This window comes from Artibeus jamaicensis, unplaced genomic scaffold, assembly GCF_021234435.1.
Source record: "Artibeus jamaicensis isolate MK-2021 breed Jamaican fruit bat unplaced genomic scaffold, CSHL_Jam_final contig_387, whole genome shotgun sequence".
NCBI lineage: Eukaryota > Metazoa > Chordata > Mammalia > Chiroptera > Phyllostomidae > Artibeus > Artibeus jamaicensis.
This window is the reverse complement of record NW_026521812.1, coordinates 3,801,282-3,873,370: the sequence shown is the minus strand read 5'-3', so window position 1 is coordinate 3,873,370 and position 72,089 is coordinate 3,801,282. Positions and strand designations below refer to the sequence as shown.

The 72,089-nt window shown below is 37.9% G+C and overlaps 2 long non-coding RNA genes across 5 annotated transcripts; one reads left to right on the top strand and one right to left on the bottom strand.

Moving 5' to 3' along the window:
- Nucleotides 1–26,620: 26,620 nt before the first annotated feature.
- LOC128627340 (uncharacterized) lies at nt 26,621–38,694 on the bottom strand. The gene is made up of 2 exons (XR_008391504.1): nt 38,498–38,694; nt 26,621–26,815 (listed from the first exon to the last, which is right to left on the bottom strand). It is a non-coding gene; the product is annotated as an uncharacterized LOC128627340 (long non-coding RNA).
- Nucleotides 36,778–44,651, top strand: LOC119039942 (uncharacterized). Of its 4 annotated transcripts, XR_008391502.1 has the most exons (4): nt 36,778–36,943; nt 37,884–37,972; nt 40,572–40,643; nt 44,229–44,651. It is a non-coding gene; the product is annotated as an uncharacterized LOC119039942 (long non-coding RNA). The 4 variants fall into 4 exon arrangements; XR_008391501.1 differs by lacking the exon at nt 44,229–44,651 and having other exon boundaries at nt 40,572–41,660; XR_008391503.1 differs by lacking the exons at nt 40,572–40,643; nt 44,229–44,651 and adding an exon at nt 39,957–40,157.
- The last annotated feature ends 27,438 nt before the right edge of the window (nt 44,652–72,089 follow it).

Below are 72,089 nucleotides of genomic sequence, written 5' to 3'. Positions count from 1 at the left end.
TAATAAAAAGTATTATTTAGATTTTTGACACTGCTTCTCTACCTCAACTGCAAGGCCAGAGTATAACATAACATTTATTTTTATTGTACTTTTTACCTGTAGTACAGCATCCTGAAGCCTGCATCCAGGATAATGAATGACTATGTTAAAGATAAAAATACAAGTTTAAACCCCAGAGAAAAAATACTAAACTAACACCTAATAGAAACATTTCCAAATAGACTACACATTTTTATGCAGTATCATCCAGGCAACTATCGATTCAGACTCATATGTTTTATTAATAAAGTAATTAAATGGAATTTGTTTGTGGTTGCTGAATGTCAGCATTTGTAATGTATCATTTGTACTAATGCACTGTGGGAAATTTCAAGACATCACATCAAAGATATAATTCTTTCCTCCAAAACTCTACATCTCTTTGGAAAAGGAGAACATATATTCATGATAAATTGAATTATTTAATTTATTTATGCTCATTCACAGGGGATCTGAGACAGGAAATTTTAACTATTAATATAAATTAAAATTCTATTGACGCCTCATATTCCTCAATGGATTTGAGTAAAGGGAAGAAGGGGAAAAAGAGTGAAGGAAGAAAAAAGGAGGAGGAAAAAATAGAAGGGTGGGTACAGCAGAGAAAAGACAAAGAGAATGGAAAGAGATAACATTGAATAACTGCAGATAAAACTAAGACCCCCTTTATCACAATCACCATCCCACCTCCCCATCTCCTCTGCCAGAAAGTGTCCAGGATCATGCTAGAAAGAATTTCATGCTTGTGATTTATTTCATCATACTGATAACATACAGACTACCATTTGGTTAGTTGCTTTGTCTGTTACTTTATGCTTTGAGTTCGAGTCATATTGATAGTAGAGATCAATGTCATTTATTTTAAGTGCTAAATAAATTGTCTGACCATCACATTTTAATTGTTAACATTCCTATGTGATGTTTCTTATTCTTCCCTATTACAACCAAGGCTGCAATGTACATTTGCCTGCATATTATCTTGCAGACAGATATAAAAGATTTTCTAAAGTGTAAACTTACATGTAAAATAGCTGGTTCATATAGTATAACACTTAATTCTACTATAAACTGCCATAAATTGTTCTTCAAAGTGGCCTCATAAATGTATATTACCACCACACTGCATGACAACACTGTTTTCTCTATATCTTCACCCACCCTCGATATTGTAAAAATTCTAGAATTATTGTCAATGTGATGACTGGAAAATGATAGTTCATTGTGGTTTTTTTAAATTTGCATTTTCTGAACACATGGGAGGTTGATGTTTTACATGTTAATTAGCTACTCACAAATGCTATTCTGTGATTTGTTGGTACCTATTAGTATTTTCTGTTTTTCTATTTCAACATTTTTCCTTAATCTTTTTAATAGTCTGGATAATAATCCTTTGTCTACTATACATATTACAAATATTTTCTCCCCTGTAACTGCCTATCTTTTTGCCTAAAGTGATTTTTTAATTTTGCTGTAATCAAATGATGAATGAGTAAATTGTAGATGTGCTGATATTAAATTCTTCTTGCATTCCAATGACAACTCCCACTTTATTATAATGTATTGTTTTAAAAACTTTCATGGATTTGGTTACTGAATATTTTAATCAGCAGGTTTATTTCTATGTTCATAAGTTTATATGCCTATAATTTATATTTTATTGCACTATCCTTCTAATTCAATTTTGAAATCAGATTATGTTAATTTCATTTCAAAAGGCAAATGGCTATTTTTTCTGCTTTCTGGAACAACTTGAGAAGTTTAGTAAATCTCACCTAGAAACTTTCTGGGCCTAGAGCTTATAATTGTAATGTGCAGAGTAGTTTTCTACTAGAAGTTTTCTTTCTATCTCTTTAATGGTTATTAATGCAGTCAAGTTTTCAAAAAGGACTTCCAGTGTCTATTTTGACATTTTATATCTCTACAACTTTTCAAATTTATAAATGTGCAATCTTTATAAATTCTCAATTATATTGTTATGTTTATTTTATCTTTAGCTATTTATTTTGTATGTAATACCATATCCCATTTTCCCCACTTTTGCCTATTTTAGCAATCTTTTGGTTATATTTGGTATATCACTATATTGTTTTTTGATAGTTTTGTCCTCTATTTCTTTGATATTAACATGTATCTTTAGTATACTTTTCTTTCTTGTTTACCTTTTAAAGACATTATTTTGGAAGGCACAAAGAATGATATGAACATATTTAGATCACAACCCAGCTTTAAAAAGTAAACTTCACTAAGAGAGTTCAGACCCTGGTTCACTCCTCCTCATGGATGTCTCCTATGCACCCAGCTCCAGAGCTAAATGCTATTCTGAACCTCATGTGCATTGTTCCCTTTCATTGCTGCACATTGTTATTATATATGCAGCAATATTTAGTATATAGTACCATTTTGCCTACTTGTAAAGTTTGTATAAGTGGCTAACATATGCAAAGCAAGCAGATAGATAGATAGATAGATAGATAGATAGATAGATAGATAGATAGATAGATAGTTTTGCTAAAACCTTTTGTCTGTGGGATTCATCTATGTTTCCTGGGATACCTACCACATACACTTCACTGGAATCCCTGCCTCAGTGTCTGCTGCTTGGGGGACTCAAGCTAAGACACCCTCTCCTAACAGTGTATTCACAAGTTGTTGAATTAATGATAGATTGATGACATATGTTGAAAGGTGGTCTTCATTCACCTCTTAATATGAGAATTAAATGAAGGATCTTTAATGTTCAATAATATTTTATTTCTGCAAAAACCCAGTTTAAACTTGATGTAATTTTTATTTAGTTTATTTTATTTAATAATTTACATCTATAATTATAAGTGAAATTATCCCATAATTTTTATATCTAATATTTTCCTTGCCTGACTGAGGTAACAAGGTTAAACTAGTTTCATAAAAAAGCAGTTGGAGGGTGTTCTTCTTTTGGATGCTCCAGAAAATTTGGAATGAAAATGAAATAATGTTTCTTGACTCTGAATTAAATTACCTCTAAAACCATCTGGAACTGGCTTTTTAATGAGTAAATTTCTAACCTTGATTAATGTATTTAATGACTAGAAAAAAATCAGGCATTTTATTGTTTCTTGAATAAGTTGGAGTTTTTCTAAGAAATTCTTATTTTATCTAAATTTTATGCATTTTTAAAGCATGTATTTCATAGTTTTATATTTTTAGTCTCAGCAGCATCTGTAGTTGTCTTCTTTTCCATTTCTAATATTGTCTATTTGTACTGTTTCATCTTTTCTTAGAACCTAAAAAAATGTCTATTTTATTGGTTTCCTCAAAAAATGAACTAATGAACTTTTTGCCTTAGTTGATTCTCTCTACTGTATATTTGTTTTCCATTTGATTAATTTCCACTCTTATCTTTATAGTTTCCTTCCTTCGACTTTCTTTGTGTTTATTTTGTTGTTCTTCTAACTTCTAAAGTTGCTTAGCTCATTTATTTTCGGCTTTCTTCTTTCTTAGTGTAAGCATTTAAAGCTATAAATTCACTATAAAGTGTGTTTCAGTTATATCTCACAATTGGAACAATAACATATTTATTATTGTTCATCTTTAACAGAATTATTCTGGAAACTTTTTAAAAATTAATTTTCAAAGGTATAACTTTTTCTACATAACTATTTGATACTAATTTCTAACTTGATGGAAATGGTCTTGATGATAAAAATGTTATGAAATTATGTTTTATGTTGCAGTCATTTTGACAACTGTTCCTTATGTGCTTCAGAATGAAATGTAGTCTCTAGATAGATATTTATATTTCATGTAAAACTTGTTAATCATGTTATTCAAATTTTCATATACTTATAAAAAATTTGGAGCTTTATCTATCAATTACTGTGAGAAGTTTGCAAATTCTTACACTCTTGTCAATTTTTCCATTATCCCCTTAGACATTTGGAGGCTATGCTACAAAGATTGGATCTGATGAATTAAATAAAAATTTTTATCACCATGTACCAATCTCCTTTATGCCTGATAATGTTTTTGCTTCAAAGCTTCCTTGGAAGCAAAGACAGGAGAATAGTCTATTTCTATTATTATTTTGGTAGATATTGGCTTAGTATATCTTTTCCCATTTTCTTTACTTTTGACTTTTTTGTGTACTCATATTTTAGGAGTTTCTTTTAATTCTATTTAGCAATATATGGCTTTCAACTGTCAAGTCTATTGAATTTATAGTAATTACTATTATCAACAAATCTGGGTTTATTTCTACAATTTTATTTTGTGCTACGTCTCCTGGTTTGGCAATAGTTCTTTTTTTCCTTCTTCTTGCCTTCTGTTTGACCTGATTACATTAGGTCTCTTCATTTCAGTGCTCTAACACAACGTACATAGATGTTGATTTTTTTAATGCAGGCTGTTGGGGATGTCCTGATAAGCCACATCTTTCATTAATTTAGGAAGTTGTTAGCATGTTCTGCTTGAATACTACCTTTCTGTCATTCACTCTATTTCCAGAACTCTAATGAGGTACCTTTTAGAACTTCTTCTTTTATGCTCCAAGAATCTTAACCAGCCTTTATATTTCCAATGAGTATTTTTCTCTTGCTTGCATTCTGGGTGATTTCTTCAGATCCTTCTTTTGTTTTACTAATTCTCTCTTCAATATTCAAAATAACAAAACCTTCAAAGAATGGAACCAAGCACTTATGTGTTCCTCTGGGACATCAGGAAACTTTGAAGTGAGAAACTAGAAAAATCTGAAAAGCTGAACAGAAGTCTTTACAAACTCAGAGTATGGGACAAAAATTGAAATTCGAAGCTCCCAAATAGGAAGAACAATGATAAACCCTTGAGGTTTGGCATTGGAACCAGAAAGTTTTCTTTCCTTCATGGGAGGAAAAGTGAACTGCCAGTTTATTTGATATCACAACTTAAAATTATCTAAAGCCACAAACTTAGACTGAGGTGTCTTTAGACTGTAAGTGCCTAGCCTAGCTAACCTGGAGAAACAAACGAAAATCCTCTCTGAAGAGGGGAACATTGTTGTAGCCCTAAAATGTTCTACTTTCTCACTGTGGAAGGGCAAGTCCATCATCCCTGTTGCCAGCTTTCATGAGGAAAGGCTTTGGGGCCTGATGACTCATGTTCTCGCACAGTTGTGGAGCTATAGTGAGAAAAGTCATGAAACAGAAGAAGAGATCAATTGAGACACGCTTTTAGGTTTTGCTGGGAATTCTGAAGAATGACACTGTCTCCCACAGCTTTTTCGTATTGAAATTAAACAGTCTACTCTCAAACTGACCGATTTGCACAGTCACCATTAATTATACTGTGATAGATTTAAGTGACTCTATGAAGGCAACAAAGATATTTCTTATTCAATATTAAGTGTTAGGGACATGTGGTGACATCTGTGGTCTGTCACTGACTGAGATTTAAGGGACGTGGTTTTTTAGGTCATGTTTATGTCACGTGCAACAGCCTTGCTTGGGCCCCCAATACACTTTCTTGGTGCCCATGAAATATGCCATCACTGTATTGGGAAGATAAATGTATCTGCAGATTCATAGCTAAGAGATGGAAACACCTCTAGAGGAAATTCACAATATGGAAGCATATTTATTATTATTCATTATTAGCATTCATTATTATAATAGTATTTCATATGGATTTCGTAATACAAACTATAGAAGGTGAATTTGTCAAATTCCTCTAACATGGTAAGCATAGGCAGCAGTTAGATTTTTAGTTAAATTCAAACACAATTAACAATAAGAATTACTTGAGAAGGTTCTTAGAAATAAGTATTCTGGAATAAATTTCACTCCCGGCTTTAAATATCTGTCCTCCACTCCAGAATGAAGACTTCCCAGTGACTCCTTCACCTGTGTTTATTTCCTTCACCACCCTTTCCACAATCCGTAGTTAGTCTTTTGGTACTTCTTTAAGCTCAGTCTCCACCAGTGACTCTGAGGCCCATGAGAACAGAGATGTTGACTGTTATCTCCTCCACCCTGTTTGTAACAACTACCCCAAGGCCTAGAACCTAGCAGGTATCCAATAAAAATGTGAATGCATGAATAAATAAACCAACAGAAGTCTCTATAAGGTAACTCAGGAATCTTTACTAGTAACGAGCTCCAGAGATGGTTTTGATGACCAACCCACTGAAGAACACACTACACTGATTTATAACAAAGTGATTTTTAACTAAAAAGAATATGTAAGGATTTTGCATGGCATGAGAGGCAGGGCCAGCTTTGTGAGCATTTCACTAGTGCAGTTGCACAGGACCTGCTCAGAAGGTCCACCTCCATCCCCACATGCGCTTAGGACTCAAGGATCTGCAATCACAATCTTAATAATTTTATTTTGAATTTGTGTTTTGAAGTCTGATGTGACAGTGGAGGATGAGCCAGGGGTTGGGAGTCTCTGCTTTTGGGTGATCATGCATCTTCCCACCTCTGCTCCCCCAACAGGAGGTAAGGGCGTGTCTGCTGCCTGAGCCCGACTCCTGACCAGCAGCTGTGGCCACCCTTGCTTCAGGAGAAGCTGGGCAGGCAGGGCCTTGGATGCCCTGCCCACAGGGGGTCTGCATTTGCCTACTGAGCATTCCTGTACATAGGAAAGTTTTCATTCAATAATAAAGAAAGAAAAACATATTTTTCTCCTCTGAACAAAGGACCTGGCATCTTCATTTTGTACCGGACCCCTGCAAATTATACAGCCAGACCTGAAGGCAGAAGATATTCATTGAACAAAAGGGGATGAGTATATTTTTTGAAAACTAAGAAACACTTTTCCCATGTTTATCTTCTTAAAAAAGAAAGTTGTTATGAACTTAAGTCACATTGCTACCAGGTAGATGGTGGCACCTTCGTGTCTTTTGCTCTAAGCAAATAGAATTTTCCAAAGCTCACAGAGGTAATGATTTCTTTTCCCTTAATTTATGTTATCCTGACAGAAGCATAATTTCACTAAAAAGTAAATTAAAAAATAACTTTTTATTGAAAAGTGAGTTTTGTACATCACCATTTGAATAATATGAGCACCTAAGGCACTAACCCATAGTATTGCAAATGCTTATTCTTTAACCTTTTCACTTTAAACTTACATTCTTCCCTTCCTCTCCTTTCCTTCAATGCCTAACACCTGTTAACTTGTTTTAGCTGAACTTCCAGTTTGCTCTCTCACCTGTTGTTTAACTTCTTAAGTATATGTCCAATGGTATTTCTTTCTGTAGAGGGCTTTGATCTTCCCTTCATGACAATTTACAGAGGTCTCTGCTGAGGTGTCAGTGGAGAACCTTGAGTCCTCCAAGAAATGGACCACTTAAAACCAAGTGCAATAATAGCCAAGAAGCTGCCTGGGAAATGCTGAGCCATTTGGTTATGCAAAGAAATCTGATTCTGAAACAGGCTATGCTGAGGCCCCTCGCCTACCAACAAGAAACACCAGCTGTTTTTCTTGACCATGCCTCAGCCCCAGCTTCCCCGCTCATTTGGCTTCATCAATATTTTACCATGGGTCCGTAGCTTGGGAGCCTTTTCCCCAGCTGCTTGCCTTACCATTCATCTTCAAGTTTCTCCATAAGGGTTCGTTTATCCAGAAAAGGAGCAACTTTGTTCTTATTATTGATTCTTTATTAACAACTTATCTGTCTTTCTTCCTTTCCAATTCTATTCTTTCTTTTTCTCCAGTTTCATGATCTCATTTTTAAGTCCTGTCCTCACACCCCAGCTGAATCACCTTATCCAACCTTCTTCCATCTACATATACACCTGTGTGTCCTTCACCAGCAGCACCCATCAGCAAATTACTGTCCAGTGCAAGCTACTTGCCCAACATTGTCATTACAGGATGTAGCAGTTCATGACTACTCCCTAGCCCCAGTGTAAGGACCTAATCCCTCCCATCAAAAAAAAAAAATCATAGCTTTGGAGCACAGCATTTCAATTCCACTTGTTTTAAACTTTATGACCTTTCTATTAAGTTGCAGTAGTCATGTTCCCCTTGGCTGAAAAATCACAGAAGAGTGTTCAAAATTGTGATAGAAAGATTTAGTAATTCTCATGGGGCTGCACCTCAGTCTTAGGGTTGCCATCTCATGGTATTGGGGTAAAGCCTACCTGGTTAACAAGCCTAGGGAAGACTTTGTGAACCAGGTGGTTAGGGCCATGGACTTGCTGAACCACTTTTGTCTTGGGATCTAGCACAAGTTGAATTTCCAAACAGAACCTCCATTTTCTATAGCTACTTCATTGTATATTTTCCAAGTTCCTTTCAAAACTATCTTTAATAGCTACAGATAGGATGGCTACAGAGAAGAGAAGAGAGAAGTAATGAAGACAAATTCCTATTAATATTTAGGACATGAATAACATCACCAGGACCTTCCCTGATAAGCTCTGGTCCTTTAAAAGAAGAGAAATTCTCAACATTGCCATATGGAGAACTCTTATGCTCCTGCCGAATATTCTTGGTCTCATTCAGGCTAAGTTCTTCTTTCTTTCCCTGTACATGAGCAGGGAGCTCCATCTTCTACACTGACTCTATCTTTAAATTAGAGTCTTTAAACCTGGGGCTGCTAAAGTTCTATAAATTCCTTAAACTTGTATGCAATTCATTTTTACTTATATGAACAAATAGGTCTGTGTGTGCATGTGCCTTATTTTAAGTGAATATAAATAGATTTCATTTGATTTTTAAGGAGTGTCTTAATCTTGGTTGATTTGTGGCTGAGTGGCTTTATCCACCAAGATACAAGAAATGAAAAGATTTCAGACCAAGGTTATCCTTGCAATCTTAGAAGATCCTGGCCCAAGGCTGCCCATTGAATTTGGATCTTATTATTCATGAACCCCAGGATTATGAATTGTTATAAAAAAACATAGGAAGACTATCATCTGAGGCAGTGATTTTCAGAATGTGCCTTAGTAGTAGGGTTCCGGAGATGCCCCAGGATTTTCTGTAGGGAGTAACCAAGAGATAGGGTCTATATCTGGCTGCAAGCCCACAAATTCCTGTGTTATATGGTTTATATATTGCAGTTATGACTCAATATCACTTTTTGAAATTTTTATTGGAAAAAATAAGTATGAGATTGTGTTTTGATGTTTAAAAGTTACTGCCCTAAGATGTCAGGATTTGTTGGTTGTGACAATACAACTTCACCAGAATGTAATGTAATCAGACACTGAAATGATTAATAAATACTACTACTAACTTATATATACTTAACACTAACATTAGTATTACATTTGTCTCTCCTGTAAAGTGCAGCCAATTGATAGAAGATGCCTAAGACATTCTTGAGAAGGATTCTGGGCCATGCTAGTTTGCCAGGAAATAAGAATATTAATAATTAGCAATGTCGATCATGGCTCCAGGAATGTCTTCAGTATTTAAGACTCCTATCCTGGGTCATTTGGGGGAAATAGCTGGCCTGAAACCGTGCCACACAAGATGTTTGCCAACATGGTTCTTTTGTCCCCATAGAAACTGAGACTTAACCTCTTAACCACTTATATCAATCTGATAACCTAAAAGCAACAGAGGCACTACTCCTTTCAGCCCTCCCTCTGCTGCTTTAGCAGACTTGACCTTGGACTCATAGTTGTCAACTTTATTAGTAAGTTTTAAGAAATAACTTAGAGAATTTCTGGCCAAGATGGAAGCATAGGTAGACATGCTTTGCCTCCTCGCACAACCATAAGAAGGATAACAATCAATCTAAAAACAAACAACAACCAGAACTGACAGAAAAATTGAACAGTTGGAAGTCCAACAAACAAGGATTTAAAGAAACATTCATCTAGATGAGTAGGAAGAGAAGAGATGGGCAGTGGGGGCAGAAAGAACACAGTGTGGTACAATGAGGTAGTGGCAATGGAGAGGCAACAGCAGCAACTGCAGGTGGGACAGGGAGTCCCACATTCACATGTGGTAGATAAAAACTGGGAGGAACAACTGGGGAGGGAGCAATCAGAACCCCAGGCCAGATTGTGCAGCCCAGTTCCAGTGCTGATAAAATAAACCTTCATAACTACTGGTTGTAAAAAATGAGGGTTGCATTAGTGGGAGAAACTGCCAGCCTCTCAAGAGAGTCTGTTTAAAGGGCCCATGAGGTCCCAGAATGTGCATAAACCCACCCACTTGGGGAATCAACACTAGGGAAGCAGCTAGAAGGGAACCAGTCACTTACGGAAAATGAAGAAAATGCCTGAGAATGGGGTGAGAGCTAAGCAAGCAAAATTGTTCCTTCTATGACCCCTCCCCTGCAAACAACACCACAAAGCATCCAAGCAGGTTGACCTGCCCTAGCAAATACCTAAGGTTCCACCCCTTACGACATACCAGGTGTGCCAACAAGGGAGATCAAAGCAGCTCTACCTAATACACAAAAGCACAGAGAAGTCTCCCAAATTGAGGAGACAAGGAATTATGCCCCAGATGAAAGAACAGATCAAAACTCCAGAAAAAGAACTAAGTAACATGGAGATAGCCAATCTATCAGATGCAGAGTTCAAAACATTGGTGATCAGGATGCGCAGAGAAACGGTTGAGTAGGGCCACAAAATAAAGAAAGAAGTGAAGGCTATATAAAGTGAAATAAAGAAAAATATTCAGGAAACCAGTAGTGAAGGGAAGGAAATTGGGATTCAAATCAACAATTTGGAACAAAAGGAAGAAATAAGCGTTCTTCACCTGGAATGGAAAGAAGAAGCAAGAGTTGAAAAAAATGAGGGAAGGCTTATAGGAACCTCTGAGACAACTTTAAACATTCCAACATCCGAATCATGGAGTGCCAGAAGGAGAAAAGGAACAGCAAAAAGTTGAACATTTATTTTTAAAAATAATGAAAGAAAACTTCCCCAATTTGGTGAAGGAAATAGACATACGAGTCTAGAAACCTGAGAGAATCCCAAACAAGTTGGATCCAAAGAGGGCCACACTAAGACAGATCATAATTAAAACACCAAAGGTTAAAGATAGAAAATATTAAAATCAGCATGAAAAAGAAGAGAGTTATCTACAAAGAAGTTCACATAAGACTATCAGCTGATTTCTCAAAAGAAACCTTACAAGCAAGAAGGGAATGGCAAAAAGGTACTCAGAGTGATGAAAAGCAAGAGCCTACATCTAAGATTACTCTATTCTGGAAATGTATCATTTATCATTGGGTGACAGATAAAGTGCTTCTGAGCCCAGATAAATCTGAAGAAGTTCATCATCACCAAGCCCTTATAATATGAAATGTTATAAAGGATCTTGTCTATAAAAAGAAAATCAAAACTATGAACAGTAAAATGGCAACAAACTCACAACTATCAACAACTGAATCTAAAAAACAAAAACAAACTAAGCAAACAACTGAAACAAGAACAGGATAATAGAAATGGAGATCACATGGAGGATTATTAGTGGGGAGGTGGAAGGAGAATAATGTAGGAAAAGTTACAGGGATTAAGAAGCATAATTGGTAGATAGAAATTAGACAAAATAGGGTATGTGAAGAATAGTATGGGAAATAGAGAAGCCAAAGAACTTATAGGTATGACCTATGGACATGAACTAAGGGGGGAAATGCTGGAGGTAATGGGGGTCCAGGGTATAGGGGGCAAAGAGGAAAAATCGGGCAGCTGGAATAGTATGATCAATAAAATATACTTAATACAAATAAAATAATCATTTTTTAAAAGAGATCATTTAAAGGGGAAATACCCTGACTTCAGCTCTGTGCAGACAAGAGTACCAACTTGCAAATAGGAAACAATGAACCAAGTTAACAAATTAGTTTTTAACTCTTAATCTTCCAGTGTAAGCTCCAAAGAAACCAACCCTGACCTCTCAGGTTATTGGATGATTTCACTGCACAGTCATCCCTTTATTTCCATGACTCTACTCCAATTTATAATTATGTGTGTGAGCACATATGTGATTAAATTCTGTCTCTCACATTAGTCTGTAGACTCATAAAAAGTCTTATTTGCTCATCATTTTATTTTCATATTCTTCCATTCAAAACCTGTCACATTTACTTTATTCTATGATTTATAACTGCTACTACTTACTAAAATTAAACCACACGAAGTGAAAGAACAGACAACAAAAGGGGAGAAGATGACGAGAGAGGTAGGTAAATAAAAGTAACAGGCTTCATCTGAGAACCTTATCTATCCTTACAGCACGTCGCATGTAAGATCAGGAAGGATTGCTCTGGGGCACAGCTGGGAAAGTCTAACATGTTGAATTTTTTCTCTTCTTTTAATTGTTGACAAATACCATATGATCTCACTCATATGTGGAATCTAATGAACAAAATAAACTGACTAGCACAATAACCCCAGAAACATGGCCCACTGAATTTTAAAATCAGCGTTGCATGTCCATTTTTGTGGTTTCTTCTAGCGAACTCTCAACTGCAGTTCTTCCCCAAGGCTGGCCCCAGACTAGACACCCATGGCTTCAGCTTTCCCTGCCTTCCACTGAGAAGGCCAGCATCTTCCTATTCCTTGGCCCCATGCCATTGTCTTGGAGTTATTCAGTGCAAAGTCGGAAGTGACACTGGACGATAAAAGAAATGTCAAAAAGTTGTGTCCCAGGTGCAAGACAAAGAATGTATGTTAAGAAGGAAAGAGTACTAAAAACAAAACAATGAATAGATGTTTTATTGAAAGAGACAAGAAATAAACAAGCAAAATTAAATAAATAACATAAGATCAAAGGGTAATAAGGGCTATGAAGAATATAAAACCAGTATAGCGAAAGATAATGATAGAAGTGTGGAGATATTTGTAATCGTGCAGTTAGAGAAGCTCTCTTTGAAGGGGTGATATCTGAGCACAGACCAGGATTATGTGAAGGAGTGAGAGAAGAGCATTTTACACTGAAGGATTAGCTTTGTAAAGGCTTCTTGGCGTTTGAAGCACATCAAGAAGGCAAGCGTGGCTTGAGTGGAGAGAGTGAAAAAGAAAGTGATAGGAGAGTTTTACAAGGGCCAAATCACATAGAATAGTGGATTTTATTCTAAATGGGAACCACTGGGAAACTGTAAGAGCAGCACAGAGGGAGCAGAAAGCCCAGTGAAGAGACCATTGTGGGAGTAGCACAGATACTCTCACAGATATAGCAGGACAGACAGACACTCAATTGTTCCAAATAGGATGGGAGCAATGACACTGCTGAGAAGTGGTCATGTTCAAGGAATTTTAGGAAGGCAGACCTAGCAGCACTTACCAGTGGATTAGGTGTTGAGTGGGAGAAGGATAGGAATCTATTATCATTCTTACTGTGAGGACCTGACAAAATATAATGCCACTTATTTAGTTGGAGAAACTTGGGATAGGATTTGTTTTGAGTGGGAATACAAAGAATTCTATCTTGGACATGTTACATTTGTGTTGCCTACTAGATAGACATCCAGGTGGAAATTTAAACTAACCAGTTACATATACAAGTCTGAATCTCAGGAGAGGAATTGTAGCTGAAGAATGCAAACTTGAGCATACTAAAGGTGTTTTAAGTGATTACACAAAATAAGATTAGCTAGGAAAAGTGTATAAACAGAAAAAAAGGGGGTGAGGGGAATGAGGCCTAAATCCTAAGATGGGCTAACCTGTAGAGGTCAGGTTGGGGAAGAGAGCATAGTGCAGGGGAAAGAACACTGAGTTTACAAATACAGATGCTGAAAGAAAAAAATATTCAAGGAGAGAGCCATCAACAGTGCCAAACACAGCTAAGAGCACAAGCAAAGGTGTAGGGAAACAGTTCAGGGAACCGACTACTGGTCGGCAAGTTGGGAACCAGTGGGTCCGTGGACAAGAGCATTTTTGTGGTGAGTGAAAATCTTATTAAAGTAGATTCTAAATACTAAGGATATTTTGAGCATACACAAATTGTCCAAGAGATTTTTCTAAAGAATAAAGCAATGAGCTAGAGGTGCCTGGGGAAACAAAGGATGGTTTGTTTTTATTTAAGACAGAGGCCATTATACTGGAAGTCTGTGGAAATAATCTAGTTGAGAGAGATCGGACAGTGATGCAGGAGAGAAGGGACGGTAGCGGCAGCAGGAGTCAGAGTCAGCAGGGGTGGGGTCAGAGACCTTACAGGAGCACAGAGCTCAGCTTTGTAACAGGAGGGAAGTTGATGCACAAGTGTATGTAAAGGTTGGTCAGTTTGGTGATGGGAAGATGAGGTCATTCCCTTCTGAATGCTTCTATTTTCTCAGTGAAATAATAAGTGAGGTCACCAGCTGATAATGCAGAAGGGGAAGGTGGAGTTGAAATTTTGATGACAGAAGACACGATATAAATTTGCTTTCTCAGAAAGGGGAAAAGCAAATACACCAAGGGAAACCAGAAGGCCTCATTAAGATCACTTTTTCTCCACCTTTCCATTGCGTGTTTTCAATCCTGGACACAGGCTGCCCACTTCCTCCAGAAACATGAATGTTAAAGAAACACACTGAAATATTGTTCAAAACTGATAAGTACTTTGTTGTAACCATAGGACTCAATTCACTCACTTGAATCGTATGCATAGAAAATGTGCTTCTTCTCACCTTAAAAAAAGGTAGACTGATAGATGATATGAGTAACCAATATCATTGGAATCCTTCCGTATCATACCATTGAAATCCTCCCAAAGCAGAATTGCACTCTATTGTCCTAGACAGAGGTGAGACAATCGAATCCCATATCTGCAGGTGAAATAGCCTTCTCATTCTGCATGGAATTCACATAGACAAAATGAAACAATCTCTTTGATGTTAACACCAATTATTTAAATTCTTATTGCTCATATTTTTAATTTCTCATCCAGGAAGTTTCACCAATGAGGCATGTCCCAGCTTGGTTCCCAATTGTTGACATATTGTTTTTAAAAAAAACATGCACTCAAAACAATTTCAACCCCAGAAAGAGCAGATTAAACCAATGCACTGTGTTTTATCAGACTTTTGGTGCTCCCAAAGAGTTGTAACTACATCAATTTAGTTAGAATTAAAATAAATTTTTACACAGAGAACCATGCAGGCAAATGACCCTAAGATAGCTAGTGATATGATTAATGTTTTTTACATTATTTTACTTGTGCTTAGCTTGTGCAGTTTTGAAATAAACCAGTATATCCATTGTATCATGAAAATATGTGAGAATGTAGCCTTTAGAGGAAATCTGACTGGATTAAATAATAAACAGATATAATAGTCTTCTGTCAAGAAATAAAGAGCAAATTGAGGTGAGGAGCAATCGTGAAGATGGTAGATAAAGCGGAAGACCTTTAAATGTGTTCTGAATTATTTGTAAATGTTTTGTTTATTTGTCTGATTGCTCTGTAACTCAGCAGCGTTGTATGAGGAAATGACCAAAATTCCTAGAAGCTATTTTACACACTGACATAGCCTGAAGTTAGTAAATCCTTTAGTTCCTTTGGCAAACTCCTCGTGTTTTCCCTTTGGAAATATGATAAACTTGTTTATTCTATTTGTCAGTTTCCCGTTTCTGAGTTTCATCATGGAATTTGTTATCTTCTTTGTGTAACCAAGCTGTCCCGAGTATGAATGGTCACAGTTGCAAAGAGAAAGTAAGGATATGAGTAGTAATAAAGAATAGTAGTTTGTAGAGCACCGTATTTTGCTCATTGTGAATGAGATGGGACAGCTATTTTAGCTTTAAAGCATACCACGTAATACTAAATATATCTTCCAACTGCCATTAAGAAATAAGTGTCTTCTCTGTCTCTGTGTGACAAGATGGAGCTTTTCCTCTGCACAGAATGTCACACATTTTAGTGCTGGGATGTGAAGGTTTGAGAAAGGACTGACACAGCATGTCAGTGGGGCTGGCAAGCCCTTCGGACCCAGTTCTCGGCCTTCTAGATCTGCCTGAGAGACGATGACCATGTAAGTGCACAGTCAGGGCCAGTGAGAGTGGCACAGAGGAGCCAGACTCCCTGGATTTGCCTGCATCTGCAGACACTGTGAGTGGACCGGCCACGGTAGTGGTGTCTATTAGTCATGGAAAAGTTTTTCTTCAACAAGCAGGGAAGTTACCATTGGAAAGACCAAAACATCCGAGCTTCAGTGAAAGTCACAGGAATGGGACTCCTGGGCTCTCCTGTTCTCTCATTGGGACGACAGTAAGTAACCCAGGCCCATTGGACTGCGTAAAACTCCACGGAGAATGTCAAGCTTATCAGTGGAAGGAGAACCCTGGGACAGACACAAGACATTCTCATAGATGTAGACTTAGCATTCAAGGTCATCTAATTTAAATGCTATGTACTCCAAGGTGAGATAAGATATATCAGTTAAATTTGTTACCCTAAATAAATTCTGCCTAACTTTTGTAATACACCAGGTAAGAGTATTAAAGAAGTAGCTCAACCTCCTGAATTACGGTGTTAAGTCAATTTGTCTTTTTCTCAGTCTTAGCACATAATGAGCACTCAACTTTTAGAAATGAATTTTAAAATTCTGTAATTTTAAAGAAATTGTTGAAATATGTTACATTATCCCTAATTAACTACCTATTCAACACCAAAAACAATTTGTCATCTGGTGCAATGAGACATTGTTGAACAAGTTTTGTAGTTCCCTAAGAAACACTTCCGGCATTAATCTGCATACTTAGAACCATATACAATTTTAAGTTCAAAATACTCACTAGCTTTATTGAATGTGTACATTTTCTCAATTATACAAATACAAAAATTTGGGGGTTATTTACAAAAATAATAATTAATGTGTGCTCAACATTTTAGAATGTGTTTCCACATACATGATCTCATTTGTTATTCATTATAACTTCATGAGTGGGGAATTTCCCTATTTGATAACTAAGTTAACAAAGGCTCCAAGGAGATAATTAACTTCAACATCAGCAGGAGGCTAAGACATAGTTCCTCTGCATCTAAATGCCATGTCTTCCTCACGCTAATGCATCATCTGACATAATATAATGCTGCAAATGTGTCACTGAATAGAACGTGAGCAGCCTTTTTGAAATCCCAGGATTTATTTATTAGTCTTATCCACAAGCTTTCTTTTAAGCTTAGCATAAACCTTTTCTTTACATTCCGTTTAATAATGGTCTTCCACTGCAGTCTGTATGGATCTCCATAGTCAACAGCTTGTAGGATATTTCTCCTGCTATCTTTCCCTGGGCTCCTGGCCACATGTTTGCACCTTGAGACCCTCCTCCCCTGGTTAAAGTTATTGGTCAGGGGTAAGTAGATCCTCCAAATTAAGCATCTCAGATTCATCCTAAAAAAAATTGGAATCAAGACTGAAAAAGAAATCATTGGTGTCTGTTTTACTTGACTAAAGTGATGTATATCCTGAATCACTGATTGGCTAATTTTTTCCTTCTGGACTTGAGGAACAAAAAAGCACATACATAAAGAGGGATAAATTCTTGACCTTGCATTTCATGAACTACACCTTATCCTCAAAATAAATCCCCTTATCTTGCTTAAGCCAGACCTGGTATGTTTTTATTATACACAACTAGCATCCCAAATAATATATCTGATAATCTATTAAACTCATCTTAATCCCTTTATCCCCAACTGTTGAGAAGAATCTCAAAAACTCATTTAGATAGATGGTTGGGGTAGTCAATAAAATTTAAAAGTTACTATAAATTATAAGATTTTTTCATTTAAATACTATAAATAGATTTACAGTAAAGAATTTAACCTTATCCAAAGAGAGATCTAGCCTTTGCCTCTGTCTGCTCAGCAGGAATCTCCAGGGTCTTGGGATGTCATCCCTGATATGAGTGTATTTGTTTGTTTTGGATCTTCAGTCACACTGAATAGTCTCACAATGTGATTTAGAGTGGTGGCTGGCCACACTGTGCAGTAATAATATATTTAAGTGGGTGCTTTGGGTCATGTGGTATCAGTTGACCTTTGGAGAGACTGGAGCCTGAGATTAGCCATGTGGGCAATCAATCATTCGTACATGATGAAGCCCCCAGTACCAACTGTGGACACTGGCATCAGAAGATCTTCACTCACTGGCAAACTCAGTGTTGACTGTCACGTATCAATACTGGGGGTATAATTCTGTCCTGATTCTATGGAAAAAAGACAAGTAGATGCTCTATGCTTGGTAAACTCCTGGACTCTGCCCCAGGCATCTCTTTTTGTGGCTGAATTTAATCTGTATTTTTTCCCTGTAATGAACCACAACCATGTCCATATAAAAGCTTTTAGTGAGTTCTCTGATCCTTTTTAGTGAGTTATCAAACCTGAGGAGAGTTTTGGGAAACCTCTAAACTTGCTGTTAATGTTGGAAATGAAGGTGACCTTGTATGGACTATTCTAATTTCACCATTAGCTTTCACAATGGATGATTCTGTTTTGCTTTTATTTTATTAAAGAAAGCAAGCTCTTTTCTATCAGTTCTTTTTAAAGACTTTAAATAGTACTCAACTCAGAAGGATCAAGATCCAAGAAGAGTTTGGATTTTGTACGTGCTTATTTAATTGACTTGATGACTCTGTTCATTTTATCTGTTACATCTCCCTCTGACTCCTTTGACTATGATTTTGTTAGGGTGAGAAACTGTCTTCTTCTTCATTATCTCTCCATTTCTTAGTGTAGCATGGATATACTGGTAGTACTTCAAAATGTCAGATGGATGGATGGATGGATGGATGGATGGATGGATGGATGGATGGATGGAGAAGTGGATATGTGGATGTATGAATGGATTATTGTTGTATTAATATCACAATTTTTCATAGTTGTAGTAATATATGCAATGACCTAGTGAGATTCTTGTCAGTGAGGATCAGAATGAGCATACTATTTTTCTCTCCCAACTTTCCCAGTGTCTAGATAACCAGGTTCATACAAAAGCTCAATGGGAAGTTTAGGGAAAGCCTTCTTTATAACTCTAAGCTTTTCCAGGCTCAGAAACAACATGAATAATATGAGAAAAGGGAGAGTTCAAGCAAAAACCATTTAATAAAACACCAGCCCCAAGCATGGTCACAAATAGATAATGCAATCCTGGACTTCCAGGCAAATGACCCTGTCAACATTAAAATATGTTCCTGTTGATTGTTTTAAAGGTCTCATATATAACTCTTCTCATTATTACTTCTACTAATAGCTCCCATTAATTGCCCTACAATGTGCTCAACATTTTATACATTCTTATTTACTCCTTATTTCAACCCACCATGCTCAATATTATTAGTATATTTTACAGACAAATAAATGGAAGCTCAGGAATATGTATTACATATGCAAGACCAACAGCCACAAATGGCTTATCCTGGATTTATTTTTTTAAGATTTCTTTTATTTATTTTTAGACAGAGGGGAAGGGAGGGAGAAAGATAGGGAGAGAAACATCAATGTGTGGTTGCTTGCACTCCCCACACCAGGAAACCTGGCCTACAACCCAGGCATGTGCAAACCATAGCCTGGATTTAAAAATAACTCTAAACCTCATGCTATTTCCACTAAGTCATATTGTTGGCCCTTTATTCTTCCTTTTCATGTATGTTTATCACATTTAACCACATGTAAGAAACAGTGCTAGAAATTATGAGCAACAACAAAATAAAGCCCTGTCCTTAGGAAGCATATGGTCCAACATGAGAGAGAAGGAACATGCACGTAGAACAGTCTAAAGCAGACGGTGAAATAGGCTAACAACCAACAGGAGAAAGCACCACAGGAATTCAGAAATGATCCCTGAAGGAGACAGTATCTCAACTTATGCTTGAAGAAAATAATTTTATGAAAGAAACTTGGGGTATTCTATGTATAGTACACAGAATGAGAAAAACCAGGATAGAGCAAAGCATATTAGGGAGCACCAAGTAGCCCAGTTTGGATGGAGTATACAAATGTACATTATGAACCAGTTTTCTCTCACTCAATAGCTATGTACATCATTTGATTACATCATTTAACTTCCCAGGGCCAAAGTTTTCTCGTTTATAAAATCAGAAAAATAACACTTACCTAAGTGAGTCATTAGGTTGAATAAAGGAAAAGCAAAGTGGTAGAGACTCTCAATAAATACATCATGTTTTTTGTTGATGGTGCAGATTTAGAAATTATCAACCAAGAGCAGTCCCTCCCACGTCTCCATTTAGGGACATGTTTGTTGTTGCCACTAGGCCTGGAGGGTGCTCCTGGCATTTAGCAGACAGATTCAAGGTAGCTAAGTGGTCTGTAATCTTGGGACATTATAGTACAATGAAGAATGTCTCTTCCCAAAGGGCAAATATTGTATGCATTGAGAAATACATGAGATAATTATAGAAGAAAAGATTGGAGAAGTGAGATGATTCTAGAGCAGAGTAAGCTTTGAATACAAGATGACAGAGTGTGGTCTTGTAGACAAAGAGGAGCCACTGACCGTAAGGAGGAGGCCACAGCATCAATGTTTTTGGAAGGCTAACATAGCCAGGGCTCTCCGGATGAACTGGAAGTGGGGGAGACTGGTGAGAATGTTGCAAATTAGTAGACACTCGTCATTGCCTCACTACAGGCTCCATAAATACGTCAGACCAAGGGTCTTCTCTAACCCTCAAAAAACATTGTGGAAGATTAGAAAAGAATCACTACTTTTGACATCTTTATGCAAATGATGAAAAAGCTCCCCTTCCTCCAGGTGACCACAGCCTTGTGTCAGAGTGCAGGACTTGAATTTTAGCTTCTTTACCTCTTGACAGAGACACCTCTTTTAGTGTTGTCAATGGTATAGGAAGGAATGGGAAGGAAGGGTCAAACTCCAGGTGGATCATAAAGGAAGAGGTACAGAAATGGGTCAGTGATGAAACCTTACCCATTTAGAAAAGAAAGTCGGAGCTAACTCCTTTGTGTGGTGCCTGCATAGCCCGTACAATGGCACTGCCATACTATAAGAAAGAGGTAAGTCAGGAAATTCTTTGGGAAATTATATGTTCAGTTTTAGACATTTTGAGATTAAGATGCTTTCTGGGCAACAATAAATAAATGTCTTAAGGCTATTGATTATAATAGAATGAAAATACTGTGACTGAAGAAGACTGTAGCAGAATAGCTTACTGCTGTAAGAAGCACAAAAAATTTTAATGTTTGAATTCAATAGAAGGTATTTTTGTTATTGCTGTTCATAAAACAGTCTAAGGCCAATTTTCCTGGGCAGAAAAAGACACTCTTCTACAGTAAATCAGAGATGTAGGTACCCTCCATCTTTCAGCTTTGCCTTTCTCCTCTGATCCTTCAGCATCATCTGTGCCCATCCAGAAAAAGAGAGCAAAGGAAGCACACCTACCTCTTAGAAACCTTGGTCCAGAGTAAGACACTTCTTACGTCTGTTCACATTCCATGAAGGAGTCACACAGCCTCCTGAAATGGGGGCTGACAAATTGAATCTACCATGTGTTCAGGAAAAAAAGGGATGTGGCTTTTTGGTGAAGAGCCAGCTGTTTCTGCCACAGGGTAAACCCGGCCTTTTTCTTTTCAAGGTCTGTGAGGACAGAGATAACCTTGGTCTTCTCCTCTCATTTCCATTACCTTGGGTGGTGTTTGACACCTATTAACTATACAATGTTTATCAAATACATGTGGAGCTGAGGCTACAGCTGTGAAAAAATCTCAAAAAAAACTGTATAAAAGAAAGGAGGGAGAGAAAAGGATATCTAACAATAAAATTGTTTTGTTTTTGTTGTTGCTACTATTTGTGGAGTACCTGTTACATACCTAATCTTCATAATACCTCTGCAAGGCTATAGATGTTGTTAACCATATTTTCATTAGGAGGGAAACTGTGCTTCTAAAATGTACACCACTAGACAAGTTCAGAGCCAGCAGTGAGCCCCAGGTCTTCTGAGTCTTTATTCCAAAATCTTCCTAGAACACCAGATTCTATTTAGTGGAGGAAAGATGAGGAACCTTGACTATTGTGTTGCAAAGGAGAGATGTTTTGAGAGCGTACGGGACTGCCATAAAGGTAAGCCAGGTGACTTGGATGACTTAGCCTCTTGGGTTACTTTGGGGCATAAGCAGAGCTGCCTGGGAAATCATGAGCCACTCCATATATAACCAGTATTGAATGTCATGCTTTGTTGCTTCATTCAGCAAGCCTTCCCAAGAGAACTCCCAGCTGTTGCTGCGACCTTAGCTTGGCTGCTATCTTGCAGAAACTTTGGCTTTCCTGTTTCTGACTAAAACATTTACCATGTGATGGCCTATTACTTGTCTACCTTCTTCAGCAGTCACCTCCGCTCACATCGCATAAATGCCATTGCCCCTCAACAGTAAAGAAGATGGGCTTCTCATCAGCCTGGGCTTTTGCCCACAATTCTAAGGTTCACTAGATGGTAACTCCAGGAACTTTCCTATTGATTTCATCTTCTGGAAGGCCCTGAACCTCTCTACTTTTCTCTCTTTGCACCGCTACAGCTATCAATTCTCACCTGAACCATTTTAATAAGCCCTTACCAGATCTTTATTCATCCAGTCTTATTTCCGTCTCTAATTTATCCTCCACAATATAGCAGGAGTGACTTTTTTAAATGTTCACATATGGCCTTGCCACCTGTTTGCTTAAAACACAGAAGGAGCTTACTCTGGTCTTAGCATAAAGATCAAAGTCCTTAACATGATTTTAGACCCTGCAAGATTCAGACCCAGCCACTCTGGTGGGACACTTCCCTCCTGTCAACTCCTCAGTCCTGGACACACTGACCTTCTTTCAGGGCCTCACACATGCTGTCCCAGCCTGCTTTTTACAAGGTTCTTCCCCATTGCTCAGCCTAAATCGGGTCCCTCAAGACTCCGCATGTTTTTCCCATATAACACAGAACACAATATGTGGTTATATAGTCATGTGTGTGATTATTGGATTCGTGTCTATTTTTTCCACTGTTGTATTACCAATGCTAACACAATGCCAGTTGGCACTCAATAGGTATGTGTTGAATGAGGAAATTAATGAGTTTGTCATTTTAGAAAATAGAATATGTTTCCTTTGGAGAACAATCCACACCCTTGGGAAAAAGTTTTCAAATCTGAATCACTTCATAATACTGCTTCTTATTTGTTACTCAGTGAGTACTCTTATTTTAAATAAAAATATTCTTTGGTTTAAAAGTTTAAAAAATTAGTATTAATCACAACAGGAACAGGAAATATTAAACTTCCTAGTATTGGTGATATTCCCTTTTATATGAATTTATACTACTTTGTATTTATTAGGAAGCATGTCCTTTTCTGCTCATCCAGATTTACAATATTTAAAAGTTTTTGTTCTTCAAGGTTTTTTTCCTTTAAGGATTTTAAATCCAAAAGCCTAGTAAATGAAGTATATATACAGTTCATGAACATATTTTAAGACTTTTGGGAAACACTCAAAATGAAAGCTATTTTGAGGATTAGGAAATAGCTTATCTGAATATTGCCAAGTGAATTTGGAATAACCTTTCTGTGGGATGCAATGAAAAACTAAGGCAAGAACTTCAACATTCTCAGTTCAAGGTTACAAAGGAGTGTGAACAAAAAAATGTTTCTCATCCTGTTAACACTTGGACACACAGAACATAAAAACGGTGTCTTCTTACATTTGAAAAAAACTTTAAACACACACAAGGAAATCTCAACCTTTTTGCCTTTTAGCTTCCCTGTAAGGTACCCACATAAATTTTGACCTCTTTTTCTCCTTTCCAGCTTCTCACTGTGTATTTAATGAGCCTTGGATACCTGGGTAGCAGCCCACTGTATACAGACCAAGTGAGTTGGCAATGGGAGAGAGGGAAGGGCCACCAGATGCTGTGTGTATAATGGGTAACATCATTGTAATGTCAATACTTTCCTCGGCTAAAAAAAGAAAAGAAAAAGCTTCATTCATAACACATTAAATATAAATGCCCTTTTAAAAAATGGGCAAAGATAGATGGGTTCTGGCAGAGTCAGGCCAAACAGGGCAACCACAAATTCTTAGGCAAGGATGACTACAGTCCTTAAGAATCACTAACCTGATTATGAAGAGCCAATATCTTGAATCATATGTTAAGAACTTCAGGGCAGGGTATGGAAAAATAAAAATACAAAACTTCAGAGCCCCAGGAATTACTTTGTTTATGTGAAAACTGCTATTTTAAGGGTGTTGTATATAAAATAAGTTTGTGGAATAAATAAGGTATTTAATGTAAAATAAAATGCGATTAAGGAGTGATTATATGCAGAAATAACTTCACAAACTGAATCTTGGACCCAAAGGGAATTTCTGATTAAACCAAACATAGTGTGGCCAGTGCCCCTACTGGAGAAGTGAGGCACTGCATGCTCAGCCTGTTGGGCTTAATTAATGCTTACTTATTAAATACATGGAGAAGTCAAGATTTGCCCGGAGCTGGGCACTAGCTAGAGTCAGAGTATTTCCTAAAAAAAGACAGTGCCAACATGGTGTAGTTGCAGAGAGAAGAGCAGTCAATGAAGACGAAATCCAAATAATGTTGCTGCTGATAAAAAAGAATTCTCCTGTGAAAACAAAGAGTCCTACCTGTAGCAGCTTTAGACTTCTTTCTTCAAAGATTGTCAAAGCCATTACTTAAAGCTAAGAAATAGGGAAAAAAAACCTCGCAAGTTTAATCTTTGCATCTGAACCTCAAAGAATCTTTTCTCTAGTTGGAGAAGAAATACAACAAATAACACAAGGCAGTACATAACTTTTTCCTCCATTTAAAATCTGCAATACTGCTGCTACTCAATACATGCTTGAGCTAAAGTTAAATCCTTATTACATTAACCCTGGTCTCTTTATCTCTATTTTGTTTCCTGTTGGATAGCTTTTGTTCCAAAGGGCTTTCACTGTACCCAACATATTACTTCTTCATCAAATATTTCAGATATATTTGTGATCGACTCTTTGCCTTCTCTATCACTAAGTCTTATTCTAGACAAAGCAAGAAATAACACAGGCTTGGGCTAACCACAGCTTAGCTAAATGAGTACATGGTGCGTGGTGTCAGCTCAAATCAACAGGCCACCCACCAAGAAAGTGAAAAAGAAGACACTGGTTCCTCCCACAGAGTACTGGAAGAGCTTTGGATGGAAACAAGAGATAATTGTGTTTTGCTATTGGCAAGTGCAAACAGTGCCTAGCACAGCAGCACATGCCATAATATTTAGTAAGTATTACTGAAAGCATGAGAGTAAAAAGAAAAACAGTGTTTTGACAGATGTATGCACGGTTTCTCATCCCATACTCCCTCCCCATATTCCTGAAGAAGGGATTCTAGGAAGAACTTAGTGGAGAAAAAATTACAGTTGCTTATGGATACACGACTGGGCTTCTTGAACTAAGCTTCAAAATACTGTTCAGTGAAAAGGTTGTGAAATGCTAAGCGAATTTCAAAATATAAAGAACAAAATATACAACGTTCTAACACTCTCGTTTTTCACTTAGCAAAATTCTTAGTTTTTATGTACTAGCTTAAATTTTGCCATTTGGAAGCAAATAAAAACTTGCGGATGTGCTATAGATAAGTGGTTCTCAAATGGGAGTTGGTCATAGAATATCAGCATCTCAGATAGTGGAGCTTGGAATGCCTGGCTTGGAAAACCTCCCCAAACTGATTCTACAACTCCCCCACCCTCATCCTCGTTTAGGACTACTGTTTGGGCTATTACTTAATCACATAAGATTGAACTGCTGTCATAGATGTGGAAGACCAAGTCTAGAAACCTTGTGAATAAAAACAATGCCCCATGGGATGCAAGTTTGTGCAGCCACCATGGAAAACATTAAATATTAAAAAGAGAGTTTCCTCAAAATATTAAAAATAAAACTACCTGTGTTGCAGCAATTTCACTGCTGAATGTATATCTGAAGGAAATGAAATCACTACCTCAAAGACACAACCACACCCCATGTTCGTTGCAACATTACTTGCAAGAACTAAGACATGGAAATAATTTAAATGTCCATTAGTGGATAAAGAAAATGTGATGTATATACCCATAAAAAAGAGACCTTGCCATATGAGACAGCATGAATGGACCATGAAGGCACTATGCTAAGGGAAATAAGTCAGACAGAGAACAGCGTATGCTGTATAACCTTACTTATATACAAAAATTTTTTAAATGAACTCATAAAAACAAAAAGCAGGTTGGTGATTGCCAGAGGTATGGATGGGAGAAATGAATGGAGGTGTTCAAAAGGTATAGACTTGCATTTCTATGATAAGTAAGCCCTAGAAATGTAATGTACAATATGGTGACCACAGTATTAAGTTGCCAAGAGAGTAGATCTTAAAAGTTCTCATGACAAGAAAAAATTTTGTAACTATGTGTAGTGTCACATGTTAAACTTATTGCTTTAAATCATTTCACACACATATGTCAAATTATTATGTCATATGCATTAAATTAATACAGCATTATATGACATTTATGTCTTAATAAAGTTAGGGGGAAGATGGAACACATGAATTCTTTTGTTTTCCTAAGAAGTTATAGAAGAACGAAGAGGTTTCAAAAGAGTAGTCAATAAAAGAAAACTTTCATTAAAAGCCATATAGGCTAAATGAGAATGAATGATGTTTACCTATTAGAAATCAAATTTTGCTGTAATTAAGAAAGACCAGGAAAATAGTGATTTACACAAACAAGATTTTGTTCTGTCAACAAAACTAAAAGTGGGAAGTCCTGGCTGATAGTTGCTTCATGAACTCTTCAGCAATCCAAGTACCTTCCAGCTCTTCTTTGACAATCTTAATGCTGGTAAGTGCCTTCATCTCTTGATCTAAGAGGGCTACCAGAGCTCCAGACATCACATTTGCATTCCAGGAAGCTAGAATGAGGGAGAACAGAAGGGCATGAATATATTCACTTTAAAGAAGACAGCCAGGAAGAACCACCTTAAATTTCTCAGCTTAGTCACAGAGTCTCCCCTGGTTACAACTGAACCTGAAAAATGAAGTTTTGCTTCAAGCTGCAAAGTGCTAAGGTGAAATCATCTGTCTATATTAAAGAGGAAGAGAAGAGCATTTGGAAGACAAATAACAGTTTCTGACACAGACTTTTAACAACCTCAAAATCAGTGCATATAATTAAATTTATATAATATATACATTCATTGGAAATCATTTGGAAAAAAGTGATCCCAAATATTTGGATTGTATAAAATATACATGTCAGTTTAAAAGTCAGTCAAGTTAAGATCAATAACTACATTTTCTACCAAGTAATAAGGCCCATCTTTAGTGTCAGAAGTGACTTTAAATTGTTTGCAATTATTTTTCACGTAAGTTCATTTATTGCTATCAACTTTTTCTAAGCATTCAAAATGTACTTGCTGCCCTGATGGTTCAAAGAAGTTAACTTATATTTCTATGATTTTTCAGATTAAAGAAAAAATATTTTCTCCAGAATTTAAGATTGAAAAAAAAGACGTATCATTCTCAGTAATTAAGTACCTCTTCACTCTATGTCTAATGTCCATAACAGAATAATTAGTGACTGGAAAAATACTAGCCAATATCTTAAGAATAACAGTAAACCCCCCAGGCTGGTGTGGTTCAGTGGATTGAGTGCCAACCTGTGAACCAAAAAGTCAGTGATTTGATTCCAAGTCAGGGCCACATGCCTGGGTTGCAGGCCAGGTCCTCAGTAGGGGGTGCAAAAGAGGCAAACCCACATTGATGTCTCTCTCCCTCTCTTTCTCCTTCCCTTCCCCTCTCTCTAAAAATTAAAAAAATCTTTTAAAAAATCAAAATATTATGAAGAAAAAGAATAAGAGTAAAGCAGTGGGTGATGCTGAGAGAGATGATATCCCAATAGAACAATTTATAAAAGGTGACTTTAAGCCAAATAGTAAACAAATAACTGATTTTTAACTGTCTGATGTATTTAGAGGGTTTTTTTAATCCTCAGTGGAGAACATGCCTAATGATTTTAGAAAGAGGGAAAAGGAGGGAGAAAGAGAGGGGAAGAAACATCAGTTGGTTGCCTTTCCTATGCACCCTGACTAGGAACTGAACCCACAACCTAGGCATGTGCTCTGACCAGTAATCAAATCTTTGACCTCCTAGATTTCAAGATGACACCCAACCAACGAAGCCACACCAGCCAGGGCTATATTTAGAAATTTTAATGAATGATTGGGTCATTTTTGATAGAAACCCATCTCAATTACTAAAATACAGTAGACTCCATCATGCATGGCTCCATAGTTTCAGTTATCTGTGGCCAATTGACGTCTGGCCAACTGAAAATATTAAATGAAAATTCCAGAAACAAACAGCTCATAGTTTTAAGTTGTGTGTCATTCTGAGTATCTGAGTATCTCATTACATGGCATTTTATCATCTCTCATCACCACAAGAACAGCGATTACAATGCAATAAGATAGTTTGAGAGACTATATTCACATAACTTTTATTTTACTAGATCATGACAATTGTTTTATTTCATTATTAGTTATTGTTAATCTCTTACTGTGTTTAATTTAAAAATTAAAATTTGTTGTAGGTATATGTGTATGGGAAACAACACGGTGTCTATAGGGCTCAGTATTATCTATGGGTTCAAGCATCTGCTAAGGCTCCTGGAATGCATTCCCCTTCAGACACATAAGTGGGGACTGTGGCAACGCCCAACACACTCCTTCCTTATTTAATTTAACTTTGTGAATGTTCATTTTGTATAGATCTAAAGTAAGACACGTTGAGTCCTCATTATCCTTCTGTTGTTAATTTAACTAAATTGTGAAATCTGTTTTCTATAACTTGAAATCTATGATGATTGAACTCACAAGAAAGGTAGTGAATTTAACTGAGGTGTTTAAATAAGAGGGAATATTTGAGAAAAGAATTTGGATTAGCTAAAGCAATTTCAGAGTACGAAAATTCTAAGATCTTGTCCTAAGCCTACTCAGTTGCTCACTCCATAGACATACCCCAGACCTGTCATCCGAAATTGTTGCAGCCTTTCTGCCATTTAAAGTTCTAGCAGCCTTTCTCCCAACCAACAACTTCTATTTTTGTGGCTTATTCCTTTTAGTCCTATAACAACCCACTCATAGTATTACCTTTTCACTGTCAGTCAGTCTTCACACTTCCCTTCTTACCCAACTAAAATTCCTTTGTAATTCCATCCCTGAGTATACTTTAAACCTTTCATTCTCTGCTTTGTTGGATTTGCTAGGACAGTCTCCAACTGTGGTTAAAGGCATCTTTCCAACATTCCATATCTACTCCACATTCAGCTGAACATAGATTGATAAAAACACACAACTATGTCAATTCTCCAAAAGCTATTTACCCATCCTTGTTCTCAGTGATGCCCTTGCTTCCAATTTTAATGGGAAAAAAAAAACCAGAAGCAATCTGAAGTTCCATAAACTCTCACTCCACCTACATCTACCCATGTATTTCCATCTGTATCCATATCCTTTTTTCCATCCCGTTCCTGTAGATGAACTCTATGCGGTCCTATCAATTATCAGTATCTGAATTTGTGTACCACATCTCATCCCTTCTCACCTATTAAATGGCATCTCCCAAGTAAATTTCCCCTCTTGCTTTTGCCTCAGCAATTGTTTCCCTCTTTTTTACATCATTCCATCAGCATACCAATAAGCTGTTATTTCATTCATCTTACAAAAGAATAACCACAAAAACTCTTTTGACCCCATTTCCCTATTCAGTTTTCATTTCTCTGCTACCCATTATATGAAAACTCCTGGAAAGAGTCATCTGTACTTGCTGTCTCTCTCTTCTCCCACCATTCTCCCCTGAATTAATCTCATTCAAGAGATTCAGCTTTCCTCCAGACCACTTCACCTGAGCTGCTCTCAAGGTCATCAGTGACCACATCACTGCATCCCAAGGTCAGTTCTCAGTCATGATTCCACTTGACTTATCAACACCATAGGATACAGATGATCATCCTCAAAATATTTTGTACACTGGGCTTCCAGGATACCAAGTCTCCTGGCCTTGCATTTTTTCACTTGTTAGTTGCTCGAATACTCCAGAACTCAGTTCCAAAACTTCTTATCTATGCACTCCCTCCCTCAGTAATTGTGTTCAGCCTCAGGCTGATGACTCCCAAATGTGCATCCTTAGCCTGTCCTTCTTCTTTGAACTCCAGCCACTTATATCCAACTAATGATTCAGCCAGTTGGATGTCTAATAGGCATCTCAAAGTTCATATAGCAAAACTGAACTCCTGGTTGCTCCATGCACAGCCAAGACCTGTGCTTCTACAGATGGTCTACTGTTTCAGTTAATGCCAACTACAGTTCTACCAGTACAGCTAAGCTAGGGGTGCAGTTGCTGCAGTGTTAAGTAACCTGAATTTTTACCAACTTCCAACAGCAAAGGTTTATTTCTCCCTACATATCTTCTGTGTGTCTCCTGCAGTTATAATCCACATTGACGTTACTCTAGGAGCCAAATGGACAGAGCAGCCTTTAGCTGGATCAGTGCTGGTTTTGTGACGGAAGGAAAAAATGACATTGCAAACAAAATGCTAGCACTTAAATCTCCTGCCTATGTATTATTGGTTGAGCGTGTTGCATGGCCTCTCAATTTCAGATGATATTCTCACCGAAAGAGACTCTACATTGAAGAAAACTATAATATTCAATAAGTAATAAAACTATCTGACCAGTCTTCTAGTCTCTTCCAGCTAAAACTCATAGCTGCTCTCATTTTCTCAAATCAAATCCATCAGTGAATCAATAAATTAATAAGCCACTTCTCAGTGCTAGCATCCTGGCCAAAACCATTATCTAGAGATTCCTTACTGGTTTCCCTGCTTCTACTCCTGCCCTCCTAATCTCTTCTCCATGTAGTATCCAAAAGTGATCATTTTAAAGCACAAATCAGATCCTGACATGATTCTGCTCAAAACTCTCAAATAGCTCCCCAACTCACTCAGAGTAAAAGCCATATAAAATCTAACTTGACTTTCTCATCCACCACCTCCCGACTCCATTGCCCTTTTGTCCTTCTGTAGCTCATGCTCCTCCAGCCACGTGAATCCTCTCTTCTCTTCACATTTACCAAGTGCATTCCAGCCTCCAGAACTTTGTACTTGTAGTTTTCCTCTTGCTGGAATAGACTTTTCCTAGATATCTGCCTGGCTCCCTCACTCATCTTCTTCAGGGGGTTGCTCAAATGTCACCTTCACAGTGAATCTTTCCCTGGCCAATCTGTCTAAAAGTCCAACCCAGCCCCACACCTTTGACAGCACTCCTTCCTTCCTTTCTTACTCTACCTGTGTCCATGACTCTCATACCTGTGTAATTTTCTGATATATTGTTGTTTATCATCTCTCTCACTCCACTAGAATATACACTTCTTGACTGCACAGATTTTTGTCTACTTTGTCATTAGAGTAGGACAGAGACACAGAACAATGTCTGGATCTGCTGGCACTCACTAGACACTTGTTTATTTAATGAATAAATTAATGAATGACACAAACCATGGACAGCTTTGAGGAATTCGAACATTCAAAGATGTAAGTTAAAGATGTAGAGAAAAATATGGTAAGCATGAATAAATATTGTATATTCACATAAACTTAAGAGGCCTGATGAGTTATTTGTTTCACATTAGAGAAAATAAAAAGAATCTGAAGGGGAAAATAACACTAAAAAAACACTAATAGTGTTTTTCATAAAACTATAGTATTAATAATCAAGGCAAAACTGTGACATTGACTATTGGATTCATTAAAGACTGCTTAATTTAAATCCAAATTTGGAAGTCTATATATTTTAATTCTTTATCTCTAGGCAAAAATAAAAATAAAAATTAGACCATTTCATAAATAGCTGGTAGAAAATCAAAGTTGATTTCACTCCTGGCTCCAGACTAAAAGGAAAGACTTTCAGCTGCATTAGTGACCATATTCTCAACCTTGGCATTCTTCACATTTGGAGCTAAGTAATTCTTTGTTGTAAGCGGTTGCTCTTTGCATTACAACATTGAGAAACATCCCTGGGCCCTACTCATCAGGTGCCTGTAGCACTTCCACAGCTGTGACCATGAAAAATGTCTCCAGACATCGCCTGTTATCCCCAGGGCAGGGAGTGCTGGGGCTGGAGACCTACTGTCCTGGAGTATGAAAATGCCTGTAAAGGTAGCACTCCTGTATGGTTTCAAGCTGTGACCACAGAAAAAAAATACAACACCAAAACAGGCAAGCAGATCCTTCATTTAGGGAAACACTGGAAAAGCTCCCTTTAAAAAAATTCCTGATTCTTTCCCCTAGGATTACTTTGGTTTGGCACTATAGAAAGATGATACTTGAAAAGTAGAATTTATTATTAAGTTATTTTGGTCATGCTTATGTATAGACTAGGGACAGAGTCTAGGACCAATAGGAAAACTGAAAGGACCAAGAGGAAAACTGAAAGGGCTGTAACAGGGAGAAAGAAAGAGGAATCCAGAACATGGGAAGAGGCTTTGCAGTGGGGACCCTGTTTACTGAAGGAACCATGTGAGGCCTTTGGCCATCATGAGACATGGTGGATGACCTCGGAGGGAAATTCCATTTGTCTACAATTTATTTAAAATTGGTTGTGCATAGTAACGTCAACTGAGGGGAAATAAGACAATAATAGTTAAAATGATATGACAGTTTTTATCAAATATTAAGTAATTAACTTTGCTATTATTATGATCTATGTTAATATGATTTAAATTTAAAATAATTGAAAATGAAATTATTAAAAACTAACAGGAACTTGGACATAACAACATTAGTCATTAGTCAAGTCTGAAATTCTTTTAAACATAGTTTTAAATGAACTCAAGTATTACATTTTTTTAAATATAACAAAACCTTTATGATTTAAAATGCCTTTTTTGCCAATTGCTAAATAACCTTATGCCAGAGACAAATCCTTATTATGTGAGCAGAATAACCAATGATATTGGCTAAATTCTTTTGGAGACCAAAAAAGATTTTTAGACAGCTATTTTAGGCTATTTGGTGATTATAAATAAATATACTTTCAACTGCTTATAAAAAGGTATAATATCAATCATTTATATCATATATTTCTTTTCTCTCCAATAAAGAGCATTCTTTCTCTCCAGCATTCAATGCTGGTATCCCAGCATTGAAATATAGATGGTTCCTATAATTTAAATCCATTTTTCAATTGTACTTAGTAATTAGGGAAGCTGGAATAAATAAATATGAATTCACATATCAATAGAAGCTTTATTCCAGTTTGTGGAGTAAACCTTCTCAAATGCATTTATCTTTGTACTGAAGGTGCATTCAAGAAACAAAATCAACTGGGTTTCATTTTCTATCTTTATTCTAAAAAAGAAAGTAAACAAATAAATTATGACCTCACCAAAAGTAAGAAGTGAGTCAAAATATTTAAAAATTTATTGATCTCTTGCATCCACAAATTACATAATTATTCTCTAACATTATGCATTAGTCACAATTATATATACTTTAAAACACTTTGACATCTAAATACAAATTGACAAACAAAAAAAGATGTACCTTTATTTGCTTCAAAAACTCTTGAAATATGCTTTTGTTTCATATATGGAACTTTTACATGTTTACATTTTAATCTATGATTTAAAAATTATTTTTCACAAGAAACAGATACCTCATCCCTCAGTAGTATAATTGAAGTTTTGGACTTAGCAGGCAAACTGTGACCCTGACTAGTGGGTCTCAGTTGCTTGGAGCACTGTCCTATACACCTAATGCTGCGGGTTCGATCCCCAGTCAGGGCAGGGTGTATGCAGAAGCTACCAATGGATAGTTCTCTCTCTCTATTTCTCTCTCTCTCTTTCTCTTTCTCTCTGCCACCCACTTCTTTTTTTAAAGCAATGAGAAAAATATCCCTGGGTGATGAGTTTCCTGCTGTGCTGAAGTGGGCAGTTTCATTTCATTTGCTAATCTTCGTGCCTGGTTAGGGACAATTTGCAAGGTGACCTAAACAGTCATCTGGAACACCACACCCAGATGAGTGAGTTACATTCTCTAGGTGTGTGTCCAATATGAATAACCAAAGGAGCTGTTTTTATTTTATTTGCGGCAGCACTAGTTGATTTTATTGTCAGTTGAGTGAGAAACCAAGACTTCTGAGGAAGAAAATTGGTCCAGAGAGACCACAAAGTACCGGACACAGTGCAAACAGAAGTTGAGAGGCTGCTGTGACTAGCCGAACACCTGGGTAGTAGGGCCGAGGTAGTTTTACCTGTGCAGTGACAAAATATTCAAACTCAAACGATCTCAGTCTGAGTGATTGATACATACATTCATCCAAACAAAAGAAAAACAATCTAATGTGGTTCATCGCTAATCTCAGTTAATGTCACAGACCCGAGCCACATCATCTTCAATTCCTCGCCTCCTAAACGTAGGCAGTGATTACTCACCAGGTCGTGTAGATCGTGTTTCAAAATGTTTGTCAAATGAGCCCTCCCCTCTCCATTTTTCCAGCCACAGGTCATGACAGTCTCCACCTTGCAACCTCCTCCTTCAACAGATCGTTCATGGCTCCTTGGTTGAAACTTCGTACCTCTATTCATCCTTCAAGGCCATTCACAGCCCTTACTTCCAGCAAAGTAATCCCTCTCTTCCTAGCATCCCCCCAAGTTAATACACTGGTCTCAGTACCATAGCATTACCACATGCGCTGTGGTTAAATGACTGTAATTGGTCTCCCTCCCACTAAGCAACGCTTCCTGTCGAGTCCAGGACTTACCTCATTCAGCTTCTGTATCCAGCCCCGTAACAGCATCCAGCATCTGATTACCACTCAATAATTTATTTTAGTTTAAACAAAGTGACCACAGAGCAACCAAACAAAATTAGCGATTCAAGGTACATTTACTCACTGATAACTCATAGAAGATTTAGTTTGCTTTCCACATTTTTCACAATCTTTATATACGCTTTACAGTATCCTCAGAAGCTAGGGATCAATTCATGCTTGAAAATATTTGAGAAACAGGGTGACATAGAATCAAATTCTTATTATTTATTTATTTGTTTTAGAAAGAGGAGAAAGAGAGAACATTGACCCTGTCACAACCTAAGAATGTGCCCTGAGGGGAATCAAACTAGCAACCTTTCACTTTGTGGGAAGCTGCCCAACCGACTGGGCCACACCCATCAGTGTGTCAAATCTTCACTGTGGCAGGGGGACCTGAAAAACCATCAGCTCCCTCATCCTGGATAGTGCGTCGCAGTTCTTGGGGCTTGTGCTTCTCATGCCTCATGGCATCTCAGAATGCAAATGAGTGCAGATTGCACTAGGCATCTGAGCATGTCACACAGAAAAGCCAATAAAGAGAAAAAAATAAATGGGATTCACTTCCTAAATATTAAACCTGCTCTTATTTTATATGGACTTTTATTTCCCTAAATAGAAAAGCTTCCCACATTCCATAGCATATTTCAAGAACAAGAAATATCAGTTGGTGAGAACTATAATTATATTTTCTTTTCCTCAACACGACAAAAATTATGTACCTCTCTCTGGGTTTCTTTCTAAGTGCTGTACATAACAGGTTAAAAAACCACATAAATCATTTAAGTATTTATAGTGTCTATAAATAATATTAATATTTAACATCTAATACCATTTTATTATGTAATTTTAATCAACCCTTACTAAAGCCCTTTTAGCCAAGAATTATCTGTACCCCCATTTTTCAGATGAGGAAAATTGAGGAACATAAAGGGTGGATAATGTGACCACGGCTGCATATCTACAAAGTGGCAGATCCTGGAATCAAACGCAGCCACGTGTGGTTCCAGAGTCCATGCACTTAATCCCCATCTAAGCTTTGTGCTGGGGTGAGGGGTCACTCAGAACCCAGGACAACAAGTGAGGGGAATGCTACCCAGCAATCCGGTCATTGTTCAGTAATAACATGTATTACCTTTAAGTATTTGTTTCTCTCCAGGTTTAAACTGCCCTGGTGTGTATACTCCTGTAAATAGATAGATATTGATAAATATGTTTTACTCTGAACTATCTAGAATCTTTTTTCTAAGATGGAGAAATAGACAAAATATACAAGTACATTTTGAAGAGGAACTAAGAAAATACTTGTAGGTATTTTAGAAGTCTTATAAATTACAAGCTTAGATATGAGATTAAAGAAACATAGCCACAAGTTTTTTTCCCATGATTCTAGGGACAACAGAGGCCATTTTCAGAAGTTTTCTTTAAAGCTGGGAGCCTTTCCCACCAGCAAGGAAGCCTGTGCATCCCTTGCCTTCTCTTATGCCCTCAAGTGAGAGCTGAGTTATGACTGGTTGTCTTAGGAGGAAAATGTCTCTTACAGGACATAAGCTGGGGGTGGGGGGGGCAGCTAAGGAAAGGCCTGACATGTAGCTTGTCAAGAGCAGCAGCTGTGGCCTGTTTTTACTAATATCTGACATGTTTCTTTGGCCACTCGCCAAATTGAGCTGTACCCGGCACTTCTCCCATCCTTCCTGGGCCTCCGGGATCCTGTGTGCCTGCTACTTGAGACTCCAGTCCCCTCCAAATCAATCCCCTCGGTTCCTTCCTCCCCTTAATGTGCAGGCATCCCACCCTAATTAATTAACCCAACACCAACTTCATGCAGGACCTTCCCACACTTTGCCCCTCGTACAGCCCAGAAACATCAGCACATTCCTTACTTCATCACTTGTCAACTCCCTTTCTGTTAAAGACCAGTGTCCCCTTTCCCTGACCTGGCCTCTGATTTGATCTCACTTTAAAGTATCCCACTTTAAGAGACAGTAACAAATGCTGGCTTTTTCCTGTTTGGTTTGTTTATTCACGTTCACCCGACCTATTATAATTAAAGACCAACGGACTTAGAAGAAGAGCCCGGGAAGATACTTTATGCATTTGATATGTGGACAAACCCAACACTGGATTTGTAATGAAGCCTCACTTTGCCTATTACTAAATGTGTGAACTTGGGTGAGTTTCTTATTAAGCTCTTGTCATTTGTTCCAATACTTATTGAGCACCCATTACTGGGCTAGGTTCTATTCTCAATGCTAGTGCTGCATTTTAAAATTACAAAAATAAAAATAGCTACTTTTGGTGAAGCTTATAATTTAGGGAGGGGAGATGACCATTAATAAATGGATACATTTGAAAATATGCATAGATATCAAAAAATCTATAAATGACAAGGGAAGAAGAAAAAGAAGTGTTGAACTTGGAATAGGAGGAAATGTGGGAACTTGAAATAGGATCATCAGAATTACCAAATGTGATGACCGAGTGCATATAAGAAGGTGAGAGACTGCACCATGTGTTTATCTGGGGGCAGGGGGAGTATCCCAGCAGAGAAAACAGCAAGTGCAAAGCCCCCGTGGCCTTTGCCTGGAGTGTTGAAGGACCAGCAGAGAGACAGCTATAACCGGTGGAGAGCTGGTGAGTGGTAAGAGGTAATATCAGAGTAACAGGGACACCAGAACATCGAGAGCCTTGTGTGTGACAATAGGGACCTTGGGTTTCTCTATGACTGACACGGGAAGTCACTAGAGGGTGTCCACTAGAAGAGTTACATGGTTTGACTCACCTCCCAAACACCTGGGGTCAGACAGGTACTGGATTTGTCAAGGTGATCTCACTCTGTAAGTTATATAACTTACTTACATATAAATGTTTAACCACTATATTGTGCAGCTGAAACTAATATAATATTGCACACCGCCTGTAATTGAAAAGAAAAAACCTTCAGCTAATTTCTGTTTAAAAAGGGAAGAATAGGAGCAGTTGAGACCAGCCTGCCTGCTCAAATGCGGGTGCCACCCCTTACTAGCAGTGTGACTTTGAGCTCAATACTTAAACTTTCTAAGCTTCAAGTTTTTAGTTTAAGGTAGAATTGATAGTAGTTTCTATTTTGTAGGGTTATTATGAAAAACCCATTAAATGGTACACGTTACCACAGAGCCTGACTCATGGAAAGACCAGATACTTGCTGATGTTTTCAGACAGGTAAGAACCAGTGACGTGATGTGCGGGGGGTACCTGCTCTGTGGTTTGGCGCAGGAAGCACTTATGTGTTACCTCAGCATTATCCTCAGGTAACCTGCTGGCTGTTGTGAAATACCTTTGTACATTTTTTGATGTAATAGTATTACCTTGAAAAAAGAGAGCAGTAAAAGTTCATGGGTGATTTTCAGATGCCTCTGAGGGTTAATATAGAATTAATTGAGTACTACTCTGTGCAAAGCACTTTCCTAGGCACTCGAGTCATATGTACTCAGGTGAAAAAGAATATTTAGAGATATGGTTAAAGATAGAGATAGAAATGAAAGAGAGAGATTCTGATCTTATATACATATCATAAATATATATCTATAATTTTAAAGGATAGTTCATTGAGACACATTGTTTGCTGCCCCTGTTTTGTGGAGAAAAATAACTGGTCTTCTGAAAGAAAAAAAATGTGCATTGTCAAATCCCTGGTCCCATTACCACATCTGGAACCTACTGTTATCCTTTTGGATGATTCCATACCTCTGGCTGCATTGGAGGTCTTAGAGGCCTCCTGGTTCTTCACAGTCCTGCTTCATTACCCAAAAGTTATGTGGCTCATGCCTCATTTCTTCCTTGGGATCTGGGCCACCTCATTCTTGGGGGATGGATCTCATCTTCCTCTTCCTTGCTCAACACACAGGCACACACACACCCACACCAAACAAACACTCATACCCAAAGCATAGTCTTCTCAGGAAGCTCAGCCGCCTCTCCTTATGTAGTTTTAATAGCCCTTCACAGAAGAAAAGAAAGATTAATGTAGAAGCCTACAGTAGAGGGAGTTATGGTTCTTTTCTCCCCTTTACATACCATCTCCCAAAGGTCAGGCAAAATTCATGTTTTTATTCTTATTTTACATGATAAAAAACTAAGGATGTCCTTTTAAAATCAGGTGGAGAATTAGCCTTTTCTTACTGTTACTATTTTTTAAAATATGCTGTTCAGCACTGGGCCAGGTATACTTTTAAAGGACATAAGCAGCAAAAAATATATGTAGGATGTCTTTTATATATAACTTAAAATAAAAATAAGGTTAAACTCTAAATATAGTTTTATCTTTCAAGCAGTACAAAAGTTGCAGTATGGTGGAGTTAAAACAGCTTCTTGTTCGACTTCTAATTCTCTATTATTTATTTTCTTACTTCTTAGCCTACTTACTATGGTGCCCTGCTTGGCCGTTGCCCTGTGGAGGAAGCCAGCCTCGATTCTGTCTAAGCAAAACCAGTGCTCTAGAAGGTTCCCTTTCTGACATTTCCTGTAGGAGTCACCAACTACACTAAAATTCAATTATACTTTTTTTGCTTTATTTTAATGAGAACCATCAAGCCATCAAAAGAGGCAGTAAGGGCAGAGAGAAGTTACATTTAGACCTTTATGAAACAGAGATGTATGATTAGAATAATAAAATGCAAAACATCAAGAAATTGAGTGTGCCTTTTTTAATACAACCTTAGGAAAAACAGTTAGAAATCTTAATTTAAGGGGCATTTTACTTTTAGACATATTATACATTGTTTTTGCAAAGCCTTGACCTTGCTTGCAGGAACAAGCAGGGGGGGAATGAGAACATGTAAGACCAGTTCCTCAGTTGTCTTTATCCTCCCAGCTGATTTTAGAACAGGTGAAAAGAAAATGTGGCCTCTGTAGGTCTCAGGTGAGGAGGAATCGGCTTCATTTCTCCTAACACACCCTCCCAGGTGAGTGAGAAGCAGGGAGGAAGGATGAGGGCTGTGGCTTTAACTTGACCATTTACAGCTTCTCCTTGCCTCGTTTATTAGCACAAGCATTCAGAAGTTCTTGCTTTTTTAAATTCATTGGGGTGACATCAGTTAAAAAAGTTATATGGGTTTCAGGTGTACAATTCTATACATGTGAAGTCTAATAAACAAAATACACTGACAAACAAAATAGGAGTTCTTGTTTTTATTTCCTTTTTTAGGCAACACGTCTCTCCGAGTTCTACCTCTCTCCACTTCTCTTACAGAGGGTGCCGTTTTTCCACAGGGGCTCACCCTGAGCTTCTGGGTTAGGGCCTGGCTTTGGCTGGGAATAGGGGCGATCCCAACCTCTGCCAGGGGCCTTTGTGCTGTCTCTGGCCCCTGTGCCCAGGCACCAGTGGCCTACCATCTAAGTTGGGGCTCAATGCAGGCTACCGGGTTCTGCAGTCCTGTCCCAACCCAGTGAGGCTCACCGCAGCGCATAAGAGCAACTCTCCCTGGACTGAAGCTCACAACCCGCACCTCCCTCTTGTTGGGCTGTTCCCAAGCAGAAGATTGGGATTTTCTACCCTGTGAGAAAGGTTGGGATCCACTTGCCCCTTCATCCTCTTCTTCTGCTACCCTCCAAGGATGAGAGGGGCTGGGTTTCTCGTTCTTGCCGCAGTCTGACCTTACCTGCACTCCCAGAACCTTCAGCCAGCCTCTTTCCAGGATCTATTAAGCAGGGACAGAAATTTAGCTAGCCAGTAAAGAAACATTAATTGGGAAGTATTTCCAAAACATCACATTTGCCTGTATATCGACAGCACTGATCACCTATACTTCCCTGGTTGCAGGTCTTTATCCTGAATAAAGCTGGGAGCTTCTTGAGAAGATGGCTGCTTCTATTCTATCTGAATTCTCTAGAGGTACTCCGCACAGCCCAGAACTTGGAACAGAGCCATTCTATGATTGATAAATAATGATCTAAGCCAATATTTGAGCGAGAGTTTTCATCTTGGTGTTCCTAGTCTTGTATAATTGAAAGTGTAGCAAATACTTACTATCTTGTTGAAAGTCTTTATAATGTAACCCCACACATGTATACATACTTACATGCATACATTAGTAATACTATGCTAGATAAAGCACCTGACTGTTTCTTGATTTATCAGCAACATGGAGAGCATTTTTGCTTTTTAAAAACTTTAAAACATTCCAGAGCCTTTTTTTTTCTTAATACAGTTCTGAAGGCTAGGAATTTGAAATCACAGTGTTGGCAGGGCCTGGGTCAGAATCAAGGTCAGAAGGCCTGGGGAAGAATCTTCCTTGCCACTTCAAGAGCCTGGTGATGGCCAGCCATCCTTGCCATGTCTCGGCTTGTGACTTCATAATTCCGATCTCTGCTTCCATCTTCACATGGCCATCTTCCCTTCATGTCTGTGTCCAAATGTCTTTAGTCTTATGAGGACATCAGTGTTTGGATTAGACCCACCCTTATCCAATACAACCTTGTCTTCCACTTGATTACACCTGCTAAGATCCCATTTTTAAATTAGGTAATATTTACAGATTCTGGATAGACATGAATTGGGGAAATGCCACTCAACCCAATACAACAATTATATATGGAGATGTTGGCACCTTGGTCTTGATAATTGACAGAACGAATAGAGTAAGTACATATCAGCCAACTCGACCTGCCATTCACAGAACACTATAACCAACAAAGGCAGAATGCACAGTCTTTCGAGTGCATCTCAAACATTCACCAAGACAGGTCATATAAAAACCAAATGACAGCCCATCCCAAAGGACTGAAATTGTACACAGTAAGGTTTTTGGCAAGAGAATGGAATTAAAAAGAAAGCAATAACAAAAGACAGGTAAAACTTCCAAATATATGAAAATTATAAACACACTCTCTATAACACATTTCTAAGGAATTATAAAATTATTCAACAGGTTTCTAAATTTCTTTGGTGCTTAAAGAAAAAATTATAAGGAAAATTAGAAACATTTTAAACTCATAAACATTTATGAGTGCATAAAACATATAACATTTATTTTTTTGCATACTTATGTAGAATATTGGCATCTCATGAACATTTGAAATAAAAGACTAGGGATGAGGGAAATTAAAGGGATTGGGGTAAGCTGTTTTCATCAGCTGCCATTAAGCTATCTTTATGTTAATATTTGTTGCTACTTTTATTTTTTGTTTTCAACATAGCTTTTGCTTTATTAAAATATTGATTCCTAAAAGTTAACAAATCTACCTGCATCCCATGGGTTTAAACATCCCCTTAGACAGAAACAACCAAGGTTTTCAAGTTTTTTTTAAACTAGATTTATAGTCTATAGCATATATGTGCACACATGCATTTTCTATATTGTATATAAAACATCCATATGTTGCAGGGTTTCTAACCTGTGAGCACAGAGGTATGTTGAGCCTTGCTGAATATTTAAATTTTACAAATGGTTTTCTGGAGAGGGCTCAACAGCTTTTATTGGATTCTTAGTGGAATTCATGAACCTAAAACTAAAAAACAGCTTTAGAGATTAAAGTGCATTTCAATGCTACTCGTTCCCCTCTGTATTCTCTTCCCTCTAGTGATCTGCTGGGATTTTATTCTGGTAGTAACATTTTGAATGTCTAAATAGAAAGGATTGCAAAACATTGAGAGTAATCCTTTTAATGCAAAGAATGACCAGATGCGATAACATAACACAGTCTTGTTGAAGGCTCTTGACTTGTTTAAAATTTAAGTAGCATTACATCTTTTACAGAACTAACTTAGAAGAAGCATGGAAACAGCTTTTATGCTGTCTATGAGGCCAAAAAATAAATGCAGTTTTGCACATTTTTTATTTGAAAGTATTCACAAGTGACATACAAGGCATAAATGTTGGCCAACGCCACAGCTAAGCATTGTGTGTTTTTTAACTGTTTGTTTTTAAGTCAAGACCATTTAGGAATCAGTTCCTCATGTCCTAATTATTAAATTTGCAATAAATCCAGAAAAAATATGTCTAAAAAGATGTGCATTCAGGATTGCCTTTCAGTTAAATAGCCATGACAACTTTTAAAAATCTAAACAAAATTGATCAATGGACTATGTAAACAGTCATGAAGGACTGAAGAGGACTCTCCTACTCAGATTAACAAGAAAAGTGTCCTAGAGAAAGCTTGGTGAGATGCTGAGAAGCAAAATTAATGAGTTAGATGTGTACTGGGAGAAATGATTCTACACACATGTTCTGAACGCTTCTGCCTAGATGAATGTTTTCCTGCAAATAAACTGGTTATCATCGAGTTCAAGTCAAATAATGCAGCTATAACGATGAATCTACCACGAGCAAGGTATTTTGTTATTCAGAGCCAGGATATGAAAGTTACTCTAGAAAAAGTATTAAATGAGCAAAAACACTTTGGAATCTTTAAATACAGCACATGTAAAAGTTTTAACCCATGTGACAAGGGGTAATGAAACCTCAAAACAAATCCAAATCTTTAATGCCTTCAAGGCATAAAGCTCAGCATTATAGAGCATGGAAAAAACACATACCTTATTTAACATCTCATTTAAATATATATGGCTCTCCTCTATCTCAGAATAAAATGTCTGCCATTCACCCTTAACTATGATGCGAACATCTGTGTTGGATCCACTTCCATCTTGAAAAGGTTTAGTGAGATGAACATGAATAGTTTTCTCTAACAAACCTTGATAATTTGCTTTCAGAAGAGGATAGTCTAGAAGTAACATTACAACTAAAACATTGTCTTTGAACCAAAAAGTCAAGATGTACCAATGCATTTTTCACATCATGTGCTTTGCTTCGGGGTACTTTCAGAGATTTAGTTCATTTATTAATAACTGTGTAAGTTAATATAAGTGAGATCAATGATTCCAAGAAATAAGGCCCTCAGAAGGCAGCGTCACATTCTCCTGCTCTCTGAAAATTGGTCTGCAGTGTCAGGAACATCCAGTGGGCCATGTGATCACCTCCGATGCTTACTCTTCCCTATCACGTCTCATAGAAGTAACAAACCCACACTCCTAACTGTGTTTTCTAACTTGCTTTGACTCAAGCTGTGGTTTGGATCTATTTGCTTTTTTTTCACTCCCCAGTGATGATTCCCAAATGACAGAAGTTACAAGGAGAAAAACTGAGGTGTTCTGAGAAGTGGTGTTTGGCAATGCTAGTCATTATCCACATGGAGCCACACCCTCACAGCATCGCTGCTTTTGACCAGTGCACAGAAGCTGTAAACACGTAGCTCTACAGGGCCAGGTTGCTTCTATAAGGCCAATGGAGAATAAAAAGTGTGTGGCCCTCAGAAAGTGGGCCATTATTATTGGAATTCATCAGTCAACTTATGAAAAGAACACTAAGTGTGGCTTTTCAAAGTTATTTCAGGACAACCTAGATATCTGATTTTTATGTGAATGTTCCTGATTGCTAAATGCCTACACTAATTCCAGATTTTTTAACTATTGTGTAAGCCTGCAGGACTGACATGAGAGCAAACATTTCACAAGTATGTGACCTCTGAAATAAGACCTCTCCAAACCGTCGTAAGCCATGCAGCCACGTGAACTTGGACGAGTGACTTCATCTCTAGGATGGATGAGAAGGTTGCCTTAGCAACGACCCTGGGGAGTCCTTTGCAGGGTACAGGGTGCATACTCATGGATTCTGAATTATAAGCACCCTCTCCACATCCAGTACCAGCTCTTAGACAAGAGCAGGGCTCCTGACCCAACCACGGAACAAAGGATGGAGTGCACCTCAGTCTGTCAAGACCCAGTGTGACTAGATTTCTGTGCTCAGTTCCACAACACCGATTTTTTAAATTTAATGTAAAGAAAAAATTTTGCACTTCTAACTATAAAATCAACTACAATTTACCATAGAAAAATTAGTAAATACAGATAAAAGAAAATCTCTTTAAACCATTCATAGTCCTACTTGTACCTTGATATATATCCTTCCAAATCTCTGTGTAGATATTATTTAGAAAGATGACATCATGCCAAATGTATTTTTGTTGTCTGCCTTTTTTACTTAATCTGTTTATCCAAGTAATACCGACTCTTTAAAGGAGTAAAAATGCAATTCTTATCAGATTAATTTGAATTTACTTTATACAACATAAGCATGAATGCATCCAGTTGATTGGAAGTATAGTGTTGAGGATAAAAAAAAAATACAAAGCAAAACAAAATGCAAAGCAACCTTTCTCTCCCAAAACACAGCTTTCTTCAAATCACCCACTGATTTAAATACAGAATTTTCAAAAGATAAAGAAATCTAAGAATGTTATTCTTTAATAATAAGACCTTAGAAATCTAAGTGAAAACAGAACAAAATATATTCACTATATCAGAAGGGATATTGTTTAAATATAAGAACAAAGTACTAGAAGATATAAGTTGTTAGTCTGATCAATGAACCTGGAGGGAAGGAGGATGAAAAGGCAGGAGAGTCACTGAGCCAATTAGGAAAAGTCTACAGTGCATATGCGATTAGAACAAGAAAAAATAAATACAATTTGAATATATTAACATTCAGTAAATGTATTATTTATCACATATTAACATAATAACATATCTGTTAATAATACAATAAGTAAAATGCCAAGTATTTTCAATTTCTTAACTAAATCTCTTACAAATTAAATCTAATATAACATTTTTAAAATTAATTTGTAATTCAGCAGTGGTACAAATTTCTGTTCACATTTTCTTAGAAGAGGTAATTAGTAAAATGAATGGCCAACAGACTAAGTCAGAGCTGAGAAAGAAGTCAACATTTTAGACAGTTGGCTTCTAAAATATTTCCCTCTATTTCTTCCCCTTCTCTTGACCAAAAACACACAGCCAAGAGCAGGTGAGTTGCTCAGCAAATGTTGAAGAACATATATAACATAGCAGGACAGGGAAATGTTTTTCTTAGAAAAAAAGGTCTCTTCCTGTCAGCAGCTCCAAACGCTAACACAGACTTTATTCCCACATAAGTTTTCCTTGTAGATCTGATTGCTTTAAAAGCAAAACTTAGCAGAAAAACATATATTAGTAGATTTGATGTGTTCCATAGTCTCATAGTTTCCTATCAAAGTTGGATGCACCAATATTGGGTTCTATTAATATAACAAGACCCACAAAAAACCTATTAAAGATTCTGTGTCACTTGTCTTATCCTGGTGTTCCGAAATTGTGAGGCCCACCTAAAGCTGATATAGCTTTCCAAATTTCATTTGCTTCCTGTGTACAAGCCATGGATAAATCTCTTCCTTGGTAAGCATCCTGTTCCCCATTTCTGAGGTTAAATAAATCAATTTTATGAAGTCATCTTGCAATACAGATGCTCCCTTTTCCCTACCCACATATTCTAATAAAAATTTAACTAGAAAATTTTAAAACATCTCGTCAACATTGTTTCTACAAAGCAACTGTTAGTTATAAACGGTCTTTTATGTCTCAAGGAGATTTAAGATACTTCAAAGACTTGGTCTAAACCCCCTAAATCCAGGTTGTTCTCATGTATTTTCTAAAACATGTTAAGTTTAATGATTAAATTTTTTTGAAGTGTTTTGTTATGCACTGGAAAAATTTACACTGATCTCATTCTAAAAACAAATATTTCTGGAATTTTCATTTTTGCTAGTTCTTTTTTTAAAGATAAGTGTCTTTTTTAAGATAAAATGTCTTGGTTCACTGTTTTTATATAAATGTCATTGAATTTTTTTTAAAAAATAACACATCTCATCTGCCCAAGGCAATGTATATTAACATTAATATACATGCAATATTGATGTATGTTAAAAAAACAAACTCCTCACAACTTAGTTCTTGTAGATGGTCTTCTCGGTTACTCTTCTTATCATGAAAGAGGCTGATCTGTTTTCTTTTAGTCTATCCTGTGGGTTAGTGGCAAGAAAAAACAAATAAAAGCCATCTAGATAATTATTGGAAGTTTGTGCAAATATTAAGCACACTCATCTGAATCATTCAGTTAATAGTCATAGATATAATTCTAAAATCTTGACTTGAATAATTTATAAAATTATGCACAATAGTAAGTATTTTAAACTAAAAGTCATGGTGCATGGTTTTTTCCCCCAAAGTTTTGCATGATAATATAAACAGGGTTTAATCTGTCTGGTAGGTTTGGGTTATTCAAAATAAAAAAAAAATTGAGGGCAGTATTTTTTATTTATTTATAAGAAAGCGTCATGGACCAAAGAAATATTTGCTCAGCTTTCCACTGTTCTTTACAACTAGTAAGAACCATAAAGAAAAAAACGTACTATTTATTGGTTTAGCACGTATTTTGAAATTTTTACAACCAAGAGGAACACAGACAGTACTTTAAAGGTTCATTTCCTCAAAAATAAAACAACATGTAGCTCTTGCCGCTGGCTGGATACACTTCCCTCGGTTTCAAAATGGGAGAATAAAAGAAGCAAATGTTTATCTACTTGTTCTATTTGTTCTCATGCCAGCTCTATTCATGCAAAGTAACAAGCTTTAAGAGACATACATTTACACGCGTATTTTGCCCAATGAGATGTCTAGTGTTCCCATAATGCGTGTAATACACAGGAAGTGATAAGTGACCGCTGGACATTAAAAGTCCATCTATTAAAAAGTAGCCTCAGCATGAGATTCATTCAGATGTGAATCATGGCTGTAATTATTCTTTGCTTTGTGCTTTCTGTATTTTAAAATATTTCCAAAATGAATGAAATGCACCTATTAAAAAAGGGAAGAAATCAATCATAGTTCCTAAAGTCTCAAGAATTTGTGGCAGATAAAACACCATCAATTTCCAGCTCTCAAATAGGCAGAGACATTAATAAAGACAAAATGTATGAGGTCTCCCTCCCCTCAGGAGAAAAAATACAGTCAGTTGATATTTTGTAATGTTTGCTGCTGAAAGACTGTACTAATAGTGAAAACCTGAGTTTCTTCTGTCTTCGTTTACAAAATTAACATCTTAACAATTTTCTCTTTTTATTTTATGCTAACAATCCTAAACAAGAAAAATTGAGCACTTGCGTGTCTAGTTACCAGAGTTCAAATTATTTTCTATCCCCTGCTTCCCTACCACCCCGTCTTACCCCTCACACTCACGCACATGCACACACACACCCAGAGTTGTGTATCTTGGTGCAGGGTAATCACTGAAGCAACTGTTAACATTTACTGGACAGTTGTGGTATTAGTTAGGCAAGGACACTCTACCTGTAACACTAGTGAAGTTACAAAAAGGATACTTTTTATAGTTCAGGGCCTGCCTCTGCACTCAGAGCCCAGCTGCCTACGGTTGAACATCAGTGTACCCCAGTTTCTTCATCATTTCTATTTTATTCAAGATTCAGTTCCCTCTCTACCAACAGAGAACCTCCAAAAGACCTCTGTATTCCCATTTCTAAATTCCCAATAAAATACATGCTTATTTTCCAACTGCTATTCATTCTCTTTTCCCCAGAACATGAGCCTTGACAACCTATATACTAAAGTAGCCCAAATTGTTTAACTGCCCAGATAATAATATAGTAACTAATATTCTGTAGTACAAGAGGATGAGAGAGAAAGTAATAAGTATCTTTAGGGTGAAATGCAAGTTAAATATCTAGATTGCCAAAGACCATGCTACATTTTTTCTTCCTTCTTACACAGGCAGTAGATTTTATAATGCATTCCTTTCATGATTCATTCTTTCATTTATTCACTCAGCTTTGCATCTTTTAAGCTTCATTGAAAGCCAAAAGATAGTCTATATGAAGGTTTAAAGAAATGAATTGTGTGCAACTAATGTCAGTATGACTACAAGATTAAATACTGTATCCTATTATGAGAATAGGTTTTCAGGAGGGCACTTGTCCTATGATATGTAAATAAAACAGAGTTACATATTTTTGTATAGTTAAGAAGATAACCATGCAGAGCTACTAAGTTTATTTATGTCCATAAAAGGAAATCAGGTCTCATTTCTTTTCTGCAAAGGAAATTATCAGAGAATCATTTTGCAGTGAAGAATCCTATGCCCAGGACACCCAAGCACATCAAATAGATTTAACATTTTTCATTGCACCAGAGTTTCTTCCAGAAGTATTTAGCACCAAAATATGTTTTGTCCAGTGTGACAGCAACTTGGAACTAAGCTTTCCAAAGTTCAGGGACGTGTGTGCTGGGCTGCAGCTCTGTGCAGGAAGTGCAAAAGCAGGAAAAGGGGGTCAAAAGCTTTAGCCAGTTAGATGTCAAGAGTGGAGTGTCTTCATCTGAACTTCATGCCCCAGGACTTCATGCTGCCATGTCTAAAACCCATTCTCAAACCACTCGCCAAACCCAATTCCAAAGTCACTTCCTGTCTTTACAATTTTTTTAGAAGAACTTTGAGAATATAGCTTGTGTCTGGGTTTAAAACATGGATGCATTTAATCAAAGTGACACAGGAGATAAAGGGAACTGGACGGCCCTGAAGTCCTGTTGAATCTCACTGCATTAACTCCACACCTCACGCAGTTCCGGCAAGTCTATGTGCTCTGTTTTGTTTTGTTTTCACATGAAACACAATCCTGGCTCTGGGCCGCTGGGATTATGAAAGAGTCAATGGCATTTGGGTGCGTGGAGATTATGATTTTAACCCTTCCACTATAGCTGAACCTAAATAACTAGAATCTATCTCTTTAAAATTTCCCTTCCAAGTTGAATGAGATCTATTTTATTTCCTTTGAAATATCAAATACATTGAGATTTTTGCAAAGGTGTTGCTGAGCCTACCAAAGTGGATTTTCTTTTTCTGAATTATCTACAATTTCTAATTATTACTATGTTATAACAACCACCAGCACTAAAATTCACTCTATACTATGTAAACCTTAATTCAGTTGGAATTAGGTTAATTATATGGTTCTTCAACAAAAGCAACTGCATTTCAAAGTCAGTAAATTGTTAGGTACTACATATTATGTTCCATGTAATTTTTAGTTCCAAAATGTCTCAGGTATTCTAGGAGGTGTTAGATAAATCTATGTGATACATAATAGCCTAAAGCAAAGAGATTTTAATGCTAATGTATGGAAATTATACTTATGTATACTATGCAAGTTTAATCTCAAAGGATGCCACAATTCCAAGCAGCCCAGTCTTAAGCAATATTTTATCTATTTTAATGGGGATAATGTAAGTCCTTAGCTATATAAAAAAAAACAAATAGAAGAAACTCATCAATATCAACAATATCAGTATTGTGTTGACAAGCAATCAATAAACATCTGTTGAGTGAAGGATGACCCTTTTCTACAGAGAGCATACACATGTGCCAACAGATGTCCAGTCCCTCTAATATCAAACCATCTGTTTTTCTTGGGGCTCTACTTGGGAAACAAGAAGTGTTATAAAATATGCGTTGAAGCCAGATTCATCACGCTCGGTAGCCACACCACCTAAGTATCCTTCCTACCCTCTTAACCATGAAAATGCCTCTGCAGCATGAAAGTCAGACGCTTACTAGGAAAGCCAAACCTGAAAAGGCGAAAGAAGCCCTGCTCACCCAATGAAAGCGAATACGAACTAAAGCGTAAAATGCATCTTCTGTGGGAACACAGGGATTACAATAGCCAGCAAGCATCCAAGAATTTAAGGTTATCAGAGTCAACAAAAGAAGAGATATCGTCCAAACTGCATCAGATGGGAAGTCCAGAACAGAGATAACTAATTCTTAATATTTAAATATAGCTTAATTGTATTAACTTTATTAATTTACTTATATACAAACAAAAGTAATTTTTTTCACTTTTCCAGGTGACTTTTTTCAACTGGTTCAAATGAATAAACAAATTGAATAACTCTTTACCCCTACAGTGCCTCTCAGAGATAAACTGTATGCACATGTGAGGAAAATAATTCATAACTTGGTAAATGATCAGAAAAACTTAGGTTAGAATTGTATGAATTTCAAGGTGAAGAGCAAATTTTTATACAGTCACATGAACATACAGATCAAGGAGTATATACAATCACAGCACAGGAGAGTGCAAAAACATGTACACAAGTGTCCACAGCAGTATTATTCTTAATAGTCCAAACCAGGGAAGAATCTCATGTCTTTCACCCAACCAATGGATAAATGAAATGTGGTGTATTTGTGTAATGGCATATTATTCAACTATACAGAGAAATGAAATACTGTGCGTGCTGCAACATGGATGGATTTCAAAGAAGACATTATGCGAAGTAACAGAGCTAGTAACAAAAATCCACATATTACATAATCCCATTTATATGAAATGTTTGGAGCAGGCAAATCTGTGGAATCAAGTGCACTCGTGGCTGCCAGGAGCTGGGCCGGAAGAAGGATGGAGAGTGAGCACCAATGAGCAGGGGGTTTCTCTGTAATGGAAGGGAATAAAAATATTGTAAATTAGGGTGCAGTAATGTTTGCATGCTCCCGTGAACACACTAAAAAGCCTTGAATTGTATACTCTAAATGAATGAATTGCATGGTACATGGGTTACATCTCAACAAAGTTGTTTTCAAAAAGTGTAAGGGATGTTTGGCTAATTATCTGGGCTTAGATTTGTTATTTGGAGACATAATTATTTACTTTACTACACAAATCAGATTCACATGAAAAGTATAGAGGCTCTATTTTTCTTGATAATGTAATCTTTGTATTTCAAAACTATTTTAAGGAGTGTTTTTTTTATTTTATATCTTCCCTTAAAAAACCTGAAGATGTAACGGAATTTTTTTAAATTATGTCAACAGAATATAATTCAAAGTGATACAATTATTGCAACTGGCATTAAGTCACGGTTTTTATCTTAACCTTTTATTTTCCTTTCTTGTTGCTGTTTTTCTGTTCTAATACTACAATAATTTGCCTCACCTTCACCAAAATGAAGCTTTGAGTTCACGCTTTTCAGGATTATCCTGAAGATAATTATGGACTTTGAGTGATGTCAAGCAATGATTTAATTTCAAGGTAAGTTAATAATATCAAAAACAATGCTGTTATGCTCTGTCACCCGCCAAAATACTCTCTGAAGTGAGAAAAGAAATTCAGTTGGGTAACTGACCTTACACAGTTTAACTGTCAAATAAATCTTTTGATGAACAACTTCAGAAATCTAATTTGGTAATCCTGAGAAACTCCTTCCTACTCCTAGTCCCTCCTTCTCTAAAAAAGTAAAAAAAACCCAACAACCCAGCAATTTAACATTGACATGTAGCTCTAATTCTTATAGTATTTCATACATCCCCCTTGGCATTCTTAAAATCATCTTAGCTTTCCTGGAACCTAAAAGATTCTGTCTTTAAAAATACAATTTTCATATGCAGATATCTGCTGCCATTTATTTGTGGCAAACAAACAAAGTGGAAAACCTTATACACAAGAAATACTTCAAGTAGCAAAAATTACATGTCACCCAAGAGCTCCAAATCTCTGAAATGTGGCATATTTTCCCCACAAGAAGATATTACCACCTTCCAGTATATATCTGTACCTTACCTTTCGCTACTATTTAAGTGCCATCTCTGACCAACAAATCAGGCACAGTCCTTGAAAAGTGGTGTATAAAATTCGGAACCCCTTTGCTCATCAGAGTTTCAGAAGTTCGGGACCATAAGAGTGATGTCACATTAGAAAGTAAAACAAACGTGAAGTACCAGAGGTCTTGACTGAAGATTGTACCCGGAGCCAGCTGAGCTAATAATCAGGCTGTCCTACGTGGCAGGGGAGTTGGAGGAAGAGCTTTCTTTTTGTGTGGCTTTCCTCTCTAGCCTTCAGCCAAAAGGACTTCTGTGAGCATTCACTGAGGACCCACAGTACTGCTCAGCAGCCCAGAGGCAGGGCAACGAAGAAAATAACTCCATAGACACCCCTTCTCCTTTGTAAGACAGCAATTTGCAGACGAATTTTCAACTAAAATCACCTGGACAGATGCAAAACACATACTTTCTTTTCCATGTTTTATAAAACTCAAGAGCTTTGCATGATAATCATATGCATGCCAAGTGATTTTGCACAAGGTAAAATATGGAAAAAGGGATGAGATATTAGATAAGAGAATCAGTGAGTCAAAAAAATGTCACTGGACTATTAGGTTTTGCTTTTGTCAAAAGAAATGTTACAAGAATGTTTTCATTTGTTCAAATAAAACCCACTTGACACTCTTACAAATGTTTGGGGGGGAGAGTTTGTCTCCTCTCATATTTACCATTTCTCCCAACAATAACACACATTCTTTTTTCATGAGTGATGCATCTTACACATAAAAAGTACATGATAGCTGCAAATAAATCTGGTGCAAAATTACATTGCCTACTAAACATTTCTAGGAGTGTACTTGATTGTTACCAAAATGAAATGAATGAGATTTGGGCTTTCCTTGGATTTTTTTTAACTTCAATAATGATTTTTTAGACGCAAATGGAACGTTTCTGTTTTACTTTAGATATTTTGAGGTTTGCTTGAAGACCTGCTGGATCCCTTCACAAAAGCTACCTGTGGACCCATCCTGGAGCTCACAGTAACGTCACGGACGCCAAGGGTCCAGCGCTGCTCGGAGCAAGGCTGGCCGGGCCAGGGAAGCAACGTGGAGGATAGCAATCATCGGGTCTATTAACGCGGTTCCAAATCGTCCAGGCCGGCACTCAGGATTCCCAGTAATTCCCAGTGTTAGCCTCGCTAAGGGACAAGTTGATGGGGCAGAAGGTGGGGAGGAAAATGACCCTGGAAGCGGAGTGTTGGTTTTACACCCGCTGGGTATCTGTTACAAGTGAATTTCCTCTGGCGCCAGCAGGTATTTTGAGCAGGCATTCAGAGGGATCCCAGAGGGGAAGGATGAGAGGGAGATGGAGTCCTAAATTTGGGGATCAAAGCTTTAAAAATCTCAGAGGAAATCGGTAAGATCCGGTTTGATCGGGCTTAAAGCTTCAAGTGGGATGCGGAAAATATTTCAAATTTCTGAGGCTTAAAGCAGCAGGGTTAAGGGGTGGAAGGAAGGGGAGTAAACAAGATCCCAGAGAGGAGATCTTCGCACCAAGCCAAGGAGTTAAAACTCCTGATAAGACCACAGAGAAGGTGAGAGTCTACGCCCTCGTTTGTTAACCCAAATCCGCAGAGGGCAACTCCTGGGGCAAGTCGTGCCAGCGTGGTGAAGCTGAGCTGCCCCCTCCCACTGGTCCCAAGTCGCTGGAAGCGAAGCTGGAGCTCCAGGGCGAACCAGGGGCGCGGACGCGCGCAAAGGCCACGGCCAGTCTTCCCTGGAGGTCCGGGAGGAGAGCCATTAAAGCCCGGCTGCCCGCTGAAGCGCTCAGTAAAAGTGACTGGGATTTATTTGGATTAGCCACTATAAAGGTCCGGGAAGACAGCTATTTATCCGACGCTGGGCCTTGACAAATTGGGCAATGCGAGAGAGGACGGTCCCTCCGGCCCAGGCAGCGCTTCGGCTGAGAGCAGGGTCCTCCCACCTGCTCCTGACTCGAAGGGTCGCGCACCGCGGCAGAAACGCGTGCCTCCACCTGCGGCCGCACCCTCTGCTCTCCAAGATGCCCTCCTCTGGGTTGGAGGGGTTCGGGCTGCAGCCCGCAGGCCTTTCAGGGATTTCCGTTCGCGCTCTGGCGTCACCTTACCCCCGCGTTTCAGGGAGGTCACCAAACCTGAGATCTGGCCGGGTTGCCCTGCAGGTGACCAGTCCCGAGCCCACCCTGGAGGGTCCGCCGTGGTAAAAACCGTTTGGTCTGGCAGCATCCGGGTCGTATATCACAAGGGTCATTTAGAAGTCTTTTGGATTTTTTTAAAGCACTGACATGATTTGAACCTGAAATGTAATTCCACTTAATGTGGAATGAGGCCATAATGTACTTACTAGTTCTTCACTGAAGATGGCTTAGACCTTGGTGTCGCGCAGTCTGCAACAGACCTGCTCCAAGAGGCCTCAACCCTGCATACCTCTAACGAGAAATAACAAGCCTCCGCCAAATTCATTTTTTCTATATGTCTGTATGTATTTTTCCTCTTAATTTATTTGTCATTAATATATAAACATTTAAACTCAGGGCCTTTAAAAACAAGACATTTGAACTAAGCACCAACCAACAAAGATAAATAGGTAAATTCCTAACGTGAAATGCAATAAGAAAGAATTGTTTTTCCAACAGTGTGTTGCTTTTAATGTAACTTATTGTTGCCTTGAGTTTAAGGCCAATACTGTGTTATCAGGTAATGCAAAAATGTAAAGCTAGACACCTAATAAATACATAATTCTGAACAGGAACTCGGACTACTGGTAACTAGTAAATTTGATCATTTTGTTTTCAGGATCTGAAACAGCCCTGTTTGGACCATCGCTTTAAAAAACACACAACAACAACAAAAAAGTCGCTGCATCAAGCAACGATGTTAATGTCTTTCTTACTTTGCCTTTATTTTAGTTAAAGACCCAAGACTAGGAGAGAAATTCTAAAACATTCTTTCTTATTCGGTAGAAGAAACTGGATCCCTTTAGTTAAAAGATGAAAGTTCAGCGTGGCCAAAAGATGAGGGTTTTAGCTCTTTTGATGGAGACTATTTGAACCCGAAAATTTTGCGTGGCTATCTATCTTGCTAAAAGTCAGGGCGAGATAAAGTGTAATCTGGCTCTGATTTCTGCTGGAAAGAAAACATTGAGATGACTGCTCATTTATCACTGTGCCCGCCCTCCCCCTCTTCCACCTTGGTTTAATTGACAAAGTAACACGGAGCTGTTTGTGCCTTCCCTTCACTGTTGGAGATGAAATCAACCCCGCTGAAGGGAGAGTTCTATCCAGTTTAGCATGTAAAGAAATTATAAGAAAAAGGGTATAGGGAACGTTTGTAAAACGTCTACCACCAGCAAGAACACTGGAGACTCATGGGATTCTGTGAGACTTCATCAGGTTTTTCTTCCTGTCTGGCTGCTAGGTGGATTTGCTTCTATAGGTCCCCTTGACTAATAGTAGCTACTTAGAAGTTTACTTAAGATACTATTTGTGACACTATGTCTAAACTGATTGTAAGAATACCTACTATAGTAATTGTGGAAATTAAAATGGTCAGATCATTTGTTTCTAGTCTAGAGAATTATTTTAGCCAAATAAACACAACACTTATTTCTTCTGAATAGATGCCTAAAACCACAAAAGTCCCTATGAATGTATCATAAAATTCATTTTCGACAGTAGCCATTTATATAATACTAAAGGAATAATAGAATATTTTTCCAATGGTCTGATTAATCAGGATTTCTTGAAATGGTAATACCTAATTTTGACGAGAATCCCATGAAACAGCTACTTCTAAACACTGCTTGAAAATGTGTAAGTCAGAACAACCTAAGGATGTCCAAAAGACTTTAAAAATGCACGTGCCTGCCCTGGCTGGTGTAGCTCACTGGATTGAGTGCGGGCCTGGGAACCAAGCAACCACGGTTCGATTCCCAGTCAGGGCACATGCCTGGGTTGCAGGCCAGTTCTCTCCCTCTCTCCTTTCTTTCCCCTCTAAAGATAAATAAATAAAATCTTTAAAAAAAAAATGCACGTGCCTTTTATGCCAGCAGTTCTATCGTGGCGCATATGTTCAATGGGAAGAATTAATATGCACAAAGATCTTACATAAGGAACATTCACCATCACAAAAATACTGGAAACAAATACACACAACATGAAAAATGGCTTTGCCAATAATTTAATGACGTACAAAGGTATTTATAATATGTAAAGTAGCAAAATAGATCATTATAAAATATAATTCAATTTTTGAGAAAAATACATTTGTAGAAAAAATTTGGGAAGAAATGTATGACAGAGGTTTGCCACAGGGTAGTGGTAAATGACCCTGTCCTCTTTCATAACCTATAATACAAACATGTTATAAAACACGTTATATACATGTTTCACATACAAAAGCATTACACAATAAAAAATAAGTCTTTTCTTCTACATCTTCTATCCCTGTTGCTATTTGAGTTGTTTGCCTTTTTTACTTTGGTTTGTGCAATTCTTAGTCAATTAAGAAAATGAGTCCTTTTTTTAATCACATGTCTCCAAATGTTTTCCTATTCAAAGTCTGTCTTTTGATTTTGTTTATATTTAAAATATGTATGCAAGTACATTTATCAGTCTTTTTTTCTTCATAGCTTTCAGATTTTCTGTTTGCTTTAAAAGCCCCCTTTCCTACAAGCACACACTATTACTACATTTTTTTTAATTTCTCACTTTTCTTCTAGTAGTTTTACAGTTTTAATTTTTTTTACTTTTAAATTTTTGGTCCATTTAGAATTTCTTTGGGCTCAACAGTGAAGTAGAGATATAGCTTATTTGTCCTAACACAGTTTATTAAGAAATACATTTTTCTATGGATCTAAAATATCAGGTTTTCCAAAAAATAAAATTTCATTTATATCTGGCTTCAAACCTAACTGTCCTGTTCTGCCCTCATAGGGACCCACTTCTCTCAGGCAGCCAGTTCACAGAAAGAAGACAAGGGTCATGATAAACTAAGAAACCCTTTCTGCTTAAACCTATTTTGTAGTCACTTTTTATTTGGAGCACAAATTTAAATTTATGAAATAGCTTAAGTCAGAGAAACACCTGCATTTAAAATGTGTGTGAAATGAAAGGAGAAAAAAGAACCTCCATCCAACTTTGCATCTACTGATTTCCAGTTCGCAGGTACAACTGCTGCCCTAAGCAGCAGGCTGTGGCTAACGGAGCACCTGGCACTCCAACCTGATGAATAAAATGGAGATGAGCTGAACAAGAGGCATGTGGATAATAAAGTCATCAAGTGCCTCATAAAAAAAAAAAACCAGAAGCCTCAAGGACAGAGAGCAGGCATGGGTTATCACAGGCATTGATAGCATTATTTTCGATAATTAAGGAGAGTCCTGCTTGGATGGGAATAATACCTGTCATACTTTGTATCTCAATCAGTTTACTGATTTTTACAGTTTTATTAAAAGCAAACACTGTTATAGAACTCATAATCAAAACCTATAATTTAACAAAAATGTTTAATCACTTCAATAATTATTTCAAATTTACTGAATCAAGACTTTCAGATTTAATTGAAATCACAAATTTAATACATTAGATATATTTAAATACTTCAAACAACTCAGGTGAACAATCAAAGTAATTATAAATTACTTTGATTATAAATTATAAATCACTTAAATGCATTAAAATGCATTAATACCTTGAATTTAAATTTGCCCCTTCATCCTTCCTCCCCTCCATCATTTAGGGGGGACTGAGGAGACACATGGCAAAGTTGAAGTATTTACCAGCCTGCATGGAAGGAAGTATTTCCCTTTTAACCACTGGTATAGCCATCGCTCCACTTACCAGCTGAACATCAGCCCTTCTGACAATAATGTTACACGACTGGGAGAAGAAAGTGTCCCTTCTCGGATGAGCCCAGGTTAACCTGGGTCACTGACTAATGGACTAATCGTATGGGGCACGGTGACGGTTCACACCGCCCGTGATCTGAACCCTAACCAAAGATGATCTGATTGAGCCTCTTTTGATGGTTGGACTCTGACCACCATAATTTTTCAAAAAATACAGGCTCTGATGGATAATTATTGATATCTCACCATCTTGTTTTCTCTATCTGATGCTTGTTTTTTAGATTTTTTAAGGTTTTGCTTTAACATTACTTTAAAACCTTCTGCTGTCCTCCGGCACAGCTTGGGCCTGGACTGGTGTGATCAGGCCCGAAGCCTCTGAAAAGCTGGGTTCTGGTTCACTGTAATCCCAGTCCCTCCCTGTGAATCATCGGTGTTGACACAGAGAAGTCGTTCTGAAGGAGAAAGTGAAACAGCCTAGTTGTGGACATGCGGCCTGGGAGATACATTATACAAACGTGACCAGGAGGCATGTGAAACTCAGCCTTAGCCTTTAGGAATTAAATCCAGAGTAAAGACCTAATAGGAAAACCACATATTTAGAACTGATAATAAAGACTTGACAATAGATGTGATCACTAAATCCAAAGGAAAGAAATGAGAAAAACAGCTATAGAACCTTGAAAATAAAACAAATGATCAAAGGTAATGCAAAGACAATGTAGCTATAGAATGTCACAGGATCCAAGCATAGAGAAAATCTTACATGTATATACAAAAAATGTAGTTATTTGACATAACAAAAAAAAAGGTGTTAACAACCTGCGTGTACATCAATCAGTAAGTGATGGAATTATGGTCCAGTGATACCATAGACTACTGCATAACCATTAAAATGAGGTAGATCTATGATTACCACCATGGAAGGATTTCCAAGCTGTAGTGTGAAATACACAAGTAAATCACAGAAATATGTATACAGTGTGGGAGTCAAGATATGTAAGACAAAAATAAAAAGCACTGCATAATATATACAGATATATATTCATGTACATGCCTACATATCTAGATTGATTGATTGACTGACTGATTGATATGCATAGACTATAGCATTTGGTGGACTTTCAGGTGGACCACCACACAGAAGAGAACTTGAGAAAAATATGAAATGGGTGTTAACTATTTTGATTAGGGTAATTCTGCTTTGTGTGAAGCTTTACAATAAAACTGTGTTTATGAACTACTTGGGTACAATGTATAAACAACATATTTTTTATATAAACCAAGAATAAGCCAGCAACTGGTCTTATAGGAAGACACCAAAGAGGATAAAAACCAAGGAAAAGACTATTATTTTCATCCTTAGAAATTTAATGGTAGCCTAAAAGAGTAAGTTCAGAGGAACGAATTCTAATTACAAGGATGAGAATAGGCGAGAGTGGTGGTCAGATAGTACCTACTCAAGATCTTTATCTGTGCCTTGGAGAAACACTAAAGAGAAGAGGTAACCACAGAATTTTTAAAATATTATTTTGTATTCTTTTCAGGTGTAGAGCTTAGTCATTTGACAATCATACTTTACAAAGTGGTGCTCATAATATTCCCAGGAGCCACTTGACACCACACATAATTATTACAATATGATTTACTTTATTCCCTACACTGTACTTTACATCCTTGTGACTAGTTTTGTAACTGAACAACTCATACTTCTTAATCCCTCCACCTTTCTGATCCAATCCCTTAATCCTCCTCCCCTCTGGCAACCATCGGTCTGTTCTCTGTTTTCATGAGTCACTTTCAGTTGTGACTGTTCATTTGTTTTGTTCTTTAGATTCAGCATGTAAGTGAAATCTATGGTATTTGTTCTCTGACTTATTTCAGTTAACGTAATACCTTCTAGGTTCCTCCATGCTGTTGCAAGGGATAAGAATTCATTCTTTTTTTATGACTGGGTAGCATTTTATTTTATATGTATATGATATCTTTTTTAACATTTTAAAATTGTTTTTCAAGTACAGTTGTCTCCATTTTCCCTCACCACACCCCCCCACCCATCTCCACTTCCCATCCTCGATCTTACCGCCTTTGGCTTTGTCCATGTGTCCCTTATACAGGTTCCTTGACGACACTTCCCCTGTTTTCCCCCCATTATTCCTCTCCTACCACCCCCATGGTTTTAAAAGTCTTTAAAACCCTATGTTTTCTTCTAGGAGTTTTATGGCTTTGAATTTTACATCTAAGTCTCTAATTCATTTTGAGTTTCTTCTTATATATGTTGTAAGAATGTGATCTGGTATTTTTTTGCATGTATCGGGGTTAAGTTTGTGCAGTATCCACTGAGCCTATCAGAGTCATCACCCTGACAGGAGAACTTTTGCTGGTGTTGTGGGAGAACAGTCCCCCTTTTTCCACATGGGAGGAGGTAAACAGGAGCTTCAGGCAGCTGTTCTGATTGCATCCAGGGCCTGAAACAGAATTCAACCCAGCACAAAGCAGAAAGCAGAAAACAAATGTGGGTTCGGTTCTAACGCTGAATTTCAGTGCTAAACTCTGATGTGCTGATCCAGCTACCACTGTAAATCCTTGGACTATGCACCTGTAAGAGCCAATAAATCCCCATCTTAGATTAAATCATGATGGGTTTTCTGTCACTTGATACAGAATGTATCCAAAAGGTCTATTTTATTTGAAACTCTAAGTAACGCAAGAAAGGACACAGTAAAGTGAATTTCCAGATAACCCAAAAATTTAGTGAGACCACTAACATCAGTGTCTGTCCCACAGCTCTTACAAGCCCAGCTTACCAACCAACACTGAAATAACGCTGGGCTTTGAATTTCACCTCCTCTCCTTCCCTTCCCTCCTCTCAAATGGAGGTGCTTAATGAGTAGTGAAAAGTTCCAAAGGTGAATGGGAAAGAGACTGTACTCCTGACTCCCAAAGTCTCAAGCAGTGCTCAGGACATTCAGTCCAGTCAGTACAAACTTGTTGGCCTTGCTGAAGTTGTCACAGGTAGCTTCTTCCTGTCATGGTGCTGGAGAGTGGATAGTAGATTTCCTTTTGAATGACAACATTTGAAATATTCAGTACTATCAAAGACTGACTTTATTAGTTTTCATATTATTGGAGAGGACTTTCTAAGTTAATGACTTTAAAACTCATGTTGGTTATATAGAGCTTGTTTTATGGTTTATATCATATGACATAATTGTATATTTGATCCACACAAAAGAAATGTTTGCCATACATACATATGTTATGAGACATAGTAATAAAAAGCACTTCTGAAAACTGTTTCCCCTCCCCAAATTTACGTGCTAAAAGCTAACCCCCAATATAACGTTACTTGGAAGTGGGGCCTTTGGGAGATGGTTAGGTGATGAGGTAGCAGAGCCCTCATACAAGACACCCTACAGGGCTCCTTAGCCCCTGCACTGTGAGCAGACACGGTGACACAGTGAAAGGACAGTCTTCTGGGAAGCAGCAAGGGGACCCTCACCAGACTGGAATCTGCCAGTGCCTTCATCTTGGACTTCCCAGCCTTTAGACCTGTTCAAAGTTAACTGTGGTCTTTTATAAGCCACTCAGTCTACAATATTCTGTTATTACAGCCCAAATGGACTACTCCAAAAGCCCTGGAGCCACCACTCAACAGAAAACTAAAACATTATCAATACCAGTGAGTCTATCCTCATGATCCCCCAGACACAGCCCCTACTACCAAAAGATAAAATAACTGTTCTGAATTTTACAGTCAACATTCCCTATGTTTTTATACAATTTCATCACATATATACATATCCCTAAACAATTATACTGTATGTAGTCTTCTGTGACTTGATTTTTTATTTAACATTATATTCCTATGATTTATCTATAATGTTAAATAGTTACAGTTCATGTACTTTTCATCACTGTATAATATCAAGCCCTTGTTTGTTTTCTTGTATTATACATCTTTTTTCCTTTCTTCATACTTAATATAACCTGGGAGATTACTTATGTCTGTATGAAACATTCATGGTGAGAATATAGTTTCTCTCTCAGAAGTTATTAATATAAAGAAAAAGCTGCTAACTCTATTAGAGCCCTTTCAGAACAATCTGCAGGGATAGCTACTTAGAAAGCTAAGTAGAAACTGCAAGGAACTATGGGGACAAATTACCCAAAAATTATTAGGAAAATTCCTCTAATGGTATTAGTCCTCATACTCCATTATAGTTTCAGAGTGAATGGAAAAGTATCTTGTTTCTCGTTAAAACACTTAACATATGCAGTCAAGTCAAGCTTCTTTTTTTAATTGGATCCGTGTTTCTGTACTATGCCAAATACCTGGTTAAAGATTAAAATTCACGAATGTCATTCATTAATTTTAAAAAACCCATAATACTAATGTATGCAATAATATGGATGAGACTAAAAAACATTATGCTGAGTGAAAGAAAGATGAAAATGTCACACATTCTATGAGTCATCTAATTTATCATTTATGTAATAGGTGCAGAAAAGACAAGTTTATAGACACAGAAAGCAGATTGATGATGGCCCAGGCCTCAAATGGCAGGAGAACACCCTTTGGAGAGATAGAAATGGTCTTAAACTGGATCGCAGAGATGGCTGCATGGCTCCATAAATTTACCGAAACTATTGAATTATAAGGATGAATTGTGCAATAGGTAAATTATCTTTCAATAAAGCTGTTAAAAATGGAAATGCTGTCAGTCCTAATGTCTCTAAAAATGAAGTTAAGATTCTTTCCTTTAATTCACTTTATTAATTCACCCTGTAAGTGGTTTGGACTTTTGAAAACACAGCTTCGGTCTGCTGACTTTTAACACTGACATGAAGAGTCTAATGTGCCAATTTAAAGGTAAAACTAGAACGGGAGAGAAAGGGCTACAGCAGATGCCCCGTTCGTGAAAATGGCACCTGAATGAGTTAGATTACTTGCTAATAGGGGCGTAGAATATGGTATTGGGAAGATCACCACCAATCCACAGAGAAGAGAAGTCCTAAAAAAGCAGCAGATTTCCCAAGGGATCCTGTGTCATGATGAGGAAGGATTACAGGAAACTTCGACTAAGACTTTATTTTCCTTCCTGGAGCTGCGGGAGAGGTTTCAGGAACTCAGCAGACAGGTCAATACCTACTTACACTATAGAGTTACGCCCAGCCCTCATTATATAGCTTACGCCTTGCCTGCTCTTTACCCTCTTTCCTTTGGTCAGAGGCATTTAAGTTTTTTTCCCCCACAGGTTTGTAACTCTCAGTTGTTTTGCTTGCGAAGTGGTAATTGTTCATTGGAGAACAGCATCAGGTGCCAAATGCCTCCAGCGGAAACCAACAAAGAACAGCAGGAGTAAAAGGATGCTTTGGTCAAATTAATCCCATTCCTTTAGACATAATTTTAAATGAAAAACAACATTTTTACCTCAATAGGGACCAGATCCACAACTAAAATAGAACAAAAAAAGCTAAAGTTTTTTTTAACATTTAAAATTTATCATAATGTGTGTGGAGAAGAGAAAAGAAGGCAATTTAGATACTATGAGCTCATTTCCAAAATAAACAGTTCTGTCTCGGTTATTTTTACATTTCAGGAAAAAACTGGCATAAATTGTCCTAATGATGAAAATTCCTCTAATGGCTTTGCATATATAGAAACAATGTAAGTAAAATGAGTTAGCATAGAGTTTAACGTTCCAGAAACAAGCAACCAAAAAAAGAGATGAGCACCCTGAACATGTCACTTGCAGGAAACTGTAGGATGACTGAGTGAGCTGCCATCTTACAAGCAGCCATCACCCAAAGTTTGCAGTACATTTTTTTTATGCTATGAAAAAAAGAGTCTTGTTCCAGATACTTGGTTTCAACTTTCTGTAGCACTCTAAACACTTTTTAGAAAATAGATGGCAGTCGCCTGATGTAAAAGTATCGCCCTGGTCAGTGTGGCTCAGTTGGTTGGAGTGTTGTCATGAACCGAAAGGTTGTGTGTTCCATTCCAGTCATGGCAAATGCCTAGGCTGCTGGTCCAGCCCCCCATTAGGGCTGAGGCAACAACTAATATCTGCTTTTCTCTCTCTCTCTATCTCTCTTACCACTCCCCCCACTTCCTTTTTCTCTAAAATCAATAAACATACCCTTCGGTGAGGATTTAAAAAAAAGACCTCACAGTCAATCAACAGTTTGTTTTGTTTATAGACTAAGTGCCCCTTCCCCAAAAAGTTTGCCAAATTGTATTACTGAATTGATCTAACCCATTGCCTATTCCTCTGTGGGAGCTGAATGGTATACTCAAATGCACTGGCTGAAAAATTCCTAAATTATTCTACTAATGGATTCTTTAGAATTGATTTAAAGATTCTAACTAGAGAATGGTCCTCCTCTCTCCTTCGGAGGACTGTCCTTTGCAAATTTTAGGAGTATCAGATGACCCTTCTCGTCATAGACCATGAATCTGGATTTAAAGCTGTTTATCCTAATGACTCGTCAAAGAAGAAAACCAAGACCAACAAAGGCTATTTGTTTTTCTTATCATTGTCATTGCCATTGGTATAATGACATTGGAATATAGTAAACGCTCAAATGACAGAAGAGTCCTAGGCAAATCCTAAGTTGAAAATTAAAAATTATAATAAATAATAAAAACCATGTTTTCAGATATATCTCTAAAAACAAATGCTATGAAGATATTTGTGTCCCCATCCACCCCTCATTTATAGTGAATCTTATCCCCAGTGTGACTGCACTGGGTGACAGGAATTTTATGAGATAACTAAGGTTCAATGAGGCAATAGAATGGGGCACAATAGGATTAGCAAGTGCCCTTAAAGAAGAGAAAGTGGAAGGAAGATCACATGAGGATGCTGCAAAAAGGCAGCCACCTGCAAGCCGGGAGTAGAATTATCACCTAACACCAAACATGCTGGTACCATCGTCTCTGACTCCCATCTGCAGAACTGGGAGAAAACAATCAATGTTGTTTTGGCCACCCAGTCAATGAGGTTTCACCATAGCAGCTTGAATGAAGACGACAAACTACTATCAAACCTTGAAAGCATATTAGAAAAATGAAATTAGAAAAGAAGCTTTCTGTTTGCTGCAAAACCCTTATAAATATACATGCCGCACGATCAGATTAATACAAGTTAAACAAACAACTCAGAGGACTTTAGTGAGGGCCAGTATTTGTTGCTAAATAGACTTAACAGCCCACACATTTTTACTAGTAATTCCTTAAAAAACAGTCACTACGTAAAGCCATTTCAGTGAGCCTAAGTCAGCAACAACAGCACTTGAAATGGATCTGTGTTCTCAGATATGCAGTCAGAAGTAGGTTGTTGGATACTTTTCCACTAATTCTGAAATTCACATAAGAAGTGAAGCCCACTGGTACTTGATTTGAACTAATTATAAACTTCCTAGAGAATGTGTGATGTGTATTTTCTATCAGAGTCAAGCAAAATATTCTATTTTATCTTTTATGCTACAATTACACTGGCAGAAACTGAACTGCCTCCCATGCTTTTACTGATGGATTCCGAACTCTTGAGTTTTAACGGAGCATGTTTAGAGACTTTACTTCCAAACTTTCCTTGCAACTAAAAAGGCCAGTAGAACAGGACCAAGAGTGTTGAGTATAAATCCGATGCCCCATTATTAGAAGGAATCTACTCTCCCTCCAGCCTCTTCTTCCCCTGTCCTGAGGGCTGGGGAGGGTAAGCTGACTTCACCTGTGTATGTGGAGTCACCTCCCAAAGGATGACAGAGTAACAAGATATAAGACACCCGGGTCCTTGGATGTCCTCACAGGGGAGAGTCATCCATCTACTCTGGACCACCTACCGAGGCCCACGCTGTAAGAAAGAGAGAAGTAAATTTTTGGTTTATCTGAGCCACAGTGTTTTGGAGTTGTATTAGTACTCTAAATAATGTGCATATCTTAGAGTTTTCAGTGTAACTTCCGTATGCTGTGATCTAGAACATTCATCCAGTCATTCAACTACTTACTAAATATATAATATGTACCAGCCTAGCTCCAGGCTCTGGTCTCACAACTAAGCCAGGTGCATAGAGTCCCTGTACAATAAACCTTCCATAACAGTGAGGAGGGAGAAAGGGGTGGAGAGACCGTAGCAAAGGAAACACAATTAAACAAAATAAGTTCTAGCCTTGGCTGGTGTGGCTCGGCGGATTGAGTGCCAGCCTGCAAACCAAAGGGTCTCTGGTTCAATTCCAATCAGGGCAATGCCTGGGTTGCAGGGCCAGGTCCCCAGTAAGTGGCAAACGAGGGGCAAAAGAGGGGCAACCACACATTGAAGTTTCTGTCCCTCTCTTTCTTCCTTCCCCTCAGCCTAAAAATAAAGAAATAAAATCTTTTAAAAAATTAAAAATAAAATAATTTCTAAACAATAACAGTAGCTTAAAGTGAGGGCTATAGAGTTAGATTGTTTGTGTTTTTATCTAGGCTTTGTCATTTATTCCTTTATCTACTATAGTAACCAGCCTCTGAAAATGAATCCGTCCCACAAACACACATACACACACAAGGAACCATCCCTCCCTCCTAGTACATTCATGCTCTCGTGTAGACCCTTCCCCTTAAATCTGGGTGGGCCCCTGAATCACTTTTGACCAATAGGATAAGATTGAAGTGATATCATGTGACTTTTAAGGTTGGGTCATAAGTGGACTTTCAGCTTCCAGGCTTTCCACTTCCACCTGGGCCTCGTAAGATGTTCACTCAAAAGACAGCCAGCAACTGTGTAAGAAGTTCAACGGCCTGAGGCTGTCCGGCTGAGGAAGGCATGCGGAGGGGCTGCGTGGAGAGAGATGCCCAGCCAGATCCTAGCTGTTCTAGCCATCCCAGATGAGACCGTGGGTGTGTGCATAAAGAAGTCCCTTTGACGTTCAGCCTAATAACGGAGCCTTCAGAGGACTCCAGCTCCGTGTGCCTTCTGACTGCAACATGAGAGAACGTGGGAGACACCCAGCTGAGGCCGGTCAACCCACAGGACCAAGAGAAATAATAATAACTTGAGTCACTCATTTGGACTATTACACAGCAGTAGACAACTGGAATGCCAACTTTGTGAATTTAACACATTTCTTAATTTCTCTGTGTCTTCGTTTTCTCATCTGTAAGGCTCCTATCCCCTAAGGTTGTTATTAGAACTAAGTGAGTGAATCTGGAAAGTGCTTACAACAGTGCTTGATTTTTGGTAAACACGTAGAAAATGTTGGTTACCATGTATTACTAATAAATAAGATGATGATGAGACAGATATTGTTTATAGTATTTTTAATTTTATTTATTTATTTTTAGAGAGAGGGGAAGGGAGAGAGAAAGAGAGGGAAAGAAACATCAATGTGAGGTTGACTCCCACATGGCCCCACTGGGCACCCAGCCAGCAACCCAGGGATGCGGCCCTGACTGGAAATTGAACCAGCTACCCTTTGGTTCTCAGGCCCATGCTCAATCCACTGAACCGTACCAGTCAGGGTGAGACAGAAATATTCTTAAGTGGATGCTCAGGAAAGTTCTTATATGGAAGGTGACACTTGAACTTAGACCCAAAAAAGCCAGAGTGGAGTATTCAGACAGGGAGGAGAACAAGGACCCAAGGCTCCACAATGGCACTGGTTTGAGGGAATCAGACACTGCCAGTGTGGTTGAGGGGAGGGGGACAGGGCAGGCCACTAAGCAAAGTAAAGAATTGTTCAAGCCATGATAAAGAATTTGGATTTTTCTGTTACAATGGGAAGCATTGAGGAATTTTAAGCGGGGGAATGATCTGGACAACTCTGCTGGAAATTGATTTTAGGAGAGCAAGACTGAAAACAAAAATATCTTTACGGAGGCTTTTGTAGTCATCTGCGTAACAGATTTTGGTGACTTGAACCAGAATTTAACAGAGGACACAGGGATAAGAGGACAGATCTGAGGATGTGCTCATTGAATGAGTGGCCCTTGGGCTGCCCATCCCCCTGTGGTAGAGATGAGATTTTATTTTAACAAGGTCATTCTGAACTGCATTACCTATACCACAGGCAACTTTCCAATCATTATACCCCAGGACAGTTCAACTCTATCTCATTTTATATAATCCAGGGTTCAATTGTTAGAGTTGTGACTAATTAGGAGATGAAAGATTATAAATTATCTTATACATTTCTTCTTATTATTCAAATAGCAATAATTGGCTTAGTGGAAGGAGTATTACAAGGCAAATCAGGTTCAAGTGGCAACACTATTTCCGATGACTTGCATGAACTCGCACAGAATTCTTGACCATTTGGGTCCTCCTTGGCTCTCAGGCCCTCCCATTTCTGACAGTCAATGACTTTGGGATTCTATGTTCCTCAAATTAGAATTCACACTCTCAGTACTTTGCTGCTGATCTCAGGCGCTAAACTCCATGACCCTTCACTCCTCCAGGCTCAGAGCACCTGCCACAAGGACGATCCCAAAGAGATAATCACCAACGAGTCTCTTATTCTAGTGCCGGTCTTCACCTAACCCGATAGGCAGGACACTGACGGCAAGTTGGCCTTCACGTTTTCTAGCCATCAATTAACCATATTTAACATGCTCTCATATAACAGTGTTTCACAGGTATCTTTTGTGTAGTCCACAAGCTTTATTCAGGAGGCTCTATTCTCGGGCTTTACATTAAAAAACAGAAAAGTCATCTCTCGAGGAAGTTTTTCTAAAACCTCCTTGTTAGAGTGGAAGTCTCAGGCACACATAATCTGTTGGGATCTTCATATAGCAGCTCTTTCTATAGTCGTGACAACAGAAAGGACAGATTCTACACTAAGTAGGAGAATGAAGAGTTGTTCAGTCTGTTCTGCCTTCTTTCCTAATATTAAGTGTGTCTAATAAAAATATCCTAGTATTAGAAGAATTAGGAGAACACTAAAGAGGATCTGTGAAGCTTTTACCTGTCACTGTCTGCTTGAGTTTCCTTCAGCCCACCTGCTCCTTAACGTAAACATCGTCCCTTGTGTGCAGAATTGCCTGCTTTCAAAGTCTTATTTTGGAGCATGTGGGAGTCAAGATTTCCTCTTGCATCTAAAGAACCACGGTGAGTCTTTCTCTAGACTTTGTTGTTGTTTGACAACTTCAAATCTTAGTCTTGTGTCACCTGACCTCCAGTTCATTGAATTACATGTGCAAAGAAGGGGTTAGAGTACAGTGGACACCAAGAGGACTGCTGGGAACTGAACACATGTGTGACCTGTTGGTCATAAATGATACCGGGCAAAGATTACAGCAGCACCTCACATCAACATTATGACCCCCTAAGTACCCATTAGTGCTCTATTCACTTTGGCAGCCAATACAACAGGCTAGAACCGCCATAATTTGGCACAAGTAATGGGCTATAGTGCTCACTTTACAATCAATTTAAAGTTTAATAAAATAGAGTCAGATTTCAGTGGGCTTATGAGCAGAAGATGTAAACCAGTCAGCAGCAAGCCAAAGATGCAGTGATAAGTTAGATGAATAGAGAAAGAGGCACCACTGACGGAGGTCAGCACACTTTGGCAGTGGTGGTGGTTAGCACCAAATAGAAAGCATGGCACATACCAGGAAGTGTTCTTTGGAAGTGGAAAAAAAAGAGAGAATCAGCAATTTTGCCAGTTTGCAAGCCTGTGCACCCCCTGGGCAAATAACAGGAAGCATGAGCAAAAGATTAAAATTTGAATTCAAAGTGCATTTTTCTGCTCTAGGAAAGAGAATGTGACAGTCCACCAAGTCAGTTCAAAAGAAGCCTGTGATGTTTTCCTTCTCATAAAAAATAAGGCAAATTATTCCATCAAAGGGCAAGTGAATCAAATTTGAACTTCCTGAAAATATTTCAGTTGATAAACCAGGATTTAAGTTCAAGGATACATTCCGTGCTTAATCTTCATTTTATAACTTTTGGGGATAAATTTGCCTCTGCACTGAAATCTTGCAGAGATAGCCTGTCTTGAAAAACAAATTGTCAGCAGCATGCAACAAAGTGGCCAGATGTCTCTGGGGCACAAACACTCTCTCCAAAGAAAAGTGAGAACTTCTAATATCTACTGCATGTTTTCAAATCACTAGTTTTCCATCCAGTGCTTTGAAACAGTAATGTTCAAAGTAGTTTTCTTGTTGTTGAAAGAGTTAATACAGTTTCTCCAAAGTGCTTCTATTCTCACAGAGTATAGTTTATATTTTGGGAGAATTTGGCACAGCTTTAGTTACAGCTTCCCTGATTTTTTAGTAGAATCCAACAATAAGTCATTTCCCTCTCCCATTTGTCCCTTAGTGTTTATTAGCCGGAATAGGCACAAAATGTCAGGAGGAAAAAAAGTATTATTCATATTAATCTACTTTCTTCAAGACTTCTCAAGATACCTAAATAATAGCCTTCTTCACACCATGCTCCCAAACTGGCAACTATCCCCTAGAGTGTTTTCAAAAACATCCAAAAGTTCATTACCAACTCATTTACCCTTCCCATCCCAAATGTATCACTGCATTGGGTGAGTATATTTAGTTCTTGCCTATCTAAAATAATAATAATAATTGCTAGGCACAAAAATCAGTGTGTGGCATGAAGCTACTTTTGCCTACCTCCAGAAATTGTTATTTTTTAAGTTGCATGCCTTGGGAAAAAAGAAACATCAGAAATCTATTCAGTGGTAGGTGTTGTTTCGTTTGCTACTTCCCCCAAATAGCCTGACAAGCCTACCAACTAAGGGGTAGCATAAAACCTCACCCTCTTCCTTTCCCCAGAGAAGAGCGGCTCAAGAGGCAAAATCTCTACAGCTTAATGCCCTGGTGTGTGGTAAGGCCATCATTCTGATTCTTAACCATTATCCCATTCCGGAATCCAAATAAATAAATTATCTATGGTTATTTTGCATATATCTCAGTGGCTACCTCCCCCCCCACACACACACACAAAGTTTTCACAAAGTATTGGCCTAAGTCCATTTCACATACTTCTTTTAGTCTAAAAATAACTTTGACTTTCATGTTTTACCAAGACTGAGACAAGGGAGGGAAAATCAAAGAAAACTAGTTTGGGACTCAGTAGGGGAAAGTGTAGCAGGCCTGCTAGGGGTTCACTTAATGCTGTCTTGGATCTCAGATGAAATGATTGTGCTTTCTGTGTTCCAGTGCTGGGTCATTTGTGCATGAGGACAAAGGAAACTTCAACTTGATATTTCTGTCATCCCTGCTGTGGGAAGAGTCTTTTTCCTGGTTTATAACATCAATCACTCTAGCAATAAATCTTTGTGGTGGATATGGTCATTTAAACCTCCACCTGCACAAACAACAGAAAAGGAGAGAGCCCATAAATCTCTATACTGGTGATTAACAAATTTTGAATCCTGGGCAAAGATATTATGGTGGCGAGGGGGTGTTTCACTAATTCATTAATAAAGACTGATTTGCTGACAATCTGTTTAGTTTACAGCATAGGGGGAAAGCAAACAAGACCCTGCTAACAAAACAAAACGTTAGAGGTTAGTGAATTCCCAGCTGAGCCCTGGATTAGAGATATGATATCTTAATGTAAGAGAGGGGTGCAGACTCCGGGACAAAGACTTAGATGCCACTCTTACCCTTTGCTTCAGCCCCTCTTCTTCAGCGCCTAATTGCAAGGACAGAAAACCAGGCCCCCCCAAAAAAACTAGTAAGAGATTCCTGTGTTCAGTCTCTCTAGTTTCATCTCATCAATTCCATGCCACCCCTTGGATTCTGGTTCCCTTTGCCTTTCTACTTACTCCCAGATCGTCGTCTTCTCTAGGAAAGATGGTCCACGCCGGAGTCAGAAATGGAAAAGAACCTTTCCCAAAGAGATGATGCTGTTTAGTGCCCTGGAACGTCAGCTTCACATCGGGAACCCTGGTAGGCGGAGAGGATGTAAGGATCAGGAAAAGGCAGTGGCACTGGAAGAAAACAAGAAGTCCCAGGCCAGGCGATACCTG